This window comes from Poecilia reticulata, linkage group LG6 (assembly GCF_000633615.1).
Source record: "Poecilia reticulata strain Guanapo linkage group LG6, Guppy_female_1.0+MT, whole genome shotgun sequence".
Lineage (NCBI taxonomy): Eukaryota > Metazoa > Chordata > Actinopteri > Cyprinodontiformes > Poeciliidae > Poecilia > Poecilia reticulata.
Window position 1 is genome coordinate 13,848,074 of NC_024336.1, and position 55,838 is coordinate 13,903,911.

Here is a 55,838-nt window from a genome sequence, read left to right on the forward strand (position 1 = left end):
TCACTTCCATGGTCATTTCCATAATGTTTTCTGGAAAAAGAGAACCTTCTTGTCATGTCTTACAGGTGGTTCGACAAGTCTTTCAACTTAATTTCATATCCAAATGGAAAGATGGGAGTCAATATTGAGCACTCTTGGGCTGATGCACCCATTGTTGGACACATGTGGGAGGTATAAACAGTATTTCAGTCTTAAAAACAGAGAAAATGAAAGTTTCTTAGCAATTCCTCATATGTTATTTGTGTGTGTCTGTAGTATGTTCTTGCAATAGACTGCTTTCATCTTGGCTACACAGAGGAGGGACATTGTAAAGGGGATGTGAACAGGGGCCTTCCTTCTCCCACTCGACTAAAGTGGGAGATTCCAGAAAAGGTACAATAAACTTCACTAATTAAACGAAACCGATCATTAATTGCTATTTATTTGCTGTGTTTTCTCCTACATCAGTGCCAAGATATCATTCACGCTTCATACGTGTTAGCCAGACACCTAGCTGACGATGTGGACTTCCATGGCCATCTGTTCACTGAGTTTGGCAAAGGCCTGATCAAGAAGTGCAAGACGAGCCCTGATGCCTTCATTCAGATGGCTCTGCAGCTCGCACAGTTCAGGGTCGGTCAGCCATCAGTCACTCACATTGTTTTTTTCCTTGAACATCGGTTTTATCAAACCACATCAAATGTATGTTTTGTTTTGTTTTTCCGTAGGATCAAGGTGTGTTCTGTCTGACGTACGAGTCATCAATGACCCGTATGTTCAGAGATGGGCGGACGGAGACGGTGCGCTCCTGCACCTGCGAGGCTGCTGCTTTTGTCCTGACCATGGAGCATCAGGATGCAACAGTAAGGAAAACAAACACAGTTTTCAAACCATTTAAATCCGTGTTAATAAACTGTAACATGCTAAAACGCTGCATTTGCTTCTGTTACCCGGCTCACGTGAAACCAATGTAGAGTTAAATGAACAGAGATAAATGTGTAAGTAAATATACAACTACCTTTAATGACTTTATTAAATATATTAATTTTACGAATATGAATTGTATTTTTCCCTTTTTAGTGGCATTATTGAGTTTCTAAATACAGAAATGTACATGTATTTTTTTTTTTTTTTTACAGAATAAACAGTTTGGACACAAATGACGTTAAGTTATTCTTATCATCCTGTGTACATGTTTGTTTTTTTCTAAAATGATGACTATCTACGATCCAGATGCAACAGTAGGGTTAGGCTTGGAGGCAATTTGAGTAAACGTCGATGCCATGTTAGGGGGTTGAACTAACACTTGTGACTTCATGACTTTATTACATGATAAAGTCATAAGGACATCCAGTTCTTGATGTGCGCTATGTTTTTGTGTACATGTCAGAATAAGCAAAAATGATGAAGTAATTTCCTAATTACCTGCTAATGTCTGTGAGCAGAATGCCGAGAGACTTGCGCTGTTCCGGAAAGCAGCAGACAAGCATCAGAACATGTATCGTCTGGCCATGACCGGTTCCGGTATCGATCGGCATCTCTTCTGCCTTTACATAGTATCTAAATACCTCGGTGTTGAATCACCATTTCTCACGAAGGTTAGAGATACAGTCAAATCACTTTCACTTTGTTGAATACTTCAAACAGGACTTATCGGGTCTCCTTTCCATCCCAAAACCTTCAGGTGCTTTCCGAGCCGTGGAAGCTGTCCACCAGTCAGACTCCTCAGCAGCAGATTAATTTAGTTGATATCGACAAGTTTCCAAAATACGTGGGTGCAGGAGGCGGATTTGGACCTGTGAGTGTTCTCGGTCAAAATCTTATAGTTAAAACACTTTAGCACCTTGTCTAATTGTGCCTCTTTTGCACTCTCAGGTGGCTGACGATGGGTATGGTGTTTCTTATATCATTGTTGGGGAAAATCTCATTACATTCCACATCTCCAGCAAATTCTCCAGGCGTAACACAGTAAGTACTCGATGTTTTCCATCCACCTGTAGAGTCCTCGTCGTGTTCCTCCAAGTCTAATTGTCTTTTCTCTCTGTTTAAAACCGCAGGACTCCGCTCGGTTTGGTCAGCACATTCGGAAAGCCATGATTGACATCCAGACTCTTTTCAAGCAAGAAAAAGACAAGAGCGTGGTGGAGAATGGAAAGGATGTGCATTTGGAAAATAATAAAAAGTACATGTAGTACTCTGTGGGGAGAAGTTTTGTGGGTGGGCTTGCATCAGCTAAAAGAATTGCACTTTTACTTATGCTTTTCTGGTGAGCCACATCACAGGAGATGGGCATTCCACTCAAAGAGAACAGTTATATCACTCCTCTAATTTATTTCTGTTTTACATGCTGGAGTTGCTGTACATTGTAATTTAATGATGGGATTTTTATGGCACCTTCTTGTTTCCTTGTCAGAGTATGCTGACCATAAATCTAGTCCAATCTGATGTTAAAAATAAATAAATAAATAAATGAATAAAAACAAAGACACAAGAGTGTTTGTTGGGCATTATTGGTTGTTATTATATTAAATAGGTTGTTGTTGTTTTTTGTCTAAACCCGCAGTAAGTAAAATACTGAGAAATTACACTTTTTTTGAGAATTTGCTATTGAAATAAGACTGTTATTCAATAAAGAAAGTGTTCGGGATGTATCTGTCTTTCTAGGTTAATTTTAGGAGCCATGGAAAAATAATTTGGATTTAAACATAAAAAATAAGGGATAAGACAAAAGTTGTTTAAACAAATTCTGACATCCCATTTTCACATCAGCAAGTAAGAACAATTTGTGAACACTCAAGTTTGAGGACAATCAAACTGGATTTGGTTGAAGAGAATCTATAGGCAAGAAAATATAAAAGATTCATGGAATATCTTTGGTTTTCTAGAACCAGACATTGTTTAAGACACTGAGCTAACCTATAAAAAAAACTATTCATTATCAATTAGGTTTGCAAAAGGAGCCTCAACCAAGTGTTGAGTGCAAATGCTTCAGCCTTACTACTTTTCAGTTTGCATACGTGTCTCTATCAGAAGGACATTTATTGGTCACATTTAATCACATTTTTAAATTACAGAATTTTGGTTTTCATTGGCTACAAGTCAGAATCATCAAAATTAACACGAATAAATGCCTGAGTTACATCAGCCTGTGTAATGAATCTATAGGTATTTAAGTTTTTGAAATACATCAACATTTTTAGTAATATTCTAAGTTATTGAGATGCACATTTACCTGCATGTTAAGGTAATAAGTTATTGAAAAAAAAAACAAAAAAACTAAAATGTTCACTTATCCCAGTTAGTGTCAGCCTCATTAATAATTTGAGGTAAGACCAAACAAACTGTGATGGTATGTAATTGTACTGTGTGCTATATGGATGTTGTGGTGTCCCATTATTGAATTGTTTTTTTTATTTTTATGAATTTATTTGTATTTGTTTTTACTGTCTGCAAAGCAAATTGCCCTTTACGGACAACAAAGTTGATCTAAGCTAATAAAAACTAAAACCAGTTTGTTCCCTGTCTCTTCCCCACTGACAGCCATAATACACCCCTTTAAAAACAGCAAAGCCTACTTTCTTTTTTTTTTTTTTTTCACCTGAAATTTAAAAAACACAGAAGAGCAATGTTTTATAAAACATTTATTGTAAGGGGTGGGGTAAAGATTACATCTTGTTTCTAACATTTGTCGATGTCATCCAGATTATTTTCATCTGTAGAAGAAATTAAAACGTCAACTGGCGGGATTCTTCATTTTCAGTTAGCTTTTATCACATCACATGGCATCGTCAACGTACCATGCAGACGCCAAAAATAAACCGTTCGAGTTCACGAGGTGGATGACCCAACACACTCAGCTTTTAGGAAGATTTTTTTTTTTCAATTTACAATGGAAAACTACATCATATTCCTGTAATTATGATGCTACATTTGGAATGAAGAATTTCTTCTTAACGTCTTAAAAAAATAATCTTTAACATATGAAGAAAGCACAACGGTGCAGCTAAAACTAAAACAGATTGATTTGTTTCAATCGCATGAGTGCAGCTCCCAAGTAGCAGAAATCAACCATCTTCTATTTGAGAATTTATTAGCATATGTGGGGACGATACAAAAGTAATAATAATAAAAAAGAAAAAAAAAGAAAAGTCATTCTGATCAGGTTGCGTGTTTTGAGGCATCAGGAAGAGCAATGAACTAAAACTAGGCCTTTAAACTGTACAAAGCGAAACAAAAGCAAAACCACCAAAACACAGGGTGCTTGTTTGATGAGAGCAGCTTTAAGAGACAAAAAGAGGCAACGGACTCCAGACTTTCAAAGATTCAAAATGAATCAACAGATTATTGTCTTCATTACCACTCTCCCATCAGAAGCTGCCAGCCAATCAAGCACGTTAAACAATACAGAAAAACAGAGCAAATGGATTACGAGTATGTCCTAGTTCTTGCCAATTTTTTTTCAAGGGGAAGCTGCAGCTTGAGTCCACTGGGTGGCGCCATACCCTTGAGAGGCCGCAGTGTGGGGCTGTTTCCACGTTGATGCACGCCAACCCAGTCTTTGTTGTGTGTTTTTATTTTACTATCTTGTGTAAATTTCTCAACACTCTACGATGGTTTTGTAGTTTATAGGTCTAAAAAAACTCTCAACAGAGGTTTCGGGGGTTCAGGTCTATGAGGCAACAAGTCGAGGATTAAGAGGTCGCGCCGGGTGTTGGGTTGACATTCTGCGTGGCTGCTTGCGGTGCCACCTCGATGATTCGTGGCTTGTCGATGATGCGGGCGGTGCGGTTTCCTTTCTCTACGATCCCAATGATCCAGGCTTGGTGGCCCTCTCCGTATTTTGGGGATTTGATCTCGGCGCAGAAGCGGGCCGCCTGCTCCCGGGGCAAACAGATGAGCAGGCCTCCTTCGAATGGAAAGAACAAGGAATCGGTCAGTTTGTTTTTTTTGTGCGCATCTCTCAGTACAAGTCTGAGAGATGTACTCTGTTGTTTGTAACATATTCTGGCAAGCACTTATAGGAAAAGTGTCAAAAAAAGAGAGCAAAAAAAATTTTTAATCTAGTGATGTGCATCCCAACACCAAAGAACTGCAATAATGTTAGGTTATAATAAGAGCAAAAAGAAGGCTGCAGAAAGTAGCACTGAAGTTTTGAAAACATGGTCAGCTATAGCAAATGCAGTAAATGCACAATCAGACTTAAACAACTCCACCAGACACGGTTCATTTTACTGTCATCACGTATATCAAGATTTTTAAAACTTCTAAATAGGAATGATATAAACCTAAAAAAAAACCTGTAATGTGAAGTTATTTTAGTGATGCTACATTGGTTTCACGTTCTGTGGAGTATAAATTAAAACAGAGCTGTCCCTCCCACACCTGTTGCTACGCACAGGTGGCCAACAAGCTGGAAGATGATGGCTACAATTTCTCTTTCTTTTCAAGAGACAAATTTGGCTGTTTAAATTTCAGGAATTTAAAGTTTTAACACTTTAGAAAACGGTATACAATGAAGTTTGAACAGTCAAGCTTTTTCCCCATTTGTGCTTTTCAGTTTTTAAATACCACATTCATTTGTAAAAGGAAACCTGACGATGCCAACAAGTTAAAAGCAATTTCCTCAAAATATCATGTGTTTATGAAGGCCTGTCTGATTTGCTTATGGATATACAAATAAAACAGTTTTTATTATCCTGGCTTCTTAGAGTGCAGAGACATTATTTCATCATGTCTGTTTACTATAGACTCCATCCTGTTTGATCAAAACTCAGGACTTTCTTACCAAAACCTTGCTTACTCCATCCAACTCCGTATAAACAAACATTATTGGCAGGATTTTACAGAGCTATGGTTGTTGACGTCAGAAGAACCACATCAACACAGACCTGATGTTTCAGGGCAGGTGCCATGCATGAGTCCAAACATGTTCCCGCAGGCTTTGGACACGGCGGCCATCTTGGCGAGCACTGGGAGGTTGTGGATGACGAAGGACACTTCGCTCCGCTGCTGCCGTGCCAGCGTCTGAGCGTGGCCGAGGATGCCGAACCCTGTGATGTCGGTGGCTGCGTGTGCGTTGAAGGTGTGCATGAGGCCAGCAGCTACGCAGGAGGACAGAGAGGAAGTTCAGATGAACAATCATTTGTCCCTTTTACCCTGAATCTGCTCGGCTTCATCCTCACTCTGCTCCACACCGAACCTGTTGTGCTTCCATCGAAAAGCTGACAGCTGAAGGTCTGCAGTGCGCCACTCTACAGTGTGGATATTAATTGCAGTGTGCCGCCAGTGTGTAATTCAGAAACTTTAAATGCAAAATTACACTTTAATTTTACCTGCTCCTTCCATTGTGGTTCTAAATATCGTTGCAGTCGCTCTAGAGTTTTATTAACCTTTCCTTGCGCTACCTCAGTAAAAACCTCCACATTTTTTCCTCTCCCCTTGGCCAATCAGTGAGCAGCAATCTGCTCACACAACATTTCAAATGCATCATGAGTGAATGATGGGTTTACCTGTACGGTTGAGCCGGGCCATGTTCAGCATAGCTTCGTGGTAGGCCAACTCTACATCTTCCTGTGTTACCACCAGCTTGATTTTGTTCCACTTCTCAGGCTAAATGTTGAAGAAAGCAAATAGGAAAGGTTTGTCATGAAATAGCAGAAGGTATCCCAAGACAAAAAAAATGTAATCAGAGAGACTTACAATGTCTAACCACTGGTGCACTGCGACAGCCACTTGAGTCCCTAATGGTTTGGTCAACACCAACACGTCCCCAGGCACTGCGTTATCAGGCCTAAAAGACATCAGACATTGTCGAGGCGTTTCTTCTTCTAACAGAGACTGAAAAGTCAGAGGGAGTGTACATGTAACAGGAAGTTATTCCTACATGATGAACTCATTGGGCTGACACACTGTCGTAGCGACTCCGCCCATTACCACCCAGGGGTTGACCACCGTTTGTCCCCCTGTGACAGACGTGCCGGCCTCCTCTGAAGCGTCCTTGAATCCCTGAATGATCAGTGGCATAACTTTGTCTCTTTCCTGCAAACACACACATAAGAGCAAGTGTAAAATAAACACATGAAGAATGGATGCTTCGAATCTCCCAGTTCCATCAAATTATCCCCCTGAAAGAATCAGAGTGATAGCACTGAAATTGTATGCTATGCAATCTTTTGCAACTTCCCTGACTCAAGGAGTCAGGATATTATTATTTTTTAATGTCTGATGTGTAAAAAAAAAAAAAAAAAAGCAACCTTTTGGACTTCAGCAGGTGTTACCACCATCACATAGCCAGAACTTCTCAGAAGGACAAAGCGCTTGAACCAATTTACAAAAACGACTAATTGTTTTTCTGTTTGTTGCTTGAGTAGCTATACTGTCTCACCAAACAAAAAAAAATTCTCACTTTTTCTGACATCTTGTTGCTGACTCCCAGAAGCATCAACATGTTGTCACACTCTGTCACTCCCATGGCGTACAGGTCACTTAGAACATTGGCACAAGCAATTCTTCCCTACAAAGCAGAAACAAATTAACCACAGAAGCTGTTTGTGCGGCACAAAGGCACCTTTTTTGTTTTATTCATATTTTGTAATGTTTCACATTCACAAATTGTTCATGTCATACGTTGGTCATATCACAATTCATAAATACAAAAGCGCCATGTGAATTTGTGGCAGATATTTCTTCATCAATAATCAGAACAGATTTATGCGTGGGCGAACCAACACGACCTTAAGACAATAGAATAGGGGAGAAAATCAGGAAATAGGAATATTTTTAAGTGTAGATGGAAACCCAGTATTAACAACTGCAGACCAAAGAGAAACTCAAGTAAAAAGGAGAACTGTTACCATCATGTAGGGGTCGTCAACAATAGGATAGATGTAATCTGTTGTCTGAACAAGAGAAAGTCCACCATGTCTGAGAGGGATCACACATGTGTCCATGCCTATTCCTTTAAAACAAACAGAAATCTTAGCAAAGAGTAAAAGTGCAAATAGTCTTCAACAATGACATGTAATTGCAAAATAAAGCCTACTTTTCTCAGCAGTACAAGCAAATTCATTTCACTTATAAAATGAGGTGCAGTCAGTTTAGCTTTAAGTAAAGGTCAGCACTCTCAGTTGATTGAGCATTTTTGTAGAATAAAAGTTGCACAAAGAACAAGCTGAAGCTATCAGTACAACGGTGGGAGTGTCGAACATGAGCGCAAGTTAATAACTTAGGTCACACATGACAAGGCCTCAGTTTGAACACTCATTCATTCAAGCTGGCAAGGCTTTAGCATGTCTGCTACCACGGCAGTAAAACAAGGCAATTATTACCTAATCGAGGCATAACTGCCCCCAAGAACTGTTCATCCTCTTGATAGTGGTTCTCCTGTAAGGCCTCGAGCAACTTCTGTAAAACCTCTTGAGGGACCTAAGATCAGTGGAGAAAAAGAGTGGCAACATTTTTTTCTTTTCCAGATACCTTCAGTAAATATTTTCAATCAGAAAGAAAGTCAGATTTTGATTTGGACAACCAACCTTGCAGCCTGTCCCCTTCAGCTCAGCGAAGCGTGTGAGCCTGAAGTTCTTGTCCAGCTCATAGCTTTCGGGGTTAAAAGACTCCCTCACAGACATTTCTGATGGCGCTCCGGATCCTCACCACTGAAAAACAGACCAAGAAAAAGAGGGAATGATATAAAACACCTATAGGTCACAAGAAAAACTAGAAGGGAATCAAAGAGGCCGCATTACGAAAGAGACTTATTTTGCACATATTACAAATAACACAAGGTTGATCAAAAAAGCAAATTAATCCTAGACTTTTACATACACTCACCGGCCACTTTATTAGGTACACATGTGGAATTGCTCGCTAACATACAAGAATAGGTCAACAACATGCCAGCAACGCAATACATTACGTTTCTGAATGTGGTGGTGAAAACCTACTGATGTTCAAATTGAGCATCAGAAAAAGGAAAAAGGGTTTGAGATGGTAGAAAAGCTACAGTAGATCAAACAACAACTCATTGCAACAAACCTCGGAACAAAAGAAGACCAAGCCAGATGTCACCCATGTCAGCTGAGAACAGGAAACTGAGGCGTAAAGGGGCCCCATAGAAACCTTCCTCAGGATTATTGCTCACCATGTCTAACCGTTTATGATCCCGGTGTATCCAACTAATAAAATTACGTCTATGTCATAATGTCAAAAAACTCAAATCATTTCAAACTGGCTTCTTGGAACATGGTAGTAACTTCACTGTACTCCAGTACTTTGTACAATAGATTATCACTGGCACTGCCTGTCACGATAACAAATTTTGCTGGACGATTAATTGTCTAAAAAATTATTGCGATAAACGATAATATTGTTTCAATACCTTTTGACACTGATTTAATGGAAATGACTAATAATGCATGGGATTTCCTGCCATAGATACACTTTATTTTCAAAAGAACACATAACACTGGAACTGATAAACTAAATAAGCAAAACAACCAAAAACAAAAAATAAAATGGATTCTCAGTCTCCATTAACAAAAAGCGTACTTGAATAAAACCTAAACAACAAAAAGCCAAAGTGGAAATAAATACTGCAAAAGAGTGCAGATTATGAAGTCTGTATACTATATTGCCCTTCAGTMCTCACTAGATTTAGATAGAGAAGATGGGSACATCCGACTACCTAATGCAATAGTTCACACGATTTTTTTGCCCATATTTTCCCTTTAAGATAATCTTAGATCGTTAGGAGATCTAAGATTCTCTCGCTAGTGATTTCGTAACCGATCATCCTGCAGTGTATGGTGTGTTACGGTAGGTCGTCGTGGCCGCTCCGATCTAAATCAGGGGTTTTCCCCGACTGGGAGCTTAAYGCTGAATGTGGCAGGTAGCCAATCAGAAAGCGCGGATCCTCCTCTGAGGGGAAATTACAAGTGGAATCCCTAACAGCTGACACGGCGCAACAGGAAGACCAGGGGACATTGGAGATGATGTGTGGAAACAACATTAACATTTATTCAACATTTCGTGCAAAGAATATAGAAATGACAATGAGAGGAGTTGGAGCCAAATTGCTACCGCAGATGATAAATCCGGTAAGTTTTCAACTGTTCTTCGTTAACGTCACGTAAATAGGTTATAATGATTTTCATTCAGTCAGGAGTTTACTCTGACTCTAGTCACATGCATCACAGGCAGATTGTAGTAAAACATTGATTAATGCCTGGTTTTTAAATTAGTTAACTGGACTTGTAGCCATTATTTTGTGCCCATGTGGCTGGACACCACAAGGCACAATCGAATCCCATCGAATCGTTATACCTAGGATTTCTGTCGGCTAATGTGTGGTCTCTCAGGTTTTGGAAATGGGCCGACAATCGGCTGACAACTTGTGTAGTGTGAGCTGGACATTACACTAAGGAAATGAGGAAGGGAGGGAGGGTCAGTGGAGAGCACCGGAGAAAGGAAGAGACGATAAAGCCGATAATTAAAAAATAGGTTTAATTTATCGTGCGATTAATTGATTTATCGTTTAGACAGGCCTAACTGGCAGTGTCGGAATCAGAGATTTACGTCATGGACATGACAGGGTTTCCCCCAGTGTATTATAGACCTGGCGGCCCACCATGTTTTACTAGCGCCACCGCCAGGCTAAGCCTTTCTTGTTTAATTTTTTTTAGAAAAATAAAATAAAATAAAAAAAATCACATTTTTTAAGCCGGATTGTAAGCGTTTCTGTTGCTCCGAGCGTTTCACTATCAGAGCAGATTTATTCCTAAAAGATATGTTTATAGTTTATGCATTTAAAGCCGGACCAATCACACCGCTGGGCCTCTGCGCGTTGCCTCGCGCGCTGCAGCAGCTGGATGTCTAAAGTTAACCTCAGCGCGGATCCCASGCTCCTCCTTTCACTCGAACTGGACACAGGCTGACCGCTATGGATATTTACATAACCCCCCTGTGAGGAATTATGATTAGTTATGAGGAGTTATTGATTAAGGTAAGAGTTTAAACCCACCGAGTTAGCTCTGGTTGCGCAGCTCTACGTGAACCGCAGGAATAACTTGTAGTCGCGCTTTCCGAGGTGTTTTGAGCGAGCGGTGAGAATGATGTATTATTTGTGAACAAAACATTATGCGGCGTTTACATCTCAACACGCTGCCCAGCGTTTGGCCCTTTAGGTCTGTGTTCCCGGTTAGCCGGTGAGTTAGTGGTTAACGACCCACTGCTAATCACTCATCGTGCAGGTTTAACCCGGTGAGGAGCTTTCGTGCTCTCCTCGTGCTCATCACGCTGATTTTATATTATTTTATTATTATTACTAGTGTTATTTTCCCGGTCATACTAAGCACCAAACCGTATCAAATGTTTGCCCACTTAAGACAGAGTTAAAAAACTCTGAAAAACTCATCCAGAAACTCGGCCAACCAAAATAGTTTCTGTGTCCCCTTGTTAAAAACTCAACAGACACGAAATGAAAGAGCTACTAAAGCCACATTAGCAGCATTGAATTAAATCTCCMATTTGTTRCGCATCTCTGCGCAGYGCAGCGGATTMCCACATCATKYAGGGCCGGTCMAAGGGTKTATGRGGCCTGGAGCAGAATATGACTTAGGGGCCCCWTTTGTTGCTAAAAACATCAGCACCTCTAACAGCTTCTGTGTTAGATTTAGTGAAATCTAGGACAGGGGGAGTAGTTTAACTGGCAAACCTAAAAAGCAATAAATTATAACTGCAGCTTACTAATTTGTATTTGTGAACAAACACAGCTGAAACTCAAAGATTAGAATAACAGCATCAGATTGTAGCTGTGGTAACAAACCAATCTGACTATGAATATTGTTCTTTGAACTTCTACAAAATAAACTTGCCAGCTCCTTAAAATCTAAGTCTAAGTCTTTTAATTTATATATGCTGAAACCATTATGTCAAATTTAGCAGCAATGATAATCTCAATAAACAAATGCTACATTTATATATCTGTGGTCTATGTTAAAATATTAGCATTTATCGGGCCCCTGAAGCTCTGGGGGGCCTGATGGAGCCGCTGACTTAATTTGGATTTAACAGAAGTGGACATAATTGATATTTATTTTAATTGTATTTTTTGAGTAGTTGTTTTTAAGACTAGTTGTGGGTTTATATGGCAGTTCATTGAGGATGTTTTCCCATAACATATAATTACCCAGTGATATTTTTACTTTTATTGTCTACTTAACATCTTTTAATACAAAAACACGGTGGACCGCCTCGGCGCCCAACCACCAGGCTCAGCAAGTTTTCTGGGGGGAACCCTGATATGCAACCACTTGATATGCAACTACTTGATATGCAACTACTTGATGCTACCAAGTCACTTTGACACAAAATCTCTTGAGAAATATTTGACACCTTTTTGAATCTATGCAAGAACAAGTTGAGGCAGTTCTGAATGCAAAAGGAGCCCAACCAGATACTAGCAAAATGTACCTGATAAAGTGGCTATTTGACTTTTCTAACCATCTTTAAAATAAAACAATCAAAAAATATACAAGCTTATCATCTCTAATGGTCACATCCTTCAAAATGAAATATTAAAACTGCCATTGACTTAGACAAAAACATACTGTATGTCCAGATTGAGAGAGCATGTTTCGCTGTGATTTATACTTTTGTACAGTTAAGGAATTTTCCAGATATTTGTCCAATACATACTGAAAATAATAATAAACCATTAATAACTCAGAAAAGCGCTCATATGTTTTACAAAGGTCAAATTTGTGTCAATTTACATAAACAACAACAAAGGAATGTTATCTTCTCACCTCATGATTCATGTGGTTTCCACTACCTGCTCTCCATTCACCCGCTCTAATTTAACGTTGAGAGGTTTTTATTTCAATACACTAACCTGCATTTTATACCTGTTTTGTCAGATGGAGTCAATCTATAAAAACTTTTTAATTTCAAAATTGTTAAGCAAGTATCAAAGCCAAACATCACCACATCAATGAGAACTGAATATTTAGTTCGTATCCAATTAAAAGAACTAAAAGTAATAAACGTGTATATGCCATGATTATAACTGTGCCATCTAGCATATTCGCAGTTTATTGTGCAAACTGGAGTTGCTGAAGGGAACCACAATGCATAAAATGATTCCATTTTCATTCAACCCCTGAGGAACTGGCTGAGAATATCAGTAATGTCCGGTGTTAAAAGTCGGTTAACTGTAATGTAAGACACACGACAGCCCATTTTAAGACAACTCAATCTGCAGAGACAACTAACTCCACTCCCAACGTTTGTTTAGCTGAAAATGCATCTTAGATTTTCTGCTAGCTGTGGCTAGCCGGTCCTTGCATGCGGCAATGAGCTGAGGCTGCTATCTGCAACAAAGAGCAGGTGGAGAGCAGATATGCTAGCCGTACTGCCACTGAGCGCAAACATTGTGCACATTTCTATTTAACCCTGATTTACAGTGTAGAACCATAATCCCGGCTGCTTGCACTTGCAAGTTAAAAAGTTGCGGCAGGGCGCCTAACAAAAATGTCGGCGGCGGAAAAAATTAACCCTTTCCTCTCCCTCGCCATGCGATGTGTGCAACATCAGAGTTAGTATTAGCACTAAATCGCTGAACGTGCTGCTGATGCAAACACCGTAATGAGACTGTACAATACAAGTGTACAGAATGAGCCTATGAGCAAGTTTAGGAGCTAAACTGGATTAGATTCTTACAACATTTCCCCTTTAATTGGTCTGAGCAGTTTATCCTTACCAGCTTCGGGTTAGCGGTGGATCCTGACACAAGAGCGGGGACTGCAACAGAACGCACCAGGGCTACATTTAGGCGACCTCTTAGAAAGCCTGACTAGAAATCATAAATTATTGTCTTTTAACTATTGTACAGAGGACAAAATAATCATTATAATTTAATAGTAAATGCAAAGTAAATACGATTATTAATAAGCAATTTGTGCTGGTGCTATTATGTAAAAACATGCGCCTAATTTAACGTGGAAACTAACCAGATAACAAAGGGTCCTCTGTTTGCACGGTGGCTTCTTCAACATCCCCTTTAATGATTCCAAAAGTCTGCCAACAAAATTGTTACAATGGAGTGTACCTTTAATTTGTGTTTTCCCTCCTTTTACATCCAACAAAACATTTTTCTTATAAACGTCAAATTAAATAACAAAAGAAAGGTTGATAGACAAAAATGTCATATTTTTTTCGAATATATGAAGAATAGGTTTGATTAAATTTTAATAAACGGTGCCTTTTAATAGCATTAATAACCATGAAATTTCAACACACTTCAATATATTTATGTGAATTTTATTAAAAATAACAATAACAAGTAATGTATAACTGTCAAAATGAGGAAAATGTATAAAATTTTCAGGTTATTTTGCAAAGGAAAATCTGAAAAGTATTTATTTTCAGCTCCCCATGGTTAATGCTTTGTAGAACTACCTTTTAAAAACAATTACAAGTCTTTTGCAGTTTGTCTCCACCAGGTTTTGTACATCAAGAGACTGTAATATCTGCCAATTCTTTGCAAATTAGCTCAAGGTCAGTCAGATTGGATGGTGAGTGGCCGTGAACATCAACTGTCAAGTCTTACAGCAGAAATCGTTGGTAGGTCTGACCTTTGGCTGCTTGTTCTAACATGAATACACTTTCATGTAACTCATTTAGTTGTAGCTATCACTGTATGTTGAGAGCTGTTGTCGTTAGAGGTGGTCCCAGCCTGTTTGGCACCCCAAACACACTCCCAAAAACTAAACAAAACTGTGTAGCATTTTGGTGCCAAATGATTTATCATGTGGGTGTGCTGAAGGTTTTATGTAGTATTAAATTTCCATAACAGACAGCATTTTGAATGTAGGCCAACAAATTCAATTTTGAACTCTTGTCACTAGAGCAACTATCATGGCTGCTTTTACCTTACTTCACTTGTGGATAACTTTAAACAGCAATTATGGCTTTATTATTATTATTATTATTATTATTATTATTATTATTATTATTATTATTATTATTATTATTATTATTCACGCTTCCATAAAGACCTGATTTTCCCCGTTTACTGGTAATAATAGCTCAGTCAATCAACAGACCTCTGCTGCTCCTTCCGACTTAACACTGGCCTCTCAGTTTCTTTGCCACCCTGTCAGAACGACCATGTTTGCTGTTAAAGGGTATTATAAATGCATGTTTTAAGGAGGGAGCAGTGGTGGCTACATGTTGTCCTTTTYTGTGGGTGAGATGTGAGATTTATGAATGACTGTCTTTCTAACCTGCAGTAGAAGCTATTACAGTCATCAGCCAGACGATAGTTAAAGTGGAGGGAGATTTGTTCCTGTAGGTGGTGATGTGCTGTAAGCCTCTTCCATGGTCCAACACAGCTTCCTCAGATGAAGTAAACCATGATTTGCTTTATGTGCAAAAATTTTTGGTCTGTGCACACATTCTCAGAAAGCCTGACGCATAACATCCATAACATACAGTATTTAAAAATGCCAATCCTCCTGATGGTTCTTCATGGAATTAAAGTCCTCTTTCCCATGTGTAATTAAGCATGCTGATTACCTTAAGTAAAGAAAATTAATTTTGGAAAATGTATTTATTGGTGGATACAGTGGTAACTGTCTTATGTAGAGTGAAATCTATTTAAAGGAAAACTACTTATGTTTTGACAATATTGAAAACATATGCTTTGATAACCATTTGTTAAGGTTTCAGTAATAATAAAAAACATAGACGGACCTTGACATCTTTATTCATTTATTCAGATAAAGCCCCATCAGTCTATTTTCAATTCCAAAAATTTACTAAAAATACATCACATTTAATTACTATGTTTTCCAAACAAGGTGGATGATGCACTGCACATTACACCCACTGAAGTATTGGTCACTTAAAAGGCACAATTCACAATAGAGAACATTTTAAAAGATATACTCTCTGGACAATAAATGTATAATATTTTATACATACTTTGTATTTTTCAGGTCTTATCCCTTTTAGTACCATCATAAAAGCAGATGAAAGTGTTTTTCATTTTTAACTGCAGGTCATTTTCCAGTTTTCTTTACCTCTTCTGTATAATGACTCAGTCTCCCAGATCCTGGTGGTTTAGTCTGTACCCTGATGTAAACTCCAGCAGGCACATATCTACAGTACAATGTGTGATTTATTGATAGCTGATAATTAATTTGACCACTCTGCGACCTTTTTGTTGTGCAGTTCAAATTGTTGATCACTGATATAAAGGAAAGACAGAGGGTGACAAATGAATAAAGCCAGAGAAATATTAAAGATAAACTTATCTGCTGCCAGGCAATAGTGGCAGCTGATGAAATCAGTCGTGTTTAACAATTTCTGCTCATCACTTTCAAACCTGTTAAAAATGAAACCCTGTAGAAAAAAGACAAAAAAACAAATCAATATGCTTTATATTATTTCTGAAAAAGAAATCTGCGTAACCATGAGCAGCAGTTCTGAAACTAGGAAAGCTAAGGGTACAATATAGAGGGAAAGTTGTGCATATTGGGAATATAATTAGCTGACATTTTAGAAAGCTGCATGAAAATGTCAAATGTCACAGAAGGAACAAAGCAAAGACTTGTGAGTTAACGAAGGAGACCAGGCATAGTAATTTGTGGATGTGTTATGACAGTAAACGARATCAAGTTAAGGCTGTAGCTTGCTCATAATGTGTCTGAGCAAACAAATTATGTAATTGTAACAACATTTACAGGTACAAAATAGATGAAATCAGTGACATCATCACCTGCTGTAAATGTGTGTGTGAAAGCCAGTTGTGGGCAGATTCATGTGAGGTTAGTACTTGTAGATTGTTCATTTGAGTTTTCCTCAGCATCTGCAGCATCTGATGAGACAAGAACAAAAGCGATTATACTTTGCCTTCACTTGAATATTGGGAGTGTGCCATAAATATTTTTCTTGAAGTATTACCGAAATATAATTTCAGTACATAAATACAAATTTTTGTTTAGTGAACAGTACAATGAAAAACTATTTGACTTTGACTATACTTCTGATTTTTGCCTTTTTGTCTACTGAAATGTTTCAGATGATCACGCTTTCCAGAAACATCTTGATGATCTGTAGACTGCTGAGACAATGGAAAGGATTTGGTTCTGTAAGAGTTGGTGTAAAACTAACAGCGTTACAGAAAATAAAATCAAACTGACAGTCAAAATTTGTAGTGGCCCTATGAAAGTTAAACTGTCTTGATCGATCTGGATGACTTGTGGTAATGAATTCACTGGTCTACCAGAAAATCTTGAATCTGCTGTAGCAGACACGCATTTATGCAGCAGTAYAGTGATACCAAGTACAGAAGCAAGTTCACATCTGAATACCGCAAAATAACCAAATTGAGGCTTTTGCAATTTTTTCTTCAAAAGTGATGACACATAATGACCATAAACTGTTGCGATTCATTGGTCTTTGTGTTAGGATTATAATTTAGATTTTGAGGCATTATTATTTTGGGATTTTTCTCTCACTAAGTCTCCAGTTATTTATTGGTTAATTAATTCAGTTCCCATGTCACTAACCACCTCTCCAGCAGATTCAGTCCCATGTGTTTCTTTAATTTTGTACAGAAAATTCTGCTGTACTCCCATGCTACCAGTTCCTTTCAAATTTTTCTCTCTATGTTTCTTTCTCTGCTTTTGTAAGCTTTTTTTATTAAGCACTCTTATTTGGAAATACTCTGTCTACCTGAAAGAAGAAAATGAGGGCAAATACTTTGTCATGCTTTCTGAATGGGTGACTGAATGTAGCTTAAARCGCTTTGGAGTCCTCCGGATTTGATCCAGTGCTCTACAAGTACAGGCCATTTGCCGTTTATTTTGCATTCCAAAAACAAGATTAATGACAGAAAACCTCGTTTCAGCCTTCTTCTGGCAAGTTTGATCTGATCTTGGAGGATCTGTACCCAGTCTCGTGGTCCAGGCAACTTCTCTATTCTGTGTTCAGTGCAGTATTTYTCTGTAAACACTGGACACAAATTACACAAAAATGTAGAAACATATTGTGCTTTTTATAGTAACTCCTTTTGTATGTATTTGTCCTTCACCTTTAATAGCACCCACAATGTTCTGGTCCAAGCCCTTACGGTTGTCGTTGAGCCCTCGCTTCCTTTTACCATTTGGCAGAGAATTAGCCAAAGTAGCATCGTCAAAGAAGGCACACACCTAAAAACACAGTACAGCTTAAGGGAAACGAATATTTTATCATAGCAGATTTTTATATTTTTCAATTTTTTTTTTTTACATTATTCTAATTATTTAATGGTTAGCATGGCTGTTGATATGACATCTTGTGCATTAATAGTACATTTTCATGTAAGCCACTGCTACGCACTGTTCTGTGTAAGCTCACAAAAAAACAAATCTTTAAACCTAAACAGTCAGCTAGAAATGCAGGGTCCTTATGAAATAACTTACCACTACTTCTATGATGATTCGCCCTTACAGATAAAACAAATATCTCTAACCATTATGCAGTAATAAAATTGTTATTTAAAAAAAATTAATTATAGGATAAGACTGAAATTGTTCATCTGTTCATTAAATTGGATGTCATGGGTCACTGGCTAAAAATTGTACCGTTACTCTAAACATATTGCTTTTAAAAATATTTCAGCAGTTAAAACTTCTGCAGAAAAACTCTTGACAAACAGCTTTTGTAACCGAAACATTATTTTTTGCTGAAAAATAAGGCAAGTTATGTTAAGCAAGTTATTTTTATGATTGAAACACTTAACGAAATATTACTGTGTGAGGCTGTCATCAGTCATAAAAGGCATAATACAGTACAAGCCATTTGCTAATATTAAGGTATTACTGTTAATCTTAAAAGCCATGGATACATACCAGCTTCCGAAACAGCAGGCTGCCAGAGCGTGTGTAGTTGACCAAAATGGASTCTAGCTGGGCCTTTGAGATAAACACATCATAATCCTCCGCAAGGCGAACGTCAGACTGTGATGGAGTCAACAACAAAATATAAATGCATTGAATGTAGCTATTTCTGAAATATCACGGAAATATYTTAATAACAACATGGGGATAGTATCRCAAAACTTAAGAAATCAACAAGTACCCTCATGGTGTTCCACAGAAGAAAACATTACAATGAATTTTCTATACCTGTAGCTTAAAAAAAATGAGGTTTTAATGTTAGGCTGCATGAAATAAAGGACAGCAACAAATTTAGAACTGCAAACTCAGACGATCACCTGTTGCTAAGCGCAAGTATTACCTCTAATGCCTGATGTCCACCGAGTGCATTCAGAAGAGGACTGTGTGTGCCAGAGTCTGCTATCTGATCATTCCTAGATGGCGGCTCAGAAACGTCACAGGAGATCATAGATGAGCCGAGTTTCTCACATTTCTTTTTCTTTGCATCTTCTCGGGGTGAAGTTTTCAGAGTCGAACCCCCTGGAGAAAAAAGAGCCGTTCTTCCGGTTCCACAGAGACTCAGTGGAGTCACCTTATAAATAGGTCTTCTCTTCTGAGAGATGCGGCGTGGAGAAGAACTCAGGCTGACCTGAGGCTGGCATGATGATTTAGYGTGTTCCCGCCTTTCAAATGTTCCTAAAACAAGAAATAGCACGTTATGTTTWCATTGCCTCAGTTTCAGTGATATGCACATGTTCTGCTGACCTTTCTGAGTCTGCATCAGCCTCCTCATTGCACGAAGCTCGTGCAATATCGCCTGCAAGGTGCCTTTACAGTTACACATGCAGCAGGGGATTTCTGGCACAGCAGGACGGAGCTCATCTGTTGGAAAGTCAGGAGTGCTCACATTTGTTATTGTTCACTTACTTACATACCGTAACAAAGTATGTTTCTACACATCTATAACTACAAACGTTTAAAAGGGAATAAGTTGCATTTCTACAAGATCTTGAAGTCCCTGTTTCTTTTGCATTGCTTTAAAAACTCTACATGCCTCTTTAACTTTTCTACTTTTGTCACATCACAAYCACAGATTTGGAATTTGAAAGTAGTGCATAAATGTGAGGTGAAAGGTAGATAAATAATGTAAACAATAACAGTATTACAGTGTTAGTGCACACCACTTTCTAATGCCGCCCTGGTCAACTGCCCGATACCACCACTTTATGGCTTAATTTCTTTTTAAATAAATTAAACAAATGAATAATTTGCACTGTGCTTGTATTCAGACACAGTCTGGTATACAACTACCTCCAGAAGTYCCCTAAATACTACACAGAGTTAATCTGACTGTAATTTTTGCGTTATTGTTATAAAGACTTTAAAAAACATGCAGATGCAATTGSAGCAATAGCTGGTGCTAGTATAGACTCGGTTTATAAACTTTAATCTATTTAAAAAAGAAAAAAAGAAAATCCATTAAAAGGCTATTGTCTTTCCACGTCACAATTATGAATTACTTAGCATTATTCTGACACACAAATAATAAGATGCATTTAAGTTTGAGGTTTTATTGAGATGATGAATGTAAAAAAGTTAAAGGGGTTTGRATGCTTATTTTTTTAAAGCATCACATGTTCATTGATTTTCTTTTTTTTCCTTCCTCTTTAGAAATCGCCTGACACCAAACCTTTTGTTTCACTGGGTTTTATTGAATCCTTTGTGGTGTTGACAGTCCTGAGCCCCCTGGAGCGGGTACTGTACTGGCTGCAGGCTTGACCATTAGGGAGCGACGTTGATTCGGATGAGGATGGAGGCTCTGGGTCTYCCGGAGAGCTCCAGCTTTGGTCTTCTGACATAACAGGTAAAACTGGAGGTGAGTGCATACAGTTCAGTTGGCTTTCCTGGGGCTCTTTTGTTGAGCTGTTCTGCTCGACACCCAAACGCTGAAAGCCTCTGCCAGTCTTGTCACCCAGGAGCCTCATCATTCCAGTGATCTGTTTCTTAATTTCCATGCTYCCGCCGCCCATCCAGACTACACAAAGACGACATGAGGGTGAATATAGTTTGTAGTACCTGCCRCAGCAAGGTTTCACACACTAATGTTCAACTTCAAAATTCTATACTGTTCCATAATCTGGTTTATTTTGATGAGAAAATGGTTTCTTCATCACAAAACATTCTCCAAGTTTGGGTTAAATATTTTCATAAATCATGGAACAACGAAACACTGAAAAAACTTTTTTTTTTTATTGAGGAAACTCTCTGATTGTCATATACTTAATATGACAATAATTTTGGTCAGTAATTCCATAMATATTCTAACGAGTAAAAATGTCAGTTCTTTGCTTGGCATTTTTASTGAAACATAACTTTTGGTCCAATATAACTCTGTTAAAGGATTTAGAGGCTAAAAATATAGATGTACCAATCAGGATTTTTCTGATTTATGCTAATTTCTGGTTTTCCCTGATGTATTTAGTTATTAAAGTGCAACCKTTAATAACTTTAATAATAATAGAAAAACAAAACCCAAAAATGAGTAATATCTGACCTGGCTGATCTCAAGCTAATAAAAGTAGCAAAATTGTGCAGTGATGCAATTGCATATTGTCATTTTCTTTATATTTTTTACTCTCCCTTTTTTTTCACACTTAAATGATGCAATCTCATTTCATACTTTTTAGGTTTTCCAAGTACCACACAATCTAAAAACATTTTTGAAACGATCCGAACCTTGAGGCACGGCAGCATCCTTGCTCTCACCATTCTCACCATTGGCATCTCTGCAGCTTGAATTTATCCCATATGAAGAGCCGAAATCTAGATATGACAGAAAAGAGTGTCGGTAAAAAAAAAAGAAGAAGAAAAAAGTTATATAATGTAAAAACGTAGGGAAACATGTGACTGTAGCTTAATTGAGTCGACGAAGCTTTGCAGATTGATGGAGTGTGAGGAGCAGAACACTCCCTCCTCCCATCCCATGCAGGAACCACCACCTGTGGGTAGCATAAAGTAGTTCTCCATCGAGGTGTTCTGGAACTTCCATCCTCAGCCAAAAAAGTGAGCAGTTTCGGCTGTAGTTATCAGAATACTAATACGCAACAGATGATTACATATGTCTTGCTCTGTCTACGTAATTACTGCTAATTTATTTAAACGAAGACAAATGTCATATTGCCTCCCCCCTCCCCTTTATTTTTTTTTCTTCATTATTTTTGCTTCTGCTTTAATGGTTACATCTTCACGGTCAGATGTGTGCAAAAATCGATCGACAGATCTGCTGCAATGTCGTGGCCATCGCTTTTGTCTGCGGATGGTCTGTGCTTGGCACCCGGCGCCAGACAAACAGCCAGACAGGAGCGCGTCTCGCAGCCTACCTTCATCCGTGACCAGTTTGAAGCTTTGCGACTTTCTTCTCCTCTTCCTTTCCCCAAACTCCATCTTCAAGAGAATAATTCAGAAAGTCGAGCAATGGGAAAATCTCTCACCACAACGCCAAATCAGTGCCTCCAGCCTATAGGACGCACTCAGCGCAAAAAAAAAAAAAAAAAAAAAAAAAATCACTGTCCGTGTGCTTTATTAATCAATTATTTTCCTCCTCAGGCTGCGCTGTGGATCTTGACATCGGATGATTATCGCCGTTTTGACTTAAATTTACCCCGAAAACGCTGTTGTTGAACGTGATCTCCTTTCCCAGCATGACGCTGCTCTTTCCCTTTCGCCATGTAAATACATTAATGACTTTAATATTAAAAATTCGTCGCATATCCCTTTGCGCCACCTGATGGTATGTTTCATTTAGAAGGTCGAGTGACACATTTCCCAGTGTGCAGAGTGCAGACTGGGATTTAAACTAAAAGAAAGCTCTCACAAATAGATAGATAGATAGAGAGATAAATAAATAAATATTATGCTTTAACAAATTTGTTCTTGCTTTTACTGTAACATGTTTAAAGTCTGTGTAAATAATTGTAGTCTTATTCTTTACAGTACCTTGTAATAGTACTCTTTTCACAATTTGTCAAACTACAACCTAAAACTTTAATATTTGAAAAAAAAAATATGCACACCATTCCGCAAGTCTTTTAGGAAAAGTCTCTACAGATCTTTAGAAAATAACTCAACCAGCTAGATTGGATAAATGGAATCTGGGAACAAATGACATTTTGGTTTAAATAATTCAGTATTCAGAATTTAGGAGTAATGTATAGAGGTTCAGTTATTGTGAATTCCAGCATAAATTGGAATTAAAGGAAATTATTTAGCCAATTGCAGACAAAGATGCAACAGTTAGATGTAAAATGAAGCAACAGTGAAGTTAAAATAATAGCTAAGTTATAAGTTAAGAAAACGTGTCTAGATCCTGTTCAGTCTTAATATTTTTATAGTACTGAACTGAAGGTGAGGCAGTTTAGGAAGTCATAGAATCAAGAAGAACATGAGACCATATCTAGGATGAGTTTTTATTATGATAGAAAATAGTTCCATCTGTTCTCCACTTCGGAAGGTGGCGGTAATGCACCTAAAAGCTGCTTGCCAACCTCTGCGAAACAGGAAGAAGAAGACGAAGAAGAATATCAAAAAAGAAGCTCTCCGTAAAAACGAAATGGATATACTAAAAGCCGAAATAGCAAGAAAGAGGAAACTTCTGGAGGAAAAACAACTTGTTGATGTGAGTATTAGGAGATATTAGTATTTTCTAAGTTTAGTTTAATATTAGCCTAGCTTCTGTTAGCTAGCGCTAATTAAGCTAGCTTCTTTCTAGAAAGATCGTTTTTTTTCATGTCAGATCTATCTAGCAATACATACCCATCAGTACTGCAGGAGGTTTCTTACGTGTTTAAAAAAAATTCAAACGCTATACGCTTTAACATAAACCTGTTTCCGAGTATTCACTTATACCAAAAATATGATTAGCATTGTTTTGTAACTGTAAAATAGTTTGATCAAAACCACATATGGTGTTACGACGTTAGCTTAGGCTTTATTTGTGTCATAATTATCAATATTCGCTACTCTGCTGCAATTGCAAATAATATCTGATTGTATGTAAAGAAATACAATCATGGGTGTTTTTGAAAAATCTTTAGTTATCTTTTGTTAGTGTATTCAGTTAAAGATTTAACATGAATCAAGTTTCTTCATCAACTTTTCAATTTTATGTTGTCAAATAATTGTTTCACCCCCAGGCGAAGGAAAAAGTTAGTTGAAGAAATGTTCCACAATGATATTCAATGAGCTGAAAAAGTCACTATTATGGTCTCACTCTACTGTCTGTTTTTGTTATTCTAAGCATAAACTGTGATAGTAAAGTAGATCATTTTTATTATTTTTTTTTTCTTTGATGTAAAGTTGCTGCAGTGGCGACATTTTCTAATTATTGTCCAATTGCATGCTATGAATGTAAATAAAAAGGATGAGTTGAGTTATATTGACTCTGTCGGGTTACCCTGTGATGGGTGTTTTCCTTTTCACCTGTATGGTTACTCCTCTAAGTAATAACTAATGATCTTTTTTCCAGGAATCTAAAAAATTCTTTAAAAGGGCTGATCTCGTACGGAAGGAAAAAGAGGAGTACTTTAAGAGATGCGGATACAAGGTAAACATTTTAGSATATTTTTTGACAGTGTTTACTCTCACATGCTGACACATCTGAGTAATTTTATCAATTTTGTCTTGAGCATTGCTGTAAAATTCTACATTACTTACTTGGTGTAAATGTTTATACTTGTAAACAGTGCTGCTATCTCACCAGGTCCCTCTTGAAAAAGAGACTAGCTCTCAATGAGGTTTTTTATCTGGTTAAATAAAGGTTATTATTATTATTTTTATTATTACAACATTCTCTAGAAAACAAACTAAGGCCACGAACTTTWGTTCAGGTCTGCATTAGTGTTGTGTTCACTGTGTTGTTTTTCTGCAACCTACCTCTGCTGCCTGCACCTGTAGGTTCAGACAGAGACTCCTAAGAGCCAGGTATGGGATTGCTCAGTGAAAGTAGCAAACAGGATGCATGATGAAAGGATAAAAACACTGTGTCCCAAAAGCTTCCTCTTCCTTGGCATCTTCTCCGGTTACTGAGGATTAAAATAAACTGTAAATTAGTAATTGTTTTCTGGATGTTTTAATTCAAGACATTCAGTTTTTGTCTAAAATTGTTAAAGTCCCAAAGCTATTTGTTAGAAGGAAAGTAGATAAGGGAAGGAAGAATTGAAGCTTAGATGGGACACAGCTTGACTTTGTATTTTAATATGGAATATTGGTTTAAAACAAACAGTTATCTGGTCAAGCTTTGCTTTTTATTATGCAAATTACTTAAGAAAAGATGGAATTTTTGACCAACTACAAGTGGCCTAAATAATTATTTGTCATTTTTGCAATCCCTTTAAAATTGTTTTCCCAAAATTTAAAACACAAAACTCATTGTTTTTTTGATGTAACAATAAATTACGTTTAGTTTGTATTTTTTTGGGAAACGTCTTGTTACCATTTTATAGTTGGTCTTTTAGACTGTGCACCTGAAACCACAATCTGAAAGGCTGCAATGCATGTGTGCATTAATGCATGATTTGATATCTTCTTTGAGTTTTCATTTTCCCACTTTACACTAAATCTGCTTTAGTTTCAATTTGGCTTTTGAGTGTGCAAACAATGTTTAAATCTGTCATAGTGAAAGTCTTTAATTTAAATATTTGATAAACAATCCATTGAAAATTGTTTAATATCCCCTGAGGTTTTTCACATCATATTACCCACAAATTCCAATGTGTTTTTCTTWGATTTTATGTGAAACACCAATAAAATGTAGAGCAAGCGGAAAGGAAAATGAACTAAAGTTTCAGAAATGCTCATAAATAAAAATCACAAAAGTTTACCATGCATTTGTTTTCTATGAACATWAATTTTTGCCAGTTTCCACTATTAGTGGGATGTATATTTGTACCTTGTCTGCTCCGTTCTGATGCATTCATATCTTTTGATACAAGTCATTCCACAGCTTTATGTTTAGGTCCCTGGTCCTGCAGGTCAAATTTCCTCCATAGTCTTAAATCTTTTGTGTTTTATTTCTGTTCTGCTCCTTCTATCCACCAACTCTGGCCAGCTTGCTAGTGGAAGAAGAATATTTCCAAAGCATAACGCTGCCACCATCATGTTTCCCCATGGTGTTCTGTCACATAAAATAGCACTAAAATACATTGAAGTTTGCAAATGTAATGTGACCGATGTGAAAACCCCAAGGACACCTCTGCGATGTACTCTGTTGAACTGTTGTGGCTGTGTGAGGTTAATATGGCGAAGTGAATCTGAATTAATCTAGGACAGAGTCTTCATTTGAGCTGACATGATAATAACACTTTTTGCACATATTTTTTAATCAATTTTATTTATTTATTTTTGCATTTGTTGAACCATCGTTCCCTATGATGAATTTATTAGTGTTACCCACCGTGATTCAGTAATCAACACATGTCTGTTCATCCGTCCTGTCCTGAAGCTCGATAAAGCAGAAGAAAACGAGTCGTCCAGTTCAACTAATCCAGTGTTGGAGCTTGAGTTGACAGAGGAGAAGCTGCCAATGACTCTGTCACGACAGGAGGTCAGTCAGAGTATAGCATAATTTCCTGCCTTTCAGTACTCTTCCCTTTGCATGTTGCAGTTTAAATTTTGTCCGTTGCTCTATTTGTGCAGGTAATTCGACGACTTCGAGAGCGAGGAGAACCAATCCGATTGTTTGGAGAATCTGATTATGACGCCTTTCAGAGACTCCGGAAAATTGAGATCTTAACCCCAGAAGTAAACAAGGTAAAATATTTAGGAACCGGGAGCAGCACCGCTATTGTTCCAAAGCCCTAGAAAGCTCTGAAATAACCCTACTCTGTCCACTCTGTGCTGGGTATTGCATTTATTTTAGATTTGGTCACCATTCTGATGTGTTTTTTTTTTTCACAATGTCCAGGGTTTGAGGAATGACCTGAAAGCTGCCATGGACAAGATTGACCAGCAGTACCTGAATGAGATTGTTGGAGGAACAGAGTCAGGGGATCCAGACACTCAGCACGACCTGAAAGTTCATGAAGAAAACACCACCATAGAAGAGCTTGAGGTATAACACTTAAGAAAGTGTAGGAGGAGTAAAATAGTTCCAGTGACTGTCGTTCAGATTACATTTTATGAGCTTATGTTTTTCTTACTTATGAGTTATTTACTATGAAATGTTGTTTTGTTAACCAGAATTAAAATATCTGTGTCATATTATTCAAATTCTATCATAGGCTCTTGGGAATACCTTGGGCACGGGGGATGACAGTAGAGATCAGGATGTCATTGCCAAATTTTTAAAGGTAAGGCAAAAAAAGACTCCCATTTTTGTCTAGAGGGAGCTGTTGGATAATATTTCCACAGTTTGATTCACTGCTACTTATATCTTCTTAATCCACCTCCTTAATACATATTCAATTTGAATTAAATCATCAATTTAACTTAATGATAAGGCTCAGCTGCAGGACATGTTGTAAAGCTCACCTAATCCCTGTCTAAGATCTCTGCTATAGTACTGGATCCGTAAAAAGGGGCAAGACTAATGTGCATGAAATTAACACTCTTAATTATTAGACCACATTTTGCTTTTAAATAGAAAAGTTATCAAACAGTTTACACATAAGGCAATGCATCTTTCTGTGCTCATTTATATAAAAGTGAATAACTATTATCATCTAATTTTTCCAGTTTGAGTGTCAGCTAAACCTGTTTTACTTAGCTTTGCTTGGAGTTATATAATGCCACGATTTTATTTTGAAGTTTGTCTTATTCACTCGGTACCACTGTATGAAACTGCATTTGTTTTGCATAGTCATGCAAGAAATCTTATTTAAATTGTAACTTAAGCGGTTGTTTTACGTTAGCTGTGTTATGTGTTATGCCACATTACCAAGAATATAACCTTTCTACTGCTTATGTAGTGTTAAAACTTACCTGCTGTTGCCGTCTTGATGAGAACTTGTATAGATGTGATAGTCCAAGTGGGTTTAGAGTTGTTTTCAAACAGATTGCACTTGGTGTTGCAGTTTCTTCTCGGTGTTTGGGCCAAAGATCTGAACAGCCGAGAGGACCACGTGAAGCGCAGCGTTCAGGGAAAGCTAGCCAGTGCAACACATTCACAGACTGAGTCTTACCTTGAGCCCCTCTTCAAGAAGCTCAGGAAGAAGGTACTGCTTTTTAAAATAAAATATTAAAATCAGACTTTTACCAGCTTATATGACAGATGAAATCATTTTTCTGTCTTTATTTTTTTTCTGTTTATTTCAGAATTTACCTTCTGACATCAAAGAGTCGATCACAGACATCATTAAGTTCATGTTGGAGAGGGAATATGTTCAGGTAAGTTAGCAGTTCATATTTATTTTGACTACTGTTTATGCATGACTGCATGTTTTAACAACCGATTTCCATTGCAGGCTAATGATGCGTACCTACAGATGGCTATTGGTAATGCTCCCTGGCCTATTGGTGTGACCATGGTGGGTATCCATGCCCGTACTGGACGAGAAAAGATCTTCTCTAAACATGTGGCCCATGTTCTTAATGATGAAACACAGAGAAAATATATTCAGGTGAGTAAAGTAATTCCCAAAATGAAGGTATAGGTAAAAAAAATAAAAAGGAGTGAGAAAGAAATGCATTCTGAGAATGTTGTTATATACTTTGAGATAACCTGTCTTAGTAATGACAGCTTCAAGACACTTATCTGAGGTTTGTCAGTACTATATGCTGGTAAGACTATCATGTATCATGATATTCCCACCTTCACTTTTTACATGGAGTTCTCAGAAACATCAGAACATGGTGTATGCAATTACATCCAAGAAGTTTATCTTTGGCTTTATCTAACCTGTCAGTGTTCTCCTAATATTTCAAAATCATCTACAGCACAGTTTAAGCAATGTCCATTTGCATCATGTTCTTTTTTTTTTTTTTTTTTTGCAGTAAGTGTCCATGGAGACCGTTGTTTTCTGATTGGATTATTTTATTGATTTCATGGGAAAAAAAGCCCCTGCTATTTCTACGTCTCTCTAAAGCTCTCTGTGGGTCCTGTAGGCTCTTGAACAACACTTTTGATTAGACTTTTGACAGAAATCTTATAAAAGGCACCTGGTAGTGATTGATTTATGATGAAATTATCTTTTTTTTTTCACCTTTTATTTTATGGATACAAAAGCTATCTGGAACATTTAGCATCATGACTTTATTGTGAACTTCTCATTGCGTCTACCAATCATATTACTCTGTACAATACCTTGGTAATGATACTTTTTTAATTGCCTCCTTGGCTTTCATTGTTTTTTTGCTCCACGTGTTCGATACTTGTTCTGTGTCATTCCAGTTTCTCACGCAGAACTTTACCTTTGAATTAATGAGCTTGTGCTACATGCATAAAGTATTAACTTAAGAGGACATATTGCTTCTTGACAATTGATATTATATTTCATAAACAGAAAGCACCAGACATCAACCATGAATCAGCTCTTTTTATCGGACATGAAGTCATTCCTCATTTTAAAGAATTCAGTCAACTCCGCTCCACCACTTTTCCTACCCATGTTGCCGAGTTCTCAACACTTCATGTGTGCTATTTCTGCATGAGGGAGCATAAAGTAAAGAACAGAGATCTCATAACAGCACGGAACAAACTGATTACTTTACAGACAGTTCTAGTCTCGGGTACATACATGAACACTACTGCAAGTTCACCCTGAGGTCTGACTGGCTGTAAATCAGAGAGATTATGAAACACTCAACATTTTAGACCATTAAAACTCTTCAAGGGCATCAGGCCTCAGTGAACATGCTAAATATTAATAATAATATTTCTGGAGAGAAACAAGGTGACATTCATAAGACAAGGTGGCTTAAAGCACTATTGGATCAAGAGCTTTCTCACAGCATCTATATTTTTGTTTAATGTTTTTTTTGTTAAGTCTATAATTATTCAGTTCTGAATATGAATAGAAAGCTGTTTTTAGTAGGAATGTCCTACAGTGATTGATTCTGAGTAAACCTCAACTCAAGACCTGTTGTTGTCTACTGGTTTAAACATTATAACCTATTTATGTAAACAGAAATTGGAAAATTGTATTGCTTTGCTAATTAGTTCTATAAATTTACATTTTCCGCTATTAGAATGACACTCAAAATGGACACAAAATTCTTCAGCTTTGATTGCATGTGACTACCTGGAGAATCATTAAAATAGTGTATGCTGTGAGCCAAATGATCAGTAAAACATTTCAAAACAGAGAGGAAAACGTTTAAATCTACCCTACAAATTGTGCTGCATGAAAACATGGGCAACTATAGCAAAATGTAAGTAGCTGTTTCAGGTGACGTGTTGTTTATCTCCTTAGTTAGCTTTATGTTGGAGCAGCATGGTGTAACTCCTGTTAAGACAATATATCTGTTGCTGATATTTTTGCGCACAAAGCGCAGCATTCAGTTTGTTTCTTTTAGTGCAGTACTGCAATGCGACATTGTGTTGGTAAATGTCAGTTTTAAAATAACTCCGATGTTTATCACAGCCTAAAAAAAAAGTCTTGTTTGGGACATGGTGGTTGAAATTCAATGACAGATGACAATCTGCTGCTACCAGTAAACAAAAATACTTGAGCGGAATCATTTTGACTTCTCGGTTTCTCGGTACTCGAATGCATCATGAGTCTAAGCTGAATTTAGGGCTGGTAAAGATAAATACTTTTGATAATAATTCTGAGCTTCAGAAGATAATTGTTTGGAGCAAGGCTTCAGTACCAAAGTGTTACTGATATAAAATAAATCAGGAATGATGATTTAAGCTCAGAAATGATTTATCTAAAATATTTCTGGCTTTATAATAAAATGCATTCAGCTGTTCACTATCTCTGCATTCCAGGTGAGGGATTGCCCGATGCCTTCAGATGGGTTCCCTTAGAAAACTTTTATCATATTGCCTTAATAAGCTGAACGTGACAGTATTGCTCTATTATTTGGATATAATTAGTATATAAGAAATTGAGTTTATTCGGTCTACCTTAGTTTGTGTTGTAAGGTGTCGTTAGGATTAGTATAATATAAATAAACTGAATTTAGTTAAAATTGAGTTTTTAACTACTACATTTATTTTAGTTATTTTTTAGTTTACAGAATAAAAAATAACTCTTCTTTTAAACATAATAAAGATTATGCATTCTTAGTAACCATAGCTTTGCTCGTTCCTTGTTCTGAAAGATTAACATGGCCCAAAAATAGTCTTTCTTTTTTCAACATTTTTGTGTCTTTCTTACAGGGTCTGAAGAGGCTAATGACTATCTGCCAGAAACACTTCTCAACTGATCCCTCAAAGTGTGTGGAGTACAACGCACTTTAAAATCACAATTTGCCCGACGTCCGGACTGGAGCCCGTTCATGTTTCCTGTTTGTTTCACACCAGCTCTTTCTTTTTTTGCTTTGACCGACTCGCAATTGATAAAGAAAATATTTGAGAAACTTTCAGTGCATTTCTTGCGATTGTTACCTTTATTGAAAACACATCAGTTAAAACGTGATTTGGAAAAGTAAAGATCAACAACATATAGGCAGAATTATGCCAGTTTTAAATTGTACCAAACATAACACGTGCTTATTTTGTATACATTTTTTTTTTCTCCTTTTTACAATGAGAAGATGGTATGTAAATGTTGTGCAACAAATGTTTTCACTTGGACATTTTCATGTGGTACACAAAAAGTTAATTTGTAAAACTAAATAAAAGTGGTGTAAGTTTTATTACACTTTTAGATAAATGATTATTAAACGTGAATCTTTCTGTTGGTTTATCTCTGTGTACATTTTGAGCAAATACAAAACCCAGTCAGTGTATAACTTCATCTTCTTAGTGAGAGAACAGTTTTGTTTGTGTTCACTGCAAATATGATTTTTCCTTTTTGAGATACGTTTTGATTTTAAATTGCCAAGATTTTCACTTGTCCTCTGCAGCAGAGCTTCTGAATGGGACTATTTTTAGTCACCAATGTCTGTTTAGTCAATATGAATCATGTGACTATAGGGACAATAAAAGACTCTCCACAGCAAGCTGCTCTACTACCTGGGAATTCATGACTGACACTTTAACAAGATGTAAATATAATTAAAGAACACTGTTATCTTTTTCAGTTTTTAGGATGGCGGTGAAAAATTAAATAACGTAAGCAGAAAGTAAATTTTTGCTACGACTGCGTGCTTATAAAAGCCCGTTAAGTAGTTCAGACAGTAACGTCCAACGTCAAATGGTGACCTTATTACTCTGCGTAACCATGGCGATGGGATCTGCTTCTTGTGGTGATAGTATGTTCTTGGCTGCCTCAGACCACGTCATTGCAGTTACAGTCTGTTGGCTCTGGACACGTAACCAGAGGCTCATCTGGGCAGGTTGACAGCTGGCATTGCAAATACAAGGAGCTGGTGTTGGATTTTTTTTCTTCTCTCAACTCCTTTCCTCTTGAAGTCAAACTACAGCCGGAACCACATTTCCTTTAGCAGTCACAGTGGATAAGTATTTGACATAAATAAACTGCCTTATCTGAGGTCAGTGCATTCATCTGTGAAGGTTTTTGCCCACCCGGCCTTGACTTAGAGTAAGCTAAATGTTTTTTTTTTTCTGTTAGTTTTTTCCCCCTAATCTAATCTGTTGTGTCACTCTTATCCATGTCATAGGTAAGGCCTTGAAATGTCTAATTGAAAGTGCAGTTCACTGGAAGATAAAGCCTCTCTTTGTTGCCTTTCATATCTTGGGAAAGTTGTACATTGCACACTTTCTTTGTATAACAGACAGTGGATGATGCTACTATACAGTATATAATGCCACATAATGTCCTTGTACTCTTCTCCTGACTGATACTTTTGGATAATTAGATGATTAAGGGTTAACCAGATTGATGGCAGGTATGAATGTTAAACCTGAATTGAAAGATGTTTCAACAAAATATTTGTTTATGGGGTGCACCTTTATGCAACTAGGTAATGGAAGCTTTTAAGTTTCACTCTTTTACATCAAGAAAAACCAGACATTCAAACTGCAATTTGAATGTCTGTCAACTATAGAAGGTCAGTGGGGGATTTATAGAAGTATAATGGCAATAAAAATGGGTACACAGTATTTCTAAATGTGTGCTTTTGTGTATCATCGAAACTCAGCTCACTGTTTCACCTTACTGTCTTTATATCATTTTCTATTTAATCCAATTTTGTCACATTATTAAGGCATAAAATAAAYCTCTCCAGAACTAATTGGAGGCCTAGACCTGGTCTATTGCTCACGGCCCTCTGGGTGGATGTGAACAAAACGGACAAAGAGGGTTTGTATTCATTATGTTGTGAGAGTTTAGTATTTTTCTGTGCGTGTGTCTGATGACCTCAGGTCTGTACCAAACCCTACTGGCATTGAGATGTGGGCAGACTGATCCGATCCCCACTCTGATCTTTTTTTGTTCAGGCACAGGAAGCTGCGTTAGGGAATTTTCTTGATGCACTTAAATTCAAATCCTCAGGATTCGTGACACTTTCTCAGTAATTATGCAATCACATATGTTATGACTGGAAATAAAAGATAAACATGCTGATATAATTGTTTTCTGTAAGTTCATTCAGATGCTTTACAAATGAACCAACCTTTTGATGAGATTGTGTGTTAGGCACTCATGTTGTATTTCAAATTAATAGACATTTTTTACTTGAATTAAAAACAACAGTTTATGTTAGCATGGTGATCATTAGTGGTATGAATTTACCCCTCAACCATGTTTCACCTCATGCTTAAGTTCTCTGTTAACGTTTTCTGAAAAAGCCTCATTAGTCTGCCTGCTAGCAGGGATTTTTTTTTTTTGCAATTAGAGCTTCACTACTCTTTTCATGTCAAATGACCAGGCAGTGTGATAGTTGCCAGGCACCTGAGTGGAGGTGAAAACCAATTACTGGTGGAGGTGTATTGTGTCACACCAGCATGCCTCCCTTCTTTGTCTGTCTCATCCTCGCTTCCTATTCGGATCATTGGCAATGTAAATGGATTTATAAAACAAGCTCTTTCCAGTCAGAAACAAATACACCTGTGTAAACACTCTGACTTGTATTCAGGTCCACAGGCACCTTCGAAATATAAAGTGCATTAGCAGAGCTTACAGGTCAAGGAAATAGTTAAAAGTCAATGAAAGTCACTAGAGAGAGACCAGATTTTTTTTAAATAATAACCATAATTAACATTTTAATGTGTGAATTTGGAGAAATTTTCTTAATGAGGCCCACACAAGGGTTGTCCACAGAAATGTCCAAGTACCAATGAGGATGAAGACGGATATAAAAAGTAAAGCAAATGTATAACTGATGACGCATTACCCGCAGCGTGTCAATATTCTTAACAGCCACACCTCAAGGGGAAAGAAAAAATCTCTTCATACATATTTGGCCTCGTCTTTTGATTAGCTATCACCATGGTGACATGTCTTCATTGTTACAGCTTCTTGAAATAAGAGGAGATGAAAATGACGGTTAATGAAAAGGGAAAACGGTGCTAAGGCTGCAGGCAGGATCAGATGCTGACAATGATTAACAGGGATGGAGTGAAATGGAAATCTATATGACGTAGATGGATCCAGGAGAAATGAAAGGAGGGCGAGATGTTTGTCCAAGCATGTCACCACCAAGGATATCAACATATCCCAGCTTTTATTCATTCACCAGGAATTTGAGACAAACTCAGTGAGCACTGAACAATCATAAATACCCAAAAGCTGAAATATGGTTGAGGTTGTGATGTTGCTGCTGTACTAAAGTTACAGTGGATATGAAGCGTTTGTACATCACAGTTTAAATGAATTAGAAGCAAGTTGACTCATCATTTAAAAGCTCGACAATAGTTACGGTGCATCATGAAATTATTCACAGCGCTTCACTTTTTCCCACATTTTCCCATGTTACTGCCTTATTTCAGATTGTATTAAATTAATCTCTTTTCTCAAAATTCTACACACAAAGTGTAAAACAACTAGACGAAAATCCAGGCACACGGCGGCCCATCTGGAGTCTGGATATCATTAGAAACATCATGCTTGGAGGTACTTTCATCCACCATGCCAATATTGTTTCTACAGTGAAGCATGGTGGTGGAAGCATCATGCTATGGGGGTGTTTTGGAGAAGCAGGAACTGGAACAAGAACTAGTCAGGATAGAAGGAAAGATGAATGCAAAAAGGGTCTCAACTGTGAAGATGTTTTTGGAATAGCAAAACCATTAAAAAATTAAAAAATATTTAAATAAAACCCTCAAAATCTGATCATTTTGAGAACTTTCACAAGATGTTGCCAATTCAAGACGTCACATTCTAAAGCAGCTACCACAAAGACAAAATGCTGAAATTATATTAAATGTCATATTAGCTTATGGGTATAGTTATAAAGCCAGGTTACAGGAACATGTGTTTTATTAGACTTGCCTCACAGATTAGTATGTGTTTTACACATGTAACGTAAAAGACAGATGAGATTTAAAATGATCTCACTAAGGCATTTGAACTTTTTTTTTTTTTTTTAGGTTCACAGGTTCACAGTTTACAAGAGCATGTGTCTGAGAAAGCGAGACCGATCTGGGTTCTCTTGTTTTAGTAACAAGTAGCCTAAATCAATAGTTTCCCACAGAGTAAAGTCAGAGCACACCATTCAGCGTCATGTGAGTGCTCAAGTCACGGTTTAAGCTCTAAAGTCCGGGCACCTTCAGGAAAAAAAGAACAAAAAAATTCCTGCTGACGCTCCCTGGACGCACACCTTAATGCCTGGGAGAGAGAAAGGGAGCCAGGCAGACGGAGGAAGTCATGCTGCACAGCTGAGAGGAGGTCTGTGTTGGAGCCGCTCGGGTTGTGTGTGTGCACGGATGCAAAGTCATCTCTTCTTCTTGCAATGAATGCCTTAATGTGGACGACTGGTTAGTCATCTGAAAATACCTGGACCCCCCCCCCCCACCCCCAGTCAACCCGTTTCTCCCTCCCTGCGATATGAACGGGTTGCAGCCAGAAAACGCTGGAGTTGCTGGAATCGGGGAAACCGCCGAGGAAAAGTACGGAGCTCTCGCCTTCGACACGGCTCTCAGCACTTTGGTGGTAGTGGCCCTGTACGTGGTGGTGAAAGTCAGCCTCGACGGCTTCAGGCAATGGCGTGCACGGATCTCGGTGCTCGTCGTGGGCTCGGGTCCCGTGGGGCTGACGGCGGCGCTGGTCGCTGTCCGCTCCGGGAAGGTGCTGAAGCTGACCGTGCTGGACGAGAGGTACCGGACCGCGCTGCTCTGCCGGCCCCAGCAGATCGCCCTGGACCCTCGCAGTGTGAAGTTTCTACTGGGACTCGGAGTGGACTTTGATAACATGGAGGGCTGCTGGCACAATGAGCACTTCTTCACTAGAATAGGCGTCTTTCAGGAGTATCTACTGAGCATCCTGGAGCAGAAGAAGCAGAAGGTGGAGATCAAAGTGCAGCTGGGAACTAAGGTTGATTTTTTTTTAAAATATTAATTCATTTATTTTTTAAGTCAAACACAAGCAGACGCAAAAACAATGTTATTTAAGTAAATTAATATTGAGAAAAAAATACACACTGCACTGTAAAACAAGTTTGAGTGATTTAAACATGACGTTATAATCACCATCAAAAAGCCTTTTAGTTTGCTGACATAACGTTCACTAAAAGTTACATTATTTAAATATAGTTTGTATTGGTCCAAATTTTTATTACATTTTAAGATTCAGAATTATTCTCATAACCATTGGGAATAACCATGGTAGGGCTGCTACTGGGTGTTTAGGTCTAGATATATCACCTGAGAAAATTTAAGTCATAAAACTTGTAGCCAAAAAAAAAAGAAAGGTTTTGTGATAAGCATTAATTTTAATTTAGCCTGTTTACCAACACTACAAAATGCTACAGTCAGATTTCCAAGTACAAAGCGTTAATTTCAGTGAAGATGTACAATATATAAGAAACTAATTTGTTTTACTTTTTTAATGATATGGAGACAAATCAGATTAACAATAAAATTACAATTTAGGTAAATTAATTGACTGCACTTTTATTGGCATAACTGCAAAATTGGTTGGAATTTAACCAATTGTGCCTCAAGCTGTGGAACAAATATAAACAATACACATATATACTGACTAAAATGTAAAGAAAAAAAATGGTTACATAAGTTTCATTGCCTAAATTCAGTTTGTTTCCCATCCTTGTGTTAGCTTATGTTAAAACTTACCAATATAGTCCTCCTGGAAATATACACTAAGTCAATTGTGGTTTATACTTTGTCAGTAACCAAACTTAAGTGATTCTCTCTCCATAAGAGCTCTCAGTGGGAGCAGCGTCCTCAGGCTCTTGATCCAGGCAGAACAAAGCTGATATTGACTTGAACCCCTCTACAACTCTGACATGTTTTCTTCTCCAAAAACTTCTTTTTAGTTGCTTGTAAGTTGTCATCATAAACTTTGTCTTCCTATTGATCCGTTTCTCAAATTCACGATGAACAAACCGGGCCCTGAGCAAATCTCTTTCTTGCACTCCACTGTAATCCACTGAAAGAATCCACTCAGCTGAAATCGCGTGTTACATAAACTGACCTAAAAACAACCCTTTTCAACATTTGTAGGTCAGTGAAAAGCAAATGACAGAATTAGCTTAAACAAGTCTCCACCCCGACACTTTACGGCATCAAGCAAGTGGATTTTGAATGTAATCCTATTTTGATTCCAAAGGATTTATTTTCCAGCAGAAGATCATTTTCTCGTGCATCCAARTCAAATTGCTCGGTGTGTTCTGGCTGCTGAAATTACGGCATTTTTCAGCTCCGCTTCAGCTTTCAGTACAGTATAGTGATGAAAAAACAAGACACTTACAGCTGCGGCTCAGGTAGCCGACTGAGATAAAAACTGTTGGAGAAGCTGTAAAAAGAGAACATACTCTGAGCAATGGCTCAGAGTGAGCAACAATTATTACGAGGGCAGCGACTATTTTTGKCCYGCCTTAAAATAGCCTTCACTTGTTACAATGGTTAAAACAGTATTTAGACCAATACATCTTTCGCAAGAAAGCTTACAACTACTTTAGAGTATTTTTATTGGGATTTTATGTGATGGACAAGCAAAAAGCAGAGCCTAATTGTGAAGTGGAAGGAAAGGGATTCATGATTTTCAGTTACTTTCAAATACAAAACAAAAGAAGTGTGGCATTTATTTCTATTCATCCCTTTTTACTCTAATGCATCTCAAGTTATCTAAATAGTTGCWTGTGTGTGATTTGCACAGTAATCTCAGTATAAAGTCCAACGTTCTGTGAAGGTCTTAAATGTTTGTTAGAGAAACGGGGGRAAAAAAACTGCATAATGTAAACCAAGGAACACACCGGCTACCGTGTTCTAGAACATTATACCACRTTCTGAACATCTCATAAAGTATAATTAAGACAGCAAACGTTTGAAGACGTGGCGCAGCTGGAGCAGCTGTAGGGAAATGCAGGAGGCTGGAAGAATTGACAGGACAGTTATTAGCTCCGCTCTCCATGAAAGTGGGCCTTTATGAAATGGTGGTAAGAACAAAGTGACTGTTAAAAACCCAGATGTCTCATTGAAATTTGTCACAAGTCGTGTAAAATATAGATATGTGGAAAAAAGGGTCTGGCCAGATGAGACTAAGATGGAAAATAATTTGRTACGTCTAAACCTCTGTGCTTCCTGGAGAACTGTTTCTGCACGTCATTCTGAATACGTCATCCCCTCCATCCTCATGCGATGTATCCCAAGAAACTCTGAAGTTTCTGGTKGCGACCTCACGCGATGTGAAGAGGTCAAAGGAGTACGAATACTTTTTGAAGGCGTTGTACTTGCGTAGTACATTTTGAATCTTCCATCGTACATGTTTCCAGTACACCTTGTTTTAACTTGACATTTATTATCTCTTATTTTATCGCCCTTTTTAACTTTGAATGTGTCCCCCCCCCAAAAAAAAAGCGTAATCATGCTGAATCTTAGTTTTCTCTCTGGCTCTGGCCTGTAGATTTTCCTTTTTATTTCAGTGTTTGCTCTCATCCCTTTCTTGTGACTCAGTGACCCKTGGAAGATGGAGGACAAGGTCAGCAGGGCTTTCGGTCACAGCAATCTGCGGCTTCTTTCAGAGCTGCTGCCAACCCGGCCATTTCGTCTTGATTAGACAAGACAGTGGGCTTGATGACAGATACTTTTACCCTCCCAGCCAATGCTTCAAAGGTCTGAGAATATGTTGGGGGTGGGGGTCTTTTAAATTACCTGTTCAATGTGGTCTAAATAGATTAGACATAGATCTCTTTGGATGTAGGCTATTAAAGTCCCTCCACAACCTTTTTTATTCTCTCTCCCAGCCTGGCTGGCTGTCCTCCAACTTGATTTGGCTGCCTCTTTTTCCTCCTTAACACAGGCAAGAAGCTGGTGAGAGGTTGCAAACATTCACCAGAGAAAATGAATAAATCTCTCAGTTCAAAGGGACRTTCTGTTTKTAGGACAAGCTCAACCAATATGTCTCGTATAAATAGCTTTCACTGATATATTAAATTAAAATCCACTCGCTTCCTCCTGCAGATGAACAGATAGCACAACAAGCGAAGTCATATCCGTTAGACCAGCTAAGGGGGAGGAAATGTAAACAAAGCACCAGACAGACAGTATAAATATCACCTAAAATGCATRGAAAAGAAAAGTACATTCTCAGTAAGTAAAATATTGATTTATGTGTGTAATTTTAACATGCTACATTTGATTTAACTATAATTTTTCAAKGTGATCTAGTTGTTTGTTCCCATAAATGGTTGATATTATCTAGCATCTTGGAATTAGTAGTTTTTTTTCTATCCTCTAATTGGTTTGTGTCTGGAAAAACATTCGCTTTCCTCTTACCATGCTGTGAACACATTGTTTACAATATCCTTGTTTTTGCTTCTTTTTTTTTTGCTACACTGCAATGTTTTATATAAAAACCACAATTCCATTACTACATTAAGATAAACTGAGTGGATGCAAAAGACAATTTATTTATTTGTAATTTAATACGTTTTCTTTACAAAGAGCCCAGTTTGGACTCTTTGTTATTCCCTGTGGAAGATTTTCAGATACCTTTTCTTCCAGCATTGCTTTGACTCGGTCACGTTGTTCTAGGTTGTTTGCGTTCCGGGTTTCACTTGGGTTTCTATTTTAGTAATTTCTTTGTTGTTACTTTCTGAGAATTTGCCTTATCAACTTATTCTCATCTTYTGCTATTTATGCATTTTGGGTTTTGTTTGTTTCCTTTTCTGTTTATAGTCTTCTCAGGATTTCCCTTTWGCTTCTGTGCCACCTGTGTTCATCTCATCTCCCTTTCTCCTCCCCTTCAGCCGACTAGCTGCAGGTGCAACTCATTTCCTGTTTGCCTCACCTGCAACAAGTGTCATTGTCTACCTCCTGTTTTGTGTATATAGTTTTCTGGTTTCATTGTTCTCCACTATAAGTTTTTTTTTTTTCTTTCCAGAAATTATGTTTGTTTTACTTCAAATGTTACAGGATACATAGATTCTTAATTGTTGGGGTTTTTTTTTCCAAGTCTTATCTTCATCTTATTTTTTTCTGATATTAAAATTTGTTTGATATAAGATGTACAAATTTGACCAAAAAAAAAAAAAAACCCAAATCTGAAGAAATCTTCAGATGCACTTTTATTGGATGTGTGAAAAGTATTCTTCCTTTCTGTGTTTTAGTTTACGGAGGAATACCTGCAGCGGATTCTGCACAATGACTGGCCTCGAGTCATCGTGGTGGCTGATGGATCGTGCGGAGACTCCTGCTCCATTTTAGGAATCAGCTCTGACTACATTGTGGAGTCCTGCCATGCCTAYGGAGCTAATGCTACCATAGAAAGATCAGATCAGAGGCAGGTCAGGAGCCACACTCTGGTTTTTGTTTTTCATAGASATCCATCAGTTTGTCCATCTGCTKATTTCAGCTTTTCCAGTATCAAGTGGCGGACTGAACKGACCTGTTGTGGAAACAGTGGATCAATGGTGCTAAATAAATTCTGTAGATWTRCCAGTGTTTACAAATTGGTAAAATGTTCAAACCCAATATCAATAAAGCATAGGAAACTATGAAAGCATAGGGATTATCTTTGAAATAAAAGTAATGAAAAACACRAAGTAAGCAGGAAATTGGCTACMCCTATCATTACCATGAATTGTATGTGTGCATTTTACCACATGTACTCTGAACCAATAAATATTGTGTTCTTGTTTTTGTCAGTAATGAACCCTGCTTCAAAGAAGGCAGCTTTATTTGCTTTCCTCGCGTGAATGATCTGCCCAAACAATGTAACTGGAAACTGTGGCATGCATYGGTCCTAATCTGAAATACATCTGGAGATTGATGTTTTTTGCCCATTTCTTTTTGCAAAACACCTCCAGCTTAGTCACGTTAGCCTGAAAGCTTCTGTGAACATCAGTTTTTGAATCTTATTGATTCGCAGTTGGATTCAGATCCAGATAAGAGTCCAATTGAGAAAGCCATTCTAAAGTCGGATCTGAACCAGTAGTGTGCAAACTGTTCTGTGTCATGGGCCAAAAAAAAAAAAAAGCACAAAACTAAAATCACAAAAAAGAAAAGCATCTAGTTTGCAAATTCCTTTGGGTCAGTTTGGGAAAAATAGAGAAAAACCTTAGCCCATTGCCAGTAATGATAATATTTGGGTGACTTGCTCTTAAAAAAAAAAAATCCACAACCTGTAAAAGCGCACACATGGTCAGTGTGACCACACTGGACCACACACAAAGTAAAAAATGTGGGATCTAAATGACCCTGTCTCTTAAGACCTGGGTGAGTTATAGATAGGAAGCAAGTTATGTGGAAGTATTGTGAAGGTAATCCAACAACCAAACATTACGTATGTTAAAGTGGAAGAAAAAGAACAACAATTAGAAGTTCAACAAGAGTTTAACCGTCTGAATCATCAGATGACGGATGTCAATGAAAGCTAATTGCTCAAATTATATTTCAGTTAATAATAGATCATCCACAGTGACAACAGGAGAGTAGGATTATTTCCGTTGAAGAAATAAGCAGGTTCAGGTCAAACGCTCCTGGCAAAAATGTGACTAACGCGCAAACACAAGCAAGTGTCTCTTGTTGTTTTTATGTAACCATAACCATTCATATCACGTCCGCCTTGCTGGCTGTGTGGCTGCCTTTTATTGGCCACTGTTCTCTCTGGCTGCTTCCTGTAGTGATTGAATTGTCCTCCCAGGATATGACCTGGTCCTCCTTACTGTCCATTGCCACCCAGTTCCCACTCCCCTTCCTCTCTTTCTCCAGTGCCTGCTCTAAAAGCTGCTTTATGCCTCTCTGCTGTTTTATGTCACTGAAAAGAAAATTGATCAATTTTCTCTTGAGGGAAAATGAGTAGCTACAAGGTTGAGCGGCTGAATAAAAAGTGAGCTATTTTTAATCTCTTCTGAAGTGACAGCAGGCCTGCAGACAGAGGTGATGATTTTCAGATGCGTTTGTCTTGCTGGGACTGCAGTTTATGGGCTTGAATTGATATGAATAAGATGAATTAATTACCTGTTTTACTGCCTGTAGGTGCCCACACCYGAGATACGTGCGCACAGCCTCTATTTTGACCTGTCTGCTTATGGAGTGGAGGCTCTCCGAGAGCACAAAAACCCGACAGCCAAGTCTGGCTTCCACCTGAAGATCTATGGCACCTTCAGAAACCGCTACATGGCCCTCGCCTGTCCCACTTCTGACACCAAAATGGTTCGTTACCTCAGACAGACTGCAAACTCCTTGGTAAGACTTCTGTTTCTGTATGCTGTTGTGAAGACGTAGTACGGCTTTTAATATTCATCCTTAGCTTCTTTTTTTTTTTTTTAGGAAATGCACTTTGATTCACTTGCGTGATTGAGTCTCGGTATTCTGTTTACATGGGTTACTATTATGTGTATTCATCTAGCAAAAAGAGCAGCATATAGTTGAATAAGTAGAGAAGAACCTTCTGAGTTGGTACACCTACATTACTGTGAGCCTTTTCTTTTGTTTTGTTTTTTTAAAGCCTCTTGATTGTCCAGTCAAGGTTCTTTGATCATGCATAGCCTGCAGCTACGGCACACAGAGCAGTGGTAGTTCACTCAGGTACATAGCAAGACCGACCATGGAGCTCTTGTTGCTATGTGGGTGGCCATTCGAATGCACCGTTACTTGGTAACAGTTGGCTTTGCAAGTATGGGTCGAAGAAGAGCAGAGTTGAACAGAGAAAATAGAGAGAAGAGAGACTTGTCATTCAAAACCSACAGATGCTGTGGAGTTGATTCAAAAGCACAGTCATCAGACGCRTTTATTTTTCGTTAAGTAAAAATGAAGAGGGTGAGTAACCGTCAGATCAGCTGCTCACTAATAGCTGAGAGCATCAGYAAGTGCTAGAAGCTATGACACAGCAAAAGGTGTGTCTGTTTGGTGATCTGGAGCAAGAAGAAAACAGCAGRCATCTTAGAGAGGAAGTGATTTAACTCCTTCAGCTGAGTAATAGCTGGATGCATGTTTRAACAAAAATACTGAACCTACCATTTAACATTAAAGTAATCAGTGTTTGGTAAGAAAATGCCAAAATTATGGGATATTTGTCTTCCAAAGTTAGTGATGCAACATCTCTCTTTTTTGTCATTTTAAAGTCTCTCGGTATATATTTAAACCTAAAATGACTACACAAACATCATAAAAATAAATAAATCTAATAYGGTATTTTTTAAACATTTAAGATGCTGTTTTGTGAATTTTTTTCAGCAATGCATTTTTTWAAATGCATTGCTAAATAAATTCAAAATTTAGCGATTTTGACTTTTGGGACTGAACAATATCTATTGTTAATTAAAGTGTCCCCTTTCATTTTTTGTGTGTGTTTTACAGATTTATTGAAATGTATTAATTGAACATAAGGACACTGTGCACATTAACGAACACAATCAAAGCATTTATAAATACTTCAGATCGTCTCCTAAGGGTAATATCAATTATGCAAATTTAAATTCAAATGTTACATTATTTTTACCTTTTGGTCCRGAATCACATTTGAAAAGAGTTTTCAGCTCTAAGTAATCCTCAAATATATCAATATAAAAGAAGGATTAGTGGTGCTGTGATGAAATTAAGTTTCTACCAACGGCCCCATACAACCATTTTTTACATTTTCAAAGAATATGTCTTAACATATTTATTGTTGCCTTCGTTTTGTTGGTCAGATCATGAAGAACATTTTCCACGAATCCTTCAACGCCTACAAGACAGACATTGAACCTCGTCTCAACGACGTGACGCTCCACCACATGCAGTGCAGCCGCCGACTCTTTGAGGTGCAGCTGTCACACAGACGCATCAGCGCCGCCTACATAGAAGGAGAAAATGTTGCCGTCATTGTGGAGGGCGAAGCGGCACGCGTCCTCAACTTCGACACAGGTACGAAGCCGAGTTCAAGCATGAACTTGTTTCTTCAGTTCATCCTCTCTAGACAGGATGTCCTTTTGTATTAATTGCTTTATTATTTTCCATTCACACTTTCATGTCTTTTTGTTTTTACAAGAGTATCTATTTATCCACAAATGAACTGTAAATCTTATGGCTTTTATCCTGTTAATTTAAGTGTATTTTTATCTGTGTGCCTTTTCACAGGTTTTGTGTTTGAATCGTACCTCCCCATCATTTCTGCTCTTAATAAATAACAACAGAGAGAAGAAAAGACAAGCTAAATAATAGTCTGAACACAGAATTAGACAAGAAAGGAAATTAACTGAAACTGAATAAATGATTAATGAAAATTGAAGGCTAAATTTTGAAACAAGTGGCATTTTTTGAAATTCAGATATGTGGTTTATTTTATGAGTTTTACTTAAAAAAAAAACTAAAAAAATAATTAAAAATTTTGCTTGGCCATGACGGATGTTTTATTTTTCAACCCATTACAAATACATTTATTTCTGACCACTGGAGATTTGCTCCTCCACATTGTGTAACATTTAAGTATTTCTCTGCCAAAGCATCAYTTCTTTACCCAAATATGTGTTGAGACAAATCAGCTGTCGTAGCGTCTGCAATTTATATTTTCAAATCTCTCTGATTCCTCCTGCAGGGTTTGGGGTTAATCTGGGAATGCGAGGCCTTGAGTCAGTGGGGACCTTCATTTATCGGACAGCCACTGCTGTGGACCAGAATGATATTCTAGAGGCGCTGTCAGCTAAGATGCAGCACTCCAAACAGGTGGCAGAGACCTTCAAGCAGACAGGTCTGACTGAGTCGATGTATGAGTGAGGAGGCAGCAGATCCTGCTGTGTACTAAGTGCCACCCAGTGGACAGAAGTGGATCAGAACGTGAAGACTAGGCCTGAAGCCTTCGCCGTGTTAATAATGTCATTTCAGACTGAGCTTAAAGAGACTGATCAGACAAATAATTGAGAAAATTGGTAAACGCTTTTCTGATTTACAGGCAACAYATGAAGTTGATGAAATCAAGTCGTATTCAGGAAACCAAGGACAATCATAAAGCTGCAACAACATATTTTCTGTGGTTTGTATGGAAAAGATGTTCTGCTCTAAAATAGTTGGAATTAACTGTGAATTATTTTCCTCTATTTTTCCTCCTTTAATTAGACAATCCATTGACTTGATTTCCAGTTAATTGACAGTTGTGCACGAGAGCTGCTGGAGAATAACAGACTGTGTTGAAGCATCTTGCAGCTTAGAGTGAGAAATGCTAGGGCTATAATTAACAATGATAAAAAAATAAATAAATAAAACATATGCTAGATCAGATGATGTAAGGCAGCAGCTGTTCCACACGGGGTTTTCATTGCCTCATTTGTATCTGTGTTGTTGGCTGCTGATAAGGTGGCACACTGGTGATAATAATGGTCTTAAGCATTTGAAACGATATCTTCTTTTTCCTTGTACATATTTTATATGGCCATATTGTGATTTGTTTTGTTTTTTTTACATATTTTCATCTTGATGATGTGAAATGTCTCAGTGATAATGTAGTAGAAGTGCCAATAAAACTGATGAGGAACTCATGCAGTGACAGTGGAATAAGTGCTGCTTCTATTTATCTTTTTTATCCTTAAATTAGAAATCAGTTTGGTCCRGTAGGAAACCGTGCACGTATGATTATGATGYATKATGTGAAAAAGTGATCCATAATGGCTATTCATTCAGCTTTTACCTAAAGATGCTTTAGAATGCAAGGACACTCTGAAAAACAGATTACAATTTATTGCAAAGCATGAAAGTTTTTAGATTAGATATCAAAGTAAAAACAAGAATAACTAAAAAAAAAAAACATTTTCAAAACTGTTTCAATTATATATCCATACTCACCATTTTTATGTTTTCTCGAGCTTCCCTTATTTCTTGTTTACTACTTTCTACTGATCTCTGTATGTGTGTGTGAATGTAAAAGTGGCTGAGGTGTAAACTGCTTTAAATTGTCAGTTTTACCAGAAAYGTTTGATATAAAATCACTGTGTAAAATCTGCAAATGAAATATTAAACTACAAATGCATGTGTTTTATCTTGCACAATGCACCTCYGCCTGCCTGTGCTTAATTTAAAAATTAACAGGAMGTTATTTCTGTTTATWTTATGAAAGGAAGCAGAACAAACAAAAGTGTTAAAAAGCCGTCCTCTTCTAAGCGTTGTCATTTATTCCACTTGCTTCTGTTTTCACAGRAAATTTATAAATGAGCATGAACTAAAATGTTTGTGGTATTTATGGATGTTTATGAGATGGGTTCAAAGGCTTCCAAGGCAGGTTGATTCTTTTAAAATTKAACAGATTAAGATTTAACACTATATGAAAAATTAAAACGAAAGGATAAACAGTGATTAAGAAATGTACTTTCATAGCTGTAAAATAAAACAAAATTTGGTTAATTTATGTCCTTTTTCATTAATGATTCAGATTATATCATAGCTCCATCGTCCATCAAGTTCAYGTTTTTCTGTAATTATTAAAGTTCCTGTACTTTAATTTATCGAACAGAAGGAGTCTGTTTGTCTTTTCTTGGCAAAATTGTTTACCAGCACTAAGAAGAAGGTGATGYAGTTTTGGTTTGGGGGAACAATGATGACAACATGGTTTAGTATCAAAAGGTAATCTTACATTACCAACACATTCRTGTCTGTAGGAGATTGCAAAACCACAAACTGGTGGGAAAATTGTGATCTAAAAGCATTATTTGGTTATTAATGTGATGASAATCATTTTAAATAGAAATTCTTTAACATTTTGCAAGGTTGTGATCTAGTAACTTCATTTGTCGCTTCAGCATTCAGTTGTTTGTTTCTGTTAGATTGAAAAGATGGAAAATGTAAGAGACTTAAAGAATGCTATACAATTTTTCTTTACAGATGATTTGTACTGATCACAATGGCGGCGTACMAATACAATAATTCATTATTATTTAGTGACATTAAAAGTGACATTTCCCACAAATTTTGGCTTTTTAAAACCATTTTACACATGCACTAAACCTGGAATGCGGTGCAGAAAAAGAGAACCGGTTTTCATGTTTGTATAATTGCAGGAGGGTTTTTCATTTGCTACTTTCTAGAATAAAACAAAGCATGCTTGGGTTAAAGTTGATATTGCATCAAATAAGGATTATTTGTTTTCATTTTGTTCAGTCATTGCATCCAGATGTAATTATATTTTAAAGCCGCTCTGTAAACAAACCTGCTGAGATCCATTAAAACTGACAATGTATTTAACCCACAAACCCAACAGACAACTTCACATCTTCTCCTCAGATCTGTTTCCTCTGACTAATTAWAACCATTCCTCCTCTGGCTTTGCCTGGCCAAGGTCAATAGCCTGGACCTCTGGACTTGCCCCCGCTGTAGTGTGTGAGGCCCTTCATTAGATTAAACACAATAATGAGAAAATCTTTTATCTTTGCATAATTAAAGCTGGGATGAAAGACAACTCAATCAATGATGTGGAGCGACAAGTTCGTAAATGAATTAGATCTGCCAATGAGGGACTTGGATCCGATCAATTACAAATGTTAAGCAGGAAGTGGATGTGCAGCAGAAAAAATTGAGATTCATGTAACTGTTCAAAAATTATAATTCATCACCGAAATTTATACATAGATTTGACTAAAACTTACTGTCCGTCTTTGACTTGTTAAAAAGACACAAAACAAAATGCAGCATGTCTAAAACAATCGCTACGTTTAAGTTAGAAGTTGTGTGACAAATAGTCTTAATTTAATAGCATCAAATAACCACAGGGGGGCAGTGTTGCCCTTCAAAAATCCTTAAAGTTCACTGAAAGTCTGCGGGGAAAAAAGTGKCAAAATGCGAATTCATTTCAAAATGTAATTATTTTTTATCAAAATCTTTTTTTTCTGATTTCCATTTAGATTTTATGTCRCACAGAGAAGAGCATCCAAACTTTATACTGATATTACAATCACCAGAACAATTACAGTTTCTCACGAGATGCCATAACATAAGTTTTCATTCATTCTGCAGATTATTCTTGTGTTTCTTGAAGGAAAAAAAAAAAGAAAGGAGAAAGTTTTCTCTTGGAATGGTGCATCTTCTTTAGGGGCGATGGGGAAGGATGTGAGTACAAGCGAGTATTGATAAGCCTTCAGCTGCTTTCTGACACCCCGACAGGAAGTCACTGTCACATTACTCAGATATCGGCATCTTGTCCGATTGCACAGAGAGCTTCTTATGTTTGCTGCCAGCACAAATACATACCAAGTCATGTCCATACACACACACACACACACATATACACACACACACCCCTGCACGCGCGCCACACACACACAAGGAGAGTAGACAGTGCATGGATACAGTGGCACTGAGAAAGAAATGTTAAGCAGCACCTCCATAATTTGTTGAAAAATGCACTCTTCTTACTGAATTACAAATCTTCACTTTACTCTATATTTGTACAGGCTCAGCGTTGTGGGCTGAATCCGCAGCTGGATGTCGACCTGACTAAATCGTCTGCTGAACAATTATCAGTTCCCCTATCAGTTCTGCTCCTATCTGTCCCATCACACTCACAGCCAATTTCCCCAAACTGTCAAAGCTAATAATTGGGCCTCTCTGTCAGGAAGGAAATCAGGCCCGCTGTTTTAACTAAAACACACATCCCTYATCCCACTCCTCCCCCCCAAACCCCATTCTTCCGCTCCCCCTCCTTCCCCCCACTGCCTTCCCCACTCCTTGCTCTCCTAATACAGTGGAAATCTGTTCTCCTGATAGAACACAGCAACCTCCTCTTCCACCTTGTCTTCATCCTTTCCTCATCAGTCTGTGTGTTTGTGTGCGCAAGGGGTGTACGCCGTGTGACAGTGGTTGCCTCAGGGCCAGGTTTCTGTTGACAGGGACGAGGATCTCTGATTTGAGGGGAGCCGTCACGCCAGCGAGTGCAGCTGCCTCCCCGAGTGACACCTCCCTGTTAGTGGGGGAGATGTGGACACGTGTGTCTGTGTGTGTTTTGGCAGTGTTGATGGCAGGCTTGAAGGACTGACTGCCTGCCTACAGTGTTAGGGACAAACAGGGGAAAGTTTCCCTGATGAGTTGACAGGCTCTCATGTTGAACACCGAGCTGGCTCTCTGGCTGGATGTTTTTTTTTTGGGGAGGGGGDGGGGGGAGTTCAGAAAAGGTGAAGGCAAGACAGAAGAGGAATGAAAACACGGGCCACGTAGGTCTGGAGGATGGGGAGGAAAAAAAAAACCAAGAAGGAGCAAAATGGCACACGAGTCCTAATGTGTCTTGCCTGTGTGCTGCATGTCTGCGTGTGGTTTGTGTGTCTCCAGAGTCTGGGCTGTGTAGATCACCATTTCACCTTATCTAATTTCATTAATGTGATCCCCTGTCCATCCGCTGACGGCTTAATAGCCATTATTTGTGGGTCCCTTCAAATAAAGGCCCGGCAGTAAATTGCAGTCTGTGGAAATCGAGATATAAACGCCACCCTGCATTACTGTATAATATCTTTCCCTTTAATTAACTGAAAGCCATGCTGACATTTATTGGATTGCAAGTTACTTGTTAATGGCAATAAATTGCGAAACAAAAAAAAGAATCATTGCTTATTTTACATCAATAATTTGTGGACCTTTTGCTAATGATTATTCATTACTCGCCTATGGGGACTTCTTTGTTTGGTAAGCTAAAGTGAATGAAGAATATAAAGATTTAAGTGGGCAGCGACTGCTTGGTGTTATAGCTGTTGGTAAGGTGTGCTAAAGGCTTTACTCTGTYGCTTCATGCAGGATTTTGTGTTGAATGTGTTTGATGTGATTCATTGTCCAGAGATAATCACTTGGGTCAAAGGAATGGTAATTACACAGTGATATTCTAGATGTTTGCATAATTAAAGGTTAGAAATGTAGACATGAATTCAAGGTGATGACGCAAGGCTGAGTATTTTTGACAGTTTTTTTATTGGACTTAAGTGATCTTGTTTCCATGCGATGAGTGTTAGTCAAATCCTATGTGCAGCTCTATAACAAAAATCTTCTTATGTAATTATGTTCAAAATGCTTTTTCGACTATAATATGTAATTTTTTAGACCGTAGCTGTGACATGAAAGAAAAAGAAAAAGAAACATTGTTTTAAAAGTGTTTTGAAATGGAAATATGTGTGGTTTGCACTTGATCTTTGCTTTCTTWCRTCAATGTTTGTATGATCGTCTTCTGCTGTGGTTAAAACTGAGAGTCTTCTGGGGCATGTTTCAGCTTTGAGGTTTTATTGTCAATTTTTCTTTGCAAAACGATTCAAGCTCAGTCYGATTAGATGGAATAACAACTTTCAATTCTTGCCACCAGAATGTCAGCTGGAGTTAGAAATTGACCAGGAAATTCTCACATTTAAATATGATTTGATCTGAACCACTTCATTGCGTCTCTGGCTGTGTGTTTGGGWTTTTTTTTTCCCTGCTGGAACCTCCAGCCCCRTCTTAAGACTTTTCCTTTGGGATTTTCTTGAACTGAACTCATCTCACCTTTCATATCAGCTCCAATCACCTTCCCTGTCTCTGCGTAATGGTTGCTGCATCCCCACAGCATGACACTGCCTCYACAAAATGGCACTGTGGGGATGGCRTGTTCCAGGTTTTGTGCAGTGTTAGTTTTCTGCCACACGATGCATTTTTCATGTAGAATCTGTATTCCTGAAGCAACCAGAGCGGGAGCTGTCAGCAGCATGTTTGGAGATGCGGGAGTTTTTATTCAATACTAAAAGTTTAAGATCTACAACAAGTTAACATTTTAGGTGTAACTTATTTATCTGAATGAACATCCCCRCATAATACAGCTTAGGTGACACAAATATCTAACTATTTGCAGGATCCATACTGATATGGCAAATTCTTATCATTTGCAGTGTAAAAGTATCAATTAATCAGTCTTTAGCTGTACTATTTTGATTCATATTGAGAGCAAAAGAAGCTGTTTTACTTCAGATGAAAACAGGAGAAAGTAAAAAAAACAGCAGCAATAATAATTTCAAAAAGCATAAATTCTAGAGTTCTGGTGTTAAAACTAAGATTGCACCTAAAAACTAAATGAATCTGCATCTAATAATCGGTATAAAAGGACTCCTATCATGGAAATAAAACTAAATAAGGAATGTTTACAAAATGATTCCTGACAAATATTAAAGCAAATGAAAACACAGACTAATTTCATTAATTTTCTTCAAAAATCCTTTCATATTAAAGYGTGAATGTTTTTYAAACTGTTTTGAGGACAWTTGGTGTGAATCCCTCGTCATATCAAACGTCTATGTTAGATCAGGCAGTCCTCGTCTTTACTAACCCGGGAAGTATTTGTTGAAATATGATTTCTGTCCTTTCCAATTGTTTAAAATGAGTCACCTATTTGATCAAATCTAAATTGTTTCATCGACAATTAGACAGTAACAGACATCCTCATGTGGACGTCTTTCTATCCATCATTCTTCAACCACATTGTGGCGTTATGATGAGATGCGATCTTGTCTTCTCAGTGATATTCAGAGTTATCGGTTATCAWTTATCAGGAGTTTTCAGAGTATCAGTCAATTCATGAATTAAATAAAAAAAAAATAGTGACAACATAAAAACAAAAACAATTAAATCTGAACAAAAACAATAATCATCAGTCTTAGAAAGTTTGCATTTTATATGAGTGAACTACTTGTTAACGCATCTATAGGTTATGGCGAAATAAACATAAACAATGACAGTTTTTTWATATATTTAATTAAATAGAAAAAATGGCACAATAGGGAAATAAACACATAGTAACTTCCTCAATTTGACAGTTTTTTAATTATTATTTACACCATAGTTAAAATATACAATCTGTTAAATAACATTTAATAGACAATAAGCTTAAATTAAACAGAATGAAATCAAATTCTAAAAACACTTTTTGTATTTTCTGGGCTCTGCCAAACTAATACTTTAGTGGGCTGTCAATGAATATTTTGTGAACCATCTGAAAGGCTTTTTCCCCCCCCCCCAGGAGTGCCTAACTACATAAAACACAGAGCTGTGGAGATGGAAATGAGACAAAGGGAAACAGAGATGACATTTTGAACTGCGGACATCCTGTCATTTCAGATGCTCGCTGGGTTGCTTTATACGGCAACTGTGAACCGCTGAAGTGCATTTCTCTTCTGACATTCCACAATATGAGAAGAGCCCAGATAATTCCAAAGTCATTCCAAGTTTACCAAAGCAGGTTGTTTCTCCCCTAAAAAGTCACAGTCTATGTTCCTCAATGTGATCCCCACTCAGCATTTCAGGGAGTTTTCTGTCAGACTTGCAAAATAAACAGGTCTTTCTAATGCCCTCGTTCTTCCTCCCTCCCCTCATGCTCTCCGTCTCCCACTCCCTCCTCACCCCCCTTGTCAAAATTGCTCATTCGCAGGTTGATGGGAGGCATCAGAAGGGATGAGTAAGAAGCATTTGAGACAACTGTGTGAGGGACACGGCTTGATATCGCTGGAGAGCGATGTCTCTCTGAGAGTCTCTCTCTGGTCACACGAGCAACCGGGAGACAACAGAKGATGAAGAAGAAAGGATACACAGAGCAAATACCCAGGGGCAGGACGGCCACGTGGAAGGGTTACCGTGGAGCGAGAGCCCCAGAGGGTCAGAGGGGTCACTGGGCCGAGCGTGAGATAGCTCTTCAGCTCGTGTAACATCACGTAAGCTGAGCAATTCCTCCTCCCACCATTCCACTTTTGATTTCCTTTCTCCCGAATCTTTCCCTACATGCGGCCTCTCGTCATCTAGATCTGCGCTGACAGGGCCTAGCTGCGTGCATACGCTCTGACCGACTGCTCTTTTTGACTTTGTGCTTGCAGCTGTGTGCGTGCGTGTGTGTGTGTGTGTGTGTGTGTATGTGTAAAGAGGGGCAAAAGGGGGGGCTGGTTGTGGAGCAAATCCCTTTACCCGACCTCTGAAGGGTCTGATTTTTGTGGCAGGGCTGTCAGATCTCCATTCTCTCCACGCTACATCAACGCCAGCACTAAGTATGTAGCATCGCCTGATGAGAGCCACCAGTCTCGTCTGACAGGTGCCCGCCATGACAGGGAATATGTTCCCCCAAAGAGCAAGCTGGTAGCTGCAGAGTGACGGACGCACACAGTGGAAGATGGTCAGTTCCCCACAAGGAATATTTTTTTCTGTTGCATTAACTTAAACAAAGTGTTGTTTGGTTTTGTTGGTTTTCTCTGAATAATTGTAATTTAATACAGTTTTAGCTTAACGTACTTGTGCTTTTAGTTTTGACTTAACTTCCAAATTTTTTGGTCCTGCTTGATTCTTTCTATCAGATGGACTTCATTTTCTGATTTTTCATTTTCCAAATTAAAGGTGAAAGTCGTGTTTTAGACAAACCACAATTAATAAATAATCAGCGGGACTGCRTTTCATGAATTAAAGAAAATYTTGCTACAGTCAATTTACTTTACAATCAACTTTTTAAGCACAAAAAGTCTCACTCATCAAGATTGTGTAAAAAAAATYACTTTAAAAGTTTAAAGGTTTTACAATTAACAAAGCTGGAAAGAGTTTCATAAAAATGATCTCTTCGTACATTTTAACTCTCCTTTAATCCAAAACTAAACAAAATGAAAAGAGCATACTGTCAGAGTTTTAAAAAATAGATTATTGAATATTTACGGCTTGAATTGTGAATCAGTCAATTGCAAGAAAAATTGTTATTATGATTTTTCTATACTGTTGTTGATGCAGTCTATGTCGCGCACGTAGCGGCTCTGGCAGAYATTTGGACTCGTCATTTATTCCTTCAGCTATGGATGCACAGCTGATAAGAAAAATAAAAGATTAAAAGTTTAATTGATTAGTTTAAAAACGGCATTTATCAGTGGAAAGTGGGCTTAATTCAAACCCTGTCAGCTTTCAAGCTGGATCGGCTTCATGAGTCAGGTAGAGCTTTTAAACCAGATTTTTCCTCCGTGGATCTTTAATTAATCCAGAGTTATCCACACTTCCTTTACATAACATTAGTTCAACCTTCCCAGACACAATGAAATTAAATCTCACCAGCCATCTGGACAGTGCATTTACAAAATGATCTGGGGAAATTAGAGTAGAGCTCGGTGTGTCCAACAAATTGACCTGCATTATCTCCGACCAGAGTGTGACGCTTTGTCCGAACATAATCTCTGCAGAATTAGAAGAGTTTTCAATTAGCAGAGCTAACTGAAACAACCTGGAAACATGTTGTCAGTGCATGMGGGTGAGGTGTGAGTGGTTTTCTGTGTGCAGTGGCTTTTGTGTTTTGTGTTRTTTGCCTCCTCTGCTGTGTGGCTCTGACTGTGAGTCTGACACCCTGTTTTGTCAGCTGTCTGCAAGTAACTCTGCCTTTAATGTCTGTGCAGGTGTTTGAGCTAACAGATGTGTAACATTTAAGGACAGGAAATGTATACAAGTTAATGTATAGCAGTAAACAGATGCTCTCCTGAAAAAAAAAAAAATTACTTATTTTCTTTGGTCACAGCTAAAGAATAAAGTGTGCACTTCCTGAAGGGACGGAGCCCCTGGCCGAGTGCCAGTCGCAAGTCGTCAGTGGTGTGTGAGGTGAGTGCTGTCTGCAGTGGTACTTTGTCATCATGGAGTGTGTACGTTTGTCTGAGTGTGTGTACATTTGTGCATGTGTGAATGAGCGTCTTGGGCTCCGACTTCAGCAGCATCACAGATCCTGCCTAAGCTGAAGTCCCGGGGGCTGTGTCACTGTGTCACTGGACCAGACCCTCTTTGTTTCCTCTTCCACCACATACCTATAGCTCCGTGGTCACTTGTTCATAATCAAACCTCGTGGGTCCTTTCCTCAAGTACGCATTCAAAGAAGCACACACATACAGGGAGAAGTGTCATACTTTGCTTGTACATATGTGTCAGAGACTTTTTTTTTAGGTGGAACCTGGCTGGACAACATCACCTGCAGCTGTTGAAGACAAGCAGAAATATTTTGTAATCATTCATCATTGTCTACTTTCAGTTGTCACTAATGTCCAACGCACAGTTTATACTTAATAGACAATCTGAAAGTTGAGTGACAGGAGATGTCAGCATCTTGGTTAACAAAATGACTTAAATGCATCCCCCCCAACGAGCGCATCATTGTGTCTCKGGGGACAGAGGGAAGCTGGAAGACCTCAAGAAAACTCACACATACATGTGCACAATACCCAAACTTTGTATAGCAACCCTCCAGAGCCTAGATTTGGTTCTTGTGCAGTCACTGCATAATCTTTGTAAATCTCTTCAGACTGGGGTAGTCTGGGGATATTTGTTAATTTAGCTTTTATGCGTTTGAGGGTTTG

At 38.0% G+C, this 55,838-nt stretch overlaps 5 protein-coding genes across 9 annotated transcripts in view; 3 read left to right on the forward strand and 2 right to left on the reverse strand.

The window, feature by feature from the left end:
• Positions 1 to 2,450, forward strand: part of cpt1b (carnitine palmitoyltransferase 1B (muscle)) — an 8,317-nt gene extending 5,867 nt beyond the window's left edge. The window contains exons 12-19 of the mRNA XM_008411340.1: positions 66 to 171; positions 256 to 372; positions 448 to 612; positions 708 to 842; positions 1,425 to 1,577; positions 1,664 to 1,777; positions 1,855 to 1,947; positions 2,037 to 2,450. Of these exons, the coding sequence (XP_008409562.1) occupies positions 66 to 171; positions 256 to 372; positions 448 to 612; positions 708 to 842; positions 1,425 to 1,577; positions 1,664 to 1,777; positions 1,855 to 1,947; positions 2,037 to 2,171 (1,018 nt within the window). The 3' untranslated portion in view covers positions 2,172 to 2,450. The remainder of the gene's footprint in view (positions 1 to 65; positions 172 to 255; positions 373 to 447; positions 613 to 707; positions 843 to 1,424; positions 1,578 to 1,663; positions 1,778 to 1,854; positions 1,948 to 2,036) is intronic.
• Positions 2,451 to 3,618: 1,168 nt separating this feature from the next.
• sephs1 (selenophosphate synthetase 1) lies at positions 3,619 to 13,835 on the reverse strand. 2 transcript variants are annotated; one of them, XM_008411341.2, is made up of 10 exons: positions 13,736 to 13,835; positions 8,511 to 8,633; positions 8,307 to 8,403; positions 7,833 to 7,936; positions 7,385 to 7,492; positions 6,863 to 7,017; positions 6,679 to 6,769; positions 6,489 to 6,588; positions 5,868 to 6,080; positions 3,619 to 4,885 (listed from the first exon to the last, which is right to left on the reverse strand). In XM_008411341.2, exons 2-10 carry the CDS (start codon positions 8,604 to 8,606, stop codon positions 4,671 to 4,673), a joined length of 1,179 nt encoding a protein of 392 aa, XP_008409563.1. In that variant the 5' UTR covers positions 8,607 to 8,633; positions 13,736 to 13,835; the 3' UTR covers positions 3,619 to 4,670. The 2 variants fall into 2 exon arrangements, with proteins under 2 accessions (XP_008409563.1, XP_008409564.1); XM_008411342.2 differs by lacking the exon at positions 13,736 to 13,835 and adding an exon at positions 12,783 to 13,522.
• Positions 13,836 to 15,972: 2,137 nt separating this feature from the next.
• On the reverse strand, positions 15,973 to 23,340 carry bend7 (BEN domain containing 7). 3 transcript variants are annotated; one of them, XM_008411343.2, is made up of 10 exons: positions 22,280 to 22,922; positions 21,636 to 21,722; positions 20,590 to 20,934; positions 19,665 to 19,781; positions 19,261 to 19,595; positions 18,873 to 18,980; positions 18,074 to 18,191; positions 17,933 to 17,994; positions 16,757 to 16,855; positions 15,973 to 16,380 (listed from the first exon to the last, which is right to left on the reverse strand). In XM_008411343.2, the coding sequence occupies exons 1-10, from the start codon at positions 22,341 to 22,343 to the stop codon at positions 16,174 to 16,176; spliced, it is 1,542 nt and encodes a 513-aa protein (XP_008409565.1). In that variant the 5' UTR covers positions 22,344 to 22,922; the 3' UTR covers positions 15,973 to 16,173. The 3 variants fall into 3 exon arrangements, with proteins under 3 accessions (XP_008409565.1, XP_008409566.1, XP_017160908.1); XM_008411344.2 differs by having other exon boundaries at positions 16,290 to 16,380; positions 17,881 to 17,994; positions 22,280 to 22,920; XM_017305419.1 differs by lacking the exons at positions 15,973 to 16,380; positions 16,757 to 16,855 and having other exon boundaries at positions 17,682 to 17,994; positions 22,280 to 23,340.
• A 91-nt stretch (positions 23,341 to 23,431) lies between these two features.
• prpf18 (PRP18 pre-mRNA processing factor 18 homolog (yeast)) lies at positions 23,432 to 32,003 on the forward strand. 2 transcript variants are annotated; one of them, XM_008411345.2, is made up of 11 exons: positions 23,432 to 23,574; positions 24,424 to 24,501; positions 24,852 to 24,878; positions 26,398 to 26,499; positions 26,592 to 26,705; positions 26,860 to 27,006; positions 27,176 to 27,244; positions 27,968 to 28,108; positions 28,209 to 28,280; positions 28,358 to 28,513; positions 31,219 to 32,003. In XM_008411345.2, the coding sequence occupies exons 1-11, from the start codon at positions 23,509 to 23,511 to the stop codon at positions 31,297 to 31,299; spliced, it is 1,053 nt and encodes a 350-aa protein (XP_008409567.2). In that variant the 5' UTR covers positions 23,432 to 23,508; the 3' UTR covers positions 31,300 to 32,003. The 2 variants fall into 2 exon arrangements, with proteins under 2 accessions (XP_008409567.2, XP_008409568.2); XM_008411346.2 differs by lacking the exon at positions 24,852 to 24,878.
• A 2,088-nt stretch (positions 32,004 to 34,091) lies between these two features.
• LOC103466044 (uncharacterized) lies at positions 34,092 to 46,548 on the forward strand. The gene is made up of 5 exons (XM_008411347.2): positions 34,092 to 36,436; positions 40,692 to 40,868; positions 42,562 to 42,771; positions 44,217 to 44,430; positions 45,101 to 46,548. The coding sequence occupies exons 1-5, from the start codon at positions 35,951 to 35,953 to the stop codon at positions 45,277 to 45,279; spliced, it is 1,266 nt and encodes a 421-aa protein (XP_008409569.1). The 5' UTR covers positions 34,092 to 35,950; the 3' UTR covers positions 45,280 to 46,548.
• The last annotated feature ends 9,290 nt before the right edge of the window (positions 46,549 to 55,838 follow it).

Coding starts and splice junctions, on each gene's coding strand:
- sephs1 (XM_008411341.2), bottom strand. CDS start 8,606: ATGTCTGTGAGGGAGTCTTTTAACCCCGAAAGCTATGAGCTGGACAAG. Junction 7,493..7,832: donor TTGACGACCCCTACATGATG/GTAACAGTTCTC, acceptor TCTGCTTTGTAG/GGAAGAATTGCTTGTGCCAA. Junction 4,886..5,867: donor CACCTGCCCTGAAACATCAG/GTCTGTGTTGAT, acceptor TTCCATTCGAAG/GAGGCCTGCTCATCTGTTTG.
- prpf18 (XM_008411345.2), top strand. CDS start 23,509: ATGGATATACTAAAAGCCGAAATAGCAAGAAAGAGGAAACTTCTGGAG. Junction 27,245..27,967: donor TCATTGCCAAATTTTTAAAG/GTAAGGCAAAAA, acceptor TTGGTGTTGCAG/TTTCTTCTCGGTGTTTGGGC. Junction 28,281..28,357: donor TGGAGAGGGAATATGTTCAG/GTAAGTTAGCAG, acceptor TTTCCATTGCAG/GCTAATGATGCGTACCTACA.